Raw genomic sequence first — 72,089 nt, forward strand, 5'->3', positions numbered from 1 at the left:
GTCTTCTTAAAGGCCCGATGAGTTTGAATTTTTTTTACTGCCAAGTAATGATGGTGATGTAATGTTCCAAACTCATTGATTTTGAAAACTTATGTTATTTTTGAGAGTCCAGACTATGTATGTCAATGTTTAAGCTTTGATCTAATTTAGTTCCAGCATTGTTCTACTGTAAGTAATTATGGTTGTGTTTTGAATTTCATTTTACTGAGTTAATTTAACTTGCTCTAGGTGTGGCAAGGGCCCACCACCTCTGGAACCAAGTTTATAGTTAGTCTAGATCTAGGATTAGTTTACTTTGTTAATTTTACATAACATATTATGTGATTGTTTAGTTTTCGAATGGTTTAATTGATTTATACCTAAGTTTTTATTTCGATCCTGTAGATTAAATTGACAAACTAAACTTTCCTGATTAATCCATAGACACTGAGCAACAACTTAAATTGTTAACCTTCTCTTTTGAAGAGCCTCATCATACAAGTGCATTGTGAATCATTCTGATTTGAATTATTAATATAACTTTAAATAGTATTCCGAATGTTATACTCTATAACCCTTCAAATTCAACAATGTACATGGATACTTTAGCTTTATGCTTCTCAATCAATTATGGCGTATAAAGAATACAATATTGTTAAGTTGGAATTGCGTGAAGGGTTATGAAATAACTTTGAATTTTGTGAGAAGAATGGTTTGGTTTTTCGAGCTCTGTTCAATATTTCTCGACCTATAAGATTTGTGTAACAACTTTGTTTCTCAAATTTCGCCAGTAGTCTCGGACTTACGAATTCTGTGTGATCTTGTAGAAATTTTACTGCAATTTAAGCCTTCGAATTTGGTGTGTATGCAATCGTTTTGAATTTGTTTCATTCACAAATAGTAGTTAGGCTTATTAAAATTATTATTATAGATAGTAGTCGGATTTCCCTCTTGAAAAATAGTTAGGTTTCTTTCAATTTCGATTGTGAATAAGTAGTGCAACTGTAGCCTCAATTAGGAATAGAGGTTCTAGTTTGTTTAAATTGTCACTTAGATTTCCTTCCAGTTTGATTAGGGTAGTCGATTTGATAAATCTCTCAACAGTAGGGTTCAGTTTCCTTAAATGTCATTTGTCTAGATTTCTTTGAGTATCATTTTAGTTGCTTTGAGATAGGTAGTCTTTGCGTTTGAATGTTGAATATATTTCTTTGATTGAGTTAAATTAGAGAACTCTGGAGCTTAATTTCAATTTCACATTCACTAGCTTAATTTTGATTTCACATTCACTAGTTTAATTTAGATTTCAAGTTCATTAGCTTAGTTTAGATTTAATCTTCATGCTCTTTGATCTAGTGATTCATGTTTTGTCTTGATCAACATTAGAACAATCGAATGAGTGTTTCCCATTAAACGTAATTTGAATTCTGTAATTAGCATTTCATAAGTCAGAGTGATTTTACTGTTAAGAGAAATAGTGTTTGAAATGATTTGTTTGAGTTTTTCATTATAGAAGTAATTTGTAGCAAGCTTGTCTTAGTTTTAATATTCTTGTTTAAATGAGTGACTGAATAGAGTTAAAATGGATTCTATAGGATTTAATGAATGAGTTATTCAATATTTAATGAGTGAGTTTGCTTAGCATTGAGTCTTTTAAAACAAGTACTATTCTTTGAAGATTTGTTAGAGCACCACACTTGATTCATGGTTGAAGACTTTAAGTAGATAGAGGAGTTTGAGTAAGTATGTTTATGTACTTGAACATTGATTATAAGAGGAAATCACCTACTCTGTAATTAGATCTTGAATCTGAACCAATACACAATGTAACTTAGTGATTACGATCCCTTGTTGATAATTTAATATTAGGAGATTTAAAATAACGAATTAAAACTCTCAACATATTACCCTCACCATCAAACTTGAATTGAGACATGTCATGAAGAGGCTCATTGGGGATTGAAAGGTTACCAGGGGATAGGTTAGAAAAACACTTCGGGAGTATGCTTTGAAGATGATATATTTGAGATAAGAGATTCAAAACAGACTCAGCGGGCACAAATTGTCATATTCCCTCCTTCTAGCACCATTTATTTATGGTGTTGGAAATTTTTCAAAAAAGGGGACATCCCCAATGTGAAGTCACAATTAGACTCGCACCGTTTGGAATAGGAGCCCCATATAGAGTGTCATCCCAACTACCATATATTCTTATAGATTTTCCTTGGCTACAAATTTCAAAAAAAGAGATTAATTCACAAGTAGTTTCAGATCAATGACTGAGCTATCAAGGTACTTCTACTGAAAGGGAAGAGGAAATTGGGCCATTTAAAGACAAGTAATAATACTACTCTAGAAGAGGAACATGAGCACATACATAAGAATGAATCGTTTATCAATCAACGAAATAGTTCACAAGGAAGCAACGATTGTCAAAGAAAATACAACACAACTTCAACAAGATAAGTACCAAATCCATAGAAATAGTTCAATTTCCTCAGTATAGATGAAACAACATACATTGAAAACACGCAAATAATAGTATTATAATATTCAAGACATATGCATGAAAGAGTCTTGGCTCAATGAGATTATGGATTAAGTAAAAGTTCAAATATACATCAAGATAGTGAACACCACTGGCTGCAGCAATGGAGCATTAGAGAAGTGACTTGCTCCTCCAAAACAACTATCCTTCCTCTCTAATTCTCGGTAGGAGGAGCTAACGTCAAAATTCCTTTCACATGTACCATGAGGATGTATATATAACAAATGGGGTGCTCATTCACCTTCTGTATGACTCTTGGACTACCCTCGTGACTATTTGACTTCTCTATGACATTTTGAGTTACTACATCACTTTTCAGATTACATGAATGACTCTTGGAATTCCACTTTACATTACATTTCTCTAATATTGAATTTACATTATCCATAAAATGATGTGGCATATGATCACTCATGATGTGACATGACATGACACTGATGACATGGAATTCATGATGACATGGCCATGTCAAGCCACTCTTTGCTACTTCTTTCTTTTTGTCTTCTCAATATATCAAGCATGCTCTTCTTCTTCTTTCTCCTCCTCATGGATTGAAGATAAGGAGTCTTTAATGTGATATTGGTCTTCAACTACTATTTCAAAATGATGTCCAATTTTCTTCTCTTGATTAATCAACTTATATTTGCAGCTACAAAGGTATCTTATAGCATTGTTTCCTTGTCCATCTCCTACATCATCATCCTGTCATAGTATTATAGAGTACTTACGACTGCAATCCACACATGAAAATATGACATCAGTCTGATAACCCCTAGTCTAGGATGCTTCATGATGATTCATTGACTGAGCTGGAAGTAGGTGACAGTCTGAGAGATAGGCTCTAGGATTTAAAAGTTGCACAACTCAATAATCAAGGGTGTGGATTGCAAGGAAAATTTTAAGGATGGAAAATTTTCTTGGATTTTAAAAACATTAGTGAAACTCACTAATCCCTAATATGAAAACTATAAAATGTTTATCGATATATTTGTAAAATTGTTCAAATTTATAATGATTTTATATATAGTCTCTATATAATTTTGGTGATTTTTAAGGAAAAATAATTTTATAGTCTTAAATTTCGGCGAATCGTCTTTTAGAAAAATGGAAATTGGCGAATCCTTTTTGTTGAAAAACCATGGAAAATTAGCCCACTAGGCGAACATTAGCCCCTAAAATTTTCCATGGAGGATTGAGCCTTGAGACTATGCAATGCATAGTTCAAGTTGGGCTGAGCATGTCAGCTGCATAGTTGAGGGACTGAAGGAGGCAAGTTGAGGGCTTCACCATAGACTTTTGCCACTACGCAGTTATGGAAGGAGAAGAGGCCAAACCACTTTGGAGTTGTGTATTTTAGGAGCTCAAGGTTGAGGCTTGAGGACTGAGACTACACAATGCGGAGTGAAGGACTAGATCGAGAGGAAAACTACATAGGTATGGAGCTCAAGGGCTAGGCTTGAGCACTGAAATTACATAATGCGCATTTTTGGGCGAGAGAGACTATGCATTGTGGAGTGCCAACAGATAAGGTTGCTACTTGAGGACTAAGACTGTGCAGTTTACAGTTCACGATGACTCGATGAGGATGAGTGGCCCAATCAGGGAGTTTTCCTAGTTTTGACTAAGTGTGGGATTAGTGAGATGAAGTTGAATAAGAACAAGAGTTTACCATGATCACACACTTAGATTTCTTGATGACCCAACACAAGACACCTAGAACATATGAACATACTTTCCTCAATGTGAAAACATTGTGACAACTCACTCTAAGTGTAACACTAAAGATACACTTTGCGACGACAACGATGACACTTGTGAGACAATGCTTGAAATTTTGGAAATGCCTATGATACATGTTTACATGATGGTAAAATCCCACTATCACATATATTACCCTTTGAGACACACCAAAACCAGCTTTAATACAAAGTGTGACACTTAACATGCTAAAGCTGACACTTGCTATATGAAAATAAAAGCGTGAACAACACTTGTGATATGCCAAGAACGATGAAATTGACACATGTCAGCATGAAGATAATATGAAAAAAACACTAATTAAAGTGAAAGAAAGCAAAAGAGGCAGTAAAAAACAAGAAATCGACACTCATGAAAGTGAAGGTGTGAAAAAGTGACAGTTTGAAAAACTCACTGAAATAGAAGTACAAACACTATAAAAAGTGAGAGATTGTTAGTGATAGTGTGCACTAACTATCGACATGGGTTGAACATTGCACAAGCATTATCTTGATGGGCTATGCTAAGCCTATTCAATCTTGCGTGAAAAAATGCATTCATGAATTCATTATGAACTGAGCATGTGTGAGGATGTGACTGACACTTATAATCCAAGAAAGGAGCTCAAAGAATTAGTTCAACATTAATCAAACGAGAAGTTACTACAGAATGATCAATTTCAAGATCCCTAGTAGGTTCCAAAATTCAACTATAGGAAAGATTTTGTAGGGTGTTTTTCGCAGCGACAACATGACCTTAAAGGAAAAGGTGCTTGCCTAGGAAAATTTGTAGTAAAGTAATACATAATGACCTAGAAATTTTTCATTTTGCAAGGTTAGCGATGAAAAAATATCCCATATTCTTTTTTTATTATTATGTTTTTTGTGTTTGTAAATAGTTGGACATTGCAGTTAGATACAAGGAGGATTGGAGGGGTAACCCTTAAAAATAATGTCTCAAAACATTTTGTTGGATTTGTTCTTTAGAAAATGTTAAGGAATTTCTTATTATAGCTTCTTAGGAATCATGGCCTTCCATAAATGGTAATTTTGAGAAATAAATTGTTTCCCTTTATTGTGTCAAATAGTATTCAAATATCCTTAACAATTTATTTTAGATCAAATCTAGAAAACATTCAAGGGTTATCGAAGAATAAGTGATATATAAGACTATTTCTTGTATATATTTCAATGAATATACCTAAGGAGGTCTGTTCTTATGTGAAGGAGGAGGTTTATTCTTGTCATCAAATTCTAGCCTCTTAAAACATAAAGTAGTTTTAGGAAGTGGAATACATAATTTTGTGGAATTAGTGGCATTAAAAATCATTTTGATGTTGGTTGTTGAGAAATGATTAAGAAGGGTTTCAGTCATTAGAGGTCATCCTATTATTATCAATTGGGTGGTGGGTTCTTCTGCTTATGAAAACAATGTACTATGAGGATAATTGTAATAGGATATTGTTCTCAAATATGACATTTCAAATTCTTCTTCATAGAGATAAATTTTCAAACAAACTCTTAATATTAAGAAATATCCTCTTTACATCTTAAATTTTGCAAATTTCAGATAGAAAAGATGGTCATCATAATCATTACACTCAACTCTTTCTTCTAATTACTTACTTTTTAATTTTTTTCTTTCTATTGATTCATCTCTATTTATTAGTGTTAAGTTTATGTTTCTACATGGCTAAAAATGTATAAATGAATTATCATGGATTATGATATATTTTCTCTTATAAAATATTAATTTAAGAGTAAAAAACAAAATTTATGAATAAAGTATAATAACCTTTTGATAAGTATCAAGCCTCCATTTTGTATAAGTTCTCCACATCCTTTTGCCCATAATCATTTATGTCATTATCATTTTGCATATTTTCGAGCTATTATATAGACATTGTGAGGTATTATGCTACTATTTAATGAATTTACTCTACTTTTAATGATTTAAAAGAATTTATGTTGAAAGGTGAGTAATGATGTCTATGTGGAGGCCATTCCTGTGATAGGTGTATAGTTCATGTTAAAGCAATACAATTCTTGTTCCAACAACATAGTTCATGTTCATGCAATGCAGTTCCCGTTCCCACCTCCAATATTATCATATATCCAACCATTGTGTGGAAAATTAAGCAAATGGGTTTTATGAAGCAAAGGTTGAAGATGGTATGGTGTTACTCTAACTGTGCCCAGTTTCCTTTAACAAGCATGATATTCATTGTCAAACATTAGGTTAACCTTCTTCTATGAACAATAAATCTTCCTATGTACAAATAGAAACGATCCTTCCAGATGATTGTTCGTTGCCATATTATTATTTATTCCTGAATTAGTCCATAATTCCTTTACCTTATATGAAGATTTGGATCAGATTGTAATTCCAAAAATGAACATGAAAATCTATGAAATTTGATGCATTAGTGTTGTCATTGGTGGGGATTTTCTTACAAATATGTGGCATAACTTGTAATGGGATAAAGTAGACTAGAAGGAATAGGAAATAAATGGAGTTAATGGAGAAATCTTAGTTTTAGTGGGATGATCTGAAGAGGGGACAACTTAGATCAATATTTGCATTGTTATATGCTCACATAGCATATTTCGAAAGTTAATACAAGGTAGCACTCGATTTACATTTGTTATCCTTGTTTTTTCCAGAGTTGTGATTCACTCCGTTTAGGGACAACGAGTTTGGTGGTATGGGATCCCTGACCCAACCTTTGTCACCAATATCTTTAGATTTCTTCGCTTTCTTCTATAATGCATGTATAACTGTGTGATTGTTAACATATATCTAAGATTGAATTTATTTGATCTTCTATCTAGTTTTAGTTTGTAGTGGTGATTTTTATGTGCATCTAGTTGATATTGCATTTATATTAATATTTGTATTTCTTGAACTGCATTGATACGATTGGTCAACACAATTTTGTTTGGATGTTTGAGTGAGAATAACTTGATGAAGTTTTCTATTGTATATGAACTCAACACTATGTATTTCTTACTAAGGGTACCATTTTTATAATGTCAGAGTTAAGTATATAACAAAAGAACCAGTGGAGATATCATTGTATGCAATATATCCAATGAATATAATACCTAAGCATGGAAATGATACTAATGATGTATTATGCTTTTCATCACCAGGATTGATGAATTGATCTCAAATGTTGGATTGACTCTCTGAGATTATCTCTAGTTAATATGGCACATAAGCCATAAATGATGTCATAAGTAAAACCTTGACCATTGCATCCATAATTTATTTGACAAGTAATATCTATATTCATGATTAAAGATTGACACCTTTGCACTGCAATATCATTTGATAATTTCTCTAAATGACCAGGATAAAATTTGAATTCATATGGAGTGACTATGCATCCATGGATTTGATTGATTAATACATCTACGTGGTTACCTTTTTTAAATACATTGATGGTTTTTGTGATTGGTTTGAATGGACCTTGAATCAATGCTAGGTGGAGTTGATTTCGTTTCTTTGAAAAACCTTTGAGACATATAAGACTTTGATGCTCTGAATGTATATTGAGATTGAGCATAGAGTATGTTTATAAGTTATATTCTCAAGTGTTTGGATTGATTTGACATGTCTTGACTTCGAGCTATTGTGTTGATCTCATTAAAGAACTTAGATTAACTCTTTGAAACTACTTCAAGGTAAAATTGTATGTATGTCATGAATTATTATAATTTAACATTACATCTTTTTCTTTTTATGAAGTAATGCGTATACAATCTAGGCTTCTTTTAGTAATTGCACCTCTAAATTGAAACAATGTTCAAAGATTTTCTAGACTAGGGTAAGCTTTGAATATACATGAGAATGACTCTACCTTGTTAGCGTAAAGAATGCTTGGTTTTACTATAGAATAATTTGAACCTTGAGGATTGTGATTTCATTTCTCTTTGAAAACATAACAAGTAATCTTTGATAAGAAATGTAGGATAGTCTTGCCCTTTATATTTCTAGAGTGGATTGTTAGCCTGAAGATTTGAATGATACCTACATCCCCTTTTCCCCTAGATTACTAAGGTAAAATTTTCTATATTAGTTTCCCAACCTAGAAGAGGAGCTAGGAGTAGGATCTTTGTGTGGTCTCTTACTTTGAAACTGTTGTTTCCTGAGTGATATCTTTGAATTGTTTGTAAGAGCTTGATTGGCAGTAAAGAGGTTTCACAAATTTCTAAGGTCTTCTCTCGCATTTAATGTGATCCACCTCGAATCTTACACAACTCAAAATGACATATTAAATATTGGTACATTAATCCTTCATTTATAACACCCAACGATAAACCTTTTTAATAATATGATCATGTGTGATTTGACATGAAATAGATCTCCTTTCGAAATTGTTTTAAGAAGTATAATAATGTTGTCAAATGCCTACAAAACGCAAAACACAATTCATCCTATCATTTGGAAATTATAATTTAAAAGAAATTAGAAATTATAATATTCTCTTGGAAACTAGTTTATATTAGATAAATATCAATTTTTAGATTTTAAAATCGATCCATAGATTAATATTATGTGATTTTTCATCAAAATCAATTTTCCTTAATTTTAATTAAGGAAACATTATGGAGGGGTTTAATTTTAATCAATAAAACCTTACAAGAGATGTTGAGGATGGAAGCCATTTTGGGGTAATTACACCTCCCAAGGGATGTTCAAACCTAACCAAGCCTTACACAACCTTGGCGATAAACATCTCATTGTGAATATATATGTCTTCTTCCATCTAATAAAGCAACTAATCCAAACTTTGACTCAACTTAATAAAACGAAAAAAATAAAAATATATATAATATCACATATCATTTAATATCACTATAATCCCTCTTAAATTCAAATTACACATATTTAAATAAAATGAATTCAGATTTCACTTTTTGATATGAACACATTAATATCATAGGGATAAAACTAGTAAAAGTTAATAAAATCATTTCCGTCCATGTTAAATTCAAAGAAAACATATTCGAGTAAAATCTATTCAAATTGACCTTGGACATGAACAAACTATGAACGAGGAAATTATTTTTATATTATTGATATGATCCTTGCCATTAATTTTGACTCCATATAAGGAGAAATACGGCAGCTAAATATGTAATATTCTCTATGCAATCAATTAATTTGTATTTCCACATTTTGTTAATGTTTTTATTGCTAGAATTATTTCAATGGTCAAAATGCATTAATTTAATTCAATTTTCAAAATAGTAAAATCTATAATGATATGATTATAGAGAAAGGATGTTCTTTGATTTCAAAAAGTCACCTTAAATATTGAACATCCGTATGTGCTAATGATGGCTTATTCGACAATTAGGGAACTTTATGATAATTTATTTGACATGTTTAAACGCCTGCTTTTGGTAGATCTATGAAAATTACGTGTGAGAGAAAAGGGAAACTTGATTATTTGGTTGACTTTATTTTTCTTTTTAAAATTCCCTTTTATACAAATATATCATTTACAATAAAGATACGTGTACGTGTTATAATAATGAGAAAATAAAGATTATGTTAAAAATATGTATTATTAAAAATTGCAAAATATTGAAATTAGATAGTAAATGTTTATTTGTATTTAATAAATTATATGTTATGATTTCTATGCTAGATAGGTTTTGGAATTATAAATAAAATAATATGTAATTATTTTTGTAATTTTTATGATAACCAAGTTACCTCAAAATTAAATTTAATTGGTTATTGTGTAACTAATCAACTCGTAAGGTAGTTTCTCAACAATACACATATTAATCCCATATAACTATCTTGGTAATATTTAGGATATCCAAATTATCTTAACACTAAGTTAATTGTTTATTGTCAAACAAATCAACTTGTAAGGTAGTTTATCAACAATACACAGATTACATGGAGACATTGAAGTAACCATGTACACTCTCATTGTATAACTAATCAACTCGTAAGGTAGTTTCTCAACAATACACATATTAATCCGATATAAGTATCTTGGTAATATTTAGGATATCCAAGTTATCTTAACACTATGTTAATTGTTTATTGTCAAACAAATCAACTTGTAAGGTAGTTTATCAACAATACACAGATTACATGGAGACATTGAAGTAACCATGTACACTCTCATTGTATAACTAATCAACTTGTAAGGTAGTTTCTCAACAATACACATATTAATCCCATATAACTATCTTGGTAATATTTAGGATATCCAAGTTATCTTAACACTAAGTTAATTGGTTATTGCCAAACAATTCAACTTGTAAGGTAGTTTATCAACAATACACAGATTACATGGAGACATTGAAGTAACCATGTATACTCTCTTGCATGATGAATTGTGTTTTTTTTATATTTATTATTTAGATTGAATTTTTATCCATGTACAAAATTTTCACATTTTAATTTGCATGTTCAGATAAAATCACATAACTATCATCACTAATACCATAAAATTGTTGAATATTATTGATACACAGACAAGTTTAAATGTCCACATGGTAATAATCTTTATGAATATAACTAAATCCAATAAATTTTAAGACAAAAAAATTAAGACAAACCTTATTATAATTTTATTTATAATCCAAAATGTGAGGCATTATATACACCCATTTTTCCAGGAACATCATCTTGAAGTTACCATTAAAAAGGTGTACATTGTTGAACCATTTGATCCATTATATATGATGATTTGATCATGTAGGTTCCCTCACTTTAAACATATATTTTGTTTCATAGAAATTTGAGATTCATTCAAAATATTGATACATGAAAAGCATCATGAGTTTGACACAAGTGACATGGTAATAAAAGATGGTAAGTAACCAATAGATGCTTCCAACAAAGTTTCATTCCATTGGCTACATATTATCATAATACTAATAGATTAAATCAATAATGAGTTTGATGCTATAGAGAGTAGTGAAACATGGCAAGCAATTTGTTCAATTCTTTTTGGAATTTTAAATGGTCCTATAAATCAAGGTAACAACTTTATCTCACTCCCAAACTAAATTGTACCCTTACCTTTCAAAATGCAATTAGCATAGGCATACGTCTTTTGTCTATGTCAGACTTAACCAATATCTAATTTGAATTCTCTCTTCTTCAATTTCGTAAATAAATTCTAGTATTTTTGTCACATGATCCTACCCTAAACTATGTCAAGAGTGTCTTACATGCCATAATATATTTCATAAGGAGACATCATAAAAGGAAAATGATAGTTATTTTTTAATAAATTTCGCATGCAGGTAAATACTTATGCCAATGGGTTTTCTAATTAATGACACACATTCAAAACATTCCATGGATCACTTAGTTAATTCTCCCTATTTGTACATCTATTTTAGGATAATAAGTAGTGCTCAAGGTAAAAAAAGGTTTTAAGTGATGAATACAATATTACCCAAAACATGGACATAAGTTGAGAGTTTCTATCAAAGGCTCTTTTGGAAACATTTGAAAATGAATAATTAAACTTATAAATATTCACACTATATTAGTAACATCATAAGCTTCCACGAGGAGAATAAATTAGTAATTTTGGTTAGTTTATGGATTGTGACTAGAATGGCATTGTGCCTGAAAGACAATCTTATAATGAAATTAATGGAGATAATTTCCCATTTGTACTTCAAGATGTTATGTGTTGAAACTTTTATCAATTGTTTATGGTTAACATTCACTTCTTAACAATAGATGCATTTATCAATAAATTGGAGTCGATCATGATTTATTATAACGCAAAAAAAATGTCTTTATATCTACATAATCTTCTTCACTCCTAAATATGCATACTAATTAGTATATGGGCTTCTATAAAATACCTAATCCTCTCATCACTCATCCTAGAAATATGATACTAACATTTACCTTTCATAATTTAATTCTCAATTATAATACCAACTTGTGGTTAACCTAATTCCATTTAATTCACAATTATAATACCACCCCGTGGCTAACCCAATGCCATTATGATATTTTCAAGGTGCATTATTAACATTTCCTTATCTTAAATATCAAAAATCCTAATCCATTTGTGTCTCTTACAAAGTATGTGGAACAAAGATATCATAGTCCTTAATCTATCAGTTACTAAGGATTTCGATTTAACAACCAAATGAAAAGGGAGAGAAACCCCTCCTCCTATATGTTCTTATACTAATATATAACTATCTTAACATAGGTCCGAGCCAAGAATTAAATTTTTTGATTTGCAAATCTCTTTTAGAGTGCAAAATATATGAAAAATTGTTTACATCTCTAAATATTTATCCCTCGTAGCACTAGATATATTTGTTCTTAAGATATATATATATATATATATATATATATATATATATATATATATATATATATATATATATATATATATATATAGATAGATAGATAGATAGATAGATAGATAGATAGATAGATAGATATACTTTTTCATTGTTGAAATTTAATTTCAAATGTATAAATGGATTCAATGCTTTGAGAATCACCGAGGGCACTTGGTTTGTCTAGTCTTAAAATAGCAATTTTAACAAACCTTTGGAAGGTTTTCCAAAAAAAATATACTATAAAAAGAACAAAAATGTATTACTATATATTTCTAAATACATGTCAATATTATTTAACCTTCCACATTTAAAAGATTTATTTATGATTCAAAATTATTATTATTATAAATTTTATATTAATAATTGATTGGTTTACATGGAACATTTACCCTTAATGATAGCAGGTGAGTCATTTCCAAAACTGACATTCTTTTCTTTCTCTAAATAATTGTATGAAATAAGTTTATCTTTATCACCTGCCATTTGTTTTGAGCATCTGCTATCAATGTACCATTGATTTTCTTGTCCTTTTAGAAAAAAATGCTATGCCACAACTTTCAAACTGTAACTCCTTCCTTTTCCATACCATGGAATTTGTTGATAGTTGCTCATTTTGAGATGTTGGCTGTAATATGCTCCTGCATTTAGATTCTTCATGTCCAAACTCATTGCAAAATGAGCATTAAATTTCATCTACAAGAAGTGAGAAGATATTATAAGAGTTCTTCTTGACTCCTGTCTCATTCTTTTGTTTTCTTACTTCTCTAGTCACGATATTTTTGTATGCAAGACACTGAGCAACCTTCTGACCAAAATGATGACATGAGAAACATTGTCCGTTAAAGAAAAAAAATCGCAACTATAGAATCTTCTGGTGTTGTTTACCTTTTGACTGATGCTTTTGTTGTTGTTCATCCTTGGATTGGAGAGAACATGATTTATCTGTGGAATGCCTTTATGATTTTGTTTAGAACTGAAGCTTTGCTCACTTGGTTTTGTTGCATTACTGAAGCTTTGCTGAATGATTTTTGTTGCATTACTGAAGCTAAGCTGACTGGTTTTTGCAGTATTTAGATAACTTCCAGCGGTGCCTGAGGATGTTTTTAGTTGAGATGTTTGTCTAGTGTATCCAAGACCTATCTCCATAAGAGGAGAGTGTTGTACCTTGATAATTTCACCTAAGGTTTTAGATCCTTTAGAAAATCCAAGATTCAAAGTTTCTATGTTCTCATGTTCTTTTCTTAGACTTACTAGTTCACATTCTAATTTTTCATTATGTTTTTCTTTTTCTATGAGTCGGTGCTTCAAAGTATCTATGGATACTTTGTTTTCTTCCAAGAAAATTTTGAGCTAAGTAATTTCTTTAATGAACTCATTTTCTTCTAATGCATCCACAAATTTATCATTAGACTCATTAGTATTTTTCTCAAAATCCATGAGTAATTTAAAATCTTGATCAGATTCAGGGTCTTCATCATTTGACAAGCCATCACTATCTTCATGAGTATAATAATGTCTTCTAATGTCAAACTATCTCCTATTAACTTTTGCAGAATCCTTCCCTTTGTCATGGTTGTCTTTATGAGGACATTTAGCAGCATAATGACCAACTCTACCACAAGAAAAACATTTGAAGGGAATATCACCTCTGAACCTTCCGGTTCTTAATTGAAGTTCCTTTACAAAGTTCACCTGATCTTCTTCTGATATGTATCTTGATTCACTGTGTCTCTCCTTTTCTTTTCCTTTTGCATATGCTTTAAACGCAACTTCTATAACTTCTGAGGGACCTCCTTTCATCATTTCAAAACCAGTCAAGATCCCATGAAGTTGAACAATAGTATGAGTCTGTAGATCCTGCTTCTCTTCAACAAAAGACACTTTAGACTCAAATTTAGGGGTTAGAGATCTTAAGATTTTCTCTATTAAAGTAGTGCCCCTTATTTCTTCACCCATAATTTTCACTCGATTTACAATCTCATCCATACGTAGAAAGAAACTGGTAATACTTTCATCATTATGCATTTTGAGAGTTTCATATTGAATTCTGAGAGTTTGGAGTTGAGCAGTTTTTACCTTGATATCACCTTCATAGCTTTGAATGATTCTGTCCCATATTTTTTTTTACTATGTTTAGTTGCATAACTTTGACAAATTCTGATTCTGTTAGACTTCCCAATAAAACATTGACATCTTTGTCATTGGTTTCATAGGTCTTCTTTTCTGCTCCATCTGTGGGAACTACAACGAGATATTGGTAACCTCCTTGCACAATTGGCCAAACATCTGCTCCAAGATACTAAATATAGGATCTGGTTCTTGTATTCCAATATCTAAAAATTTCCATTGAAGAGTGGTGGTCTAGTAGACGTTGATCTGTCTTGGTTGCTCATCTTGGGAGATATTCCTTCAAGTGATCAACCTTCTTTTGAAGGACCTGATCTGATATCAATTGTTGGTAAAAATACTAAGAGGGGGGTGAATCATTATTTTAAAAACTCACAATAATAGTTTTATTTTCTGAAATGTATACATGACTTGATTAAACCCAACCAGTGTATATACGCGACTGTTGTAAAATAAACTAGTGTATGCTCAAGAAAATTGTAAAACAAATAATTCTTTATCTATTAAACTTTGAACCAGATTATAGGAGATTTATCAAATATTTGATAAGTAATAAATTGGTGCAGTAAGAACACAATAAGGTATCACACATAAGTAAACACACATGAACACCAAGACTTAAGGTGGAAACCCAATGAGGGAGAAAACCACCACTACTATCGTCTCAGTCTTCAAAACTTATTAATATCAAAAACTTCTTACATTCTTTTATTGGTGTAGACTCATACCAGTATGCATGCACCCACCTGCTAAAGGCTAAAACCTTCACTCATTCTCCATCCCCTACTGGAAGGGAGCTCCAAACCCCTGATCTAATCACTGGCTACTAGTGTTAGGAAGCTTTGACTTCCTCACTGAAGGATCCAACCCTCAGAAACATCCATGGACCAGGTTTCATCAAAATTTTAGACTGGATCCAATATCAACACTTATGCTCAATAATAATTGTAATATAATCATCAATTTCTGATAAACATAATCAACCAATCAATGAAACCCAAACAACTAATACATAATCAAAACTTAACCAATCAACTGGTATAGTCAAATCATTGTGACCAGTACACAAAACTGAACTCAGAATGATGCATCGACACATAGAATCAACTGTAACCCTGATAATTCATTTTCCAAAATGTATATGCTACTTTGCTTAAGGAAACCTGCGTGCATACACACTTTTTTAGAGAGAAACCTGCGTATATATATATTAATATATGAAAAACTGGAAACTTGACTACTGCAATTTCTAAAAAGATCATTGAGTCATACTCAGACCTCCTACAACACTCTGGACCAATCATAGAACCCTCTCTATTTTTCAATCACAATCAACAACTAATATTAACATTTTTCAATAAATTAATACCCAAATTCAACATCATCATTCAATCAGATCTGCTTCAGACATTATCACTCAACACAGATGAACTTGAGGGCATCATTGAGAGATGGTAGAGAAACATCAACATTGATAAGGTTGATCATTCATTTGTGAATAGAAACACCCTACTTTATATACGTGACTTTGTAGAAGTGTACCTGCGTGTATACATGCTTTTCCTTTAACCAACCAGCGTATAGATTTGCAAATTTTGACCTAAAATTGTGCAGCTCCTCAAAACTTCAGAAAGACCATGACCATAATAATCAGAGATAAAAACATGCATTAGTACTTAGATCTATTCAATCCATGACAAGATCATATAATGAAAAGTCATTTCAAATTCCATGATCCTGATCCATCATTGTATTCATCGGTGCATAATTATTTCAGGTTAATGTGACAATTATGGCCCTTATAATGAAAATATACTTCAGATTGAAGTATTCAACAAAAACCCTTTCACTTGCACATAAAGCACTTTGATCTTCACCGCTTTATATAGTTTAGCCCTTATCCAATGCCACAGGTCAAAACTGCATTAGTGCTGGTGGTAATCTTTGACGGGATCAATATTGGTTGTCGCACTCATTACTTTGGGCCAATACCATGGTAAGGACCCCTGATATTTAGTATTCCATAGTGAAAAAGCCATATGCTACCTTTATTCACTAGACTTATGTGCATACACAGCTTGGATTAATAGAACGTGCGTATAGTTCCTGAACTTCCAACTTTATCATTCATCTGAACTGAATCTTCTGAACTGTGATGCATTATGGCGCATCTATAATCATTATGGGATTAGGTTGTATTCATTTTGTCACCTCTAAACTGACCTGTGAATTCAGATACAAGTGAGTTTCCATCAAGGAAAACGCATGCATCATAATGCCAAGAAGTTGTGATAGAAAATACACAAAATGTCATAAGTGTGCTGAGAAGAAATTATTCTACATAGATTGTGAAAAGGAGGAAGAAAAGGAACAATAAACATCAAAAGAGGAGGATGTATAGTAGGAACCAACCCGAGAGAAAGAAGAAATGAATCTGACCATATGTTGTAATGCATTGGTAGGAATTACCACTCCTCAAACTCTTAATATAGAAGGATATATCAAGAAGAGAATGGTAATCTCGTTGATTGATTTAGGTAGTACCCATAATTTTACTCATTGTGAAGTAGCCAAGGAATTGAATTTATTCATATATCCAGCACCAGAGTGTTAAGTGATGGTTGCCAATGGAGGAACCATAAATTGCTCTAGATGTTGAAAATGGCAACAAGAAATGCTAAAAATAGAAAGGCTATAAATGGCATTGCTATAAATAGCATTTCAGGTACCAGTGTTGGATATAGCAACAAGGAATGATAAAATATAAATGCTAAAAATAACATTGCTATAAATGGCATTGCGAGATAGATTCCAATTTTAGTTAGTCTTCGAACTAAAATTGAAAAGTAAAATTCGAATTTGATCTTAGCAGTTATTTGTAAAATAATTAATTAATTTATCTTGAGTTAATTATTTGTAGAAAATCAAACATGAAGTCTATGTGAGGACATGCAATAGTTTCTCCATTGATTGAGGAAGTTGTCCCTTGATTAAAGGAGATCAGAATGGGTTGTACTTTGAGTTGTAATTAGTTAGCTTAGTTAATTGAGTTAAGTCTAGTTAGATTAGTTCCAATAGTTTGTGGAAATGATTGTGAGTTTAGCTAGTTAATGCATGCATGCATGTAACTCTTGTAGTTTAGATAACTGAATATTCTCTCATAAATAACTCATGCATGGCAATTCAGTCAGAGACCCAGTTGAGATCAGAGGAAGGCACAGTGTACTATCAGTTGCAGGAATATTGCATGGAGGATATACCTTGTATGCAGAAGGAATTCATTCCTTGGAGATTGCGCAGTTACTTTTGGGTTTAGTGAGTGTGTGATGAGGCCAATTCACACAGGTGGTAGCATTGGACCCCAAGGAAAACTACACAAGGGAATAGGAGGCTTGGAGGGCTGAGGGAAGGCATATCTTCTATCTATTCAATCTATGAGTTGTATTGTTGGATTATACTGAGAACAGGATAGCTTGTGAGCTGATTCTTTGTGTAATCTGCACATATTTTCACTTGTATGATAATACAGAGATCACGGATTTTAGCTGAGGCTTTCCCCATAGTATTCTTCTATGTTCATGTGTGATTGATTTCTCTTCATCTGTTATATGCGTTCTATTTGATATTCCTCATAAATGATTAAGCTTCTGCAAGTTTGTTGTAGAAGTAGATCTTTTATTTTTCTTTAGTATGTTTCATAATCTGTTCATCTACAGTGAGAATTTCTACATGGTATTAGAGCAAAGGTGATCAAAGCGAAGAACAATATAGAAATAAGGGAAAAGTTGGAAGTTTGAATTTCTTGATTATAGAAATCAAAGTTCTTATCACATCTCAAATTTCACCAATGACATTCAACGGTTTAAGACTCAAGTATGCCCTTGATGGCAGCTTGAATTATATAGCCTGGAAGGATCGCATGAAAGAGGTATTAGAGGAAAACGGTTTGAAGGTCTTCATTGATCAAGAAGTCCCCAAGCCAGCAATCGCTAATGCCCAAGAATTGGCAAAATGGAAGAAATGTGTGGCTAGCGCGAGAAGGATTCTTTTGGAGGGAGCTCAAGACCACATAGTCTCGAGTCTCCATGGGAAGGAGACACCATTTTCAATGTGGAAAACATTGAAAGATCTATATTAGAACACCAACGATCAGAGGAAGCTTGCACTGAAAGACAAGCTTTGGAAAATCAAGAGTGAAAAGGGTGACATGATCTCTACATAATTGAACAAGCTCACCACCTACAAGGATGAACTTGTAAGTGTAAGGATCACGACAACCAATGATGACATGGTGAGTCTTGCACTCCCCGGTCTTCGTAAGAGTTGGCATAGCTACCAAGACTCAGTAAATGGAAGAGAGAAACTGCCAGATTGGGAATGACTTTGGTCGGATCTGATCTAGGAGGAGATAAGAAGAAGCACCAGAGATTGTTCTTCATCCAAGGAGGATGAACAAAATTGTGCCTTACCAAGTAAGGAAAAGAAAGGGAAGGAGAAGGATTCTCATCCCAAATCGAGCTCTTCCCATGGTGGGAAGAAGTTTGACAAATTGAAAGTGTGATGCTTTCATTGTCATGAGGTGGGCCATTTTGCAACAAATTTTCCATTGAAGAAATCCAAGATGGGATCCAAGGAAGGATCTAAAGGTGAGGCATTGGCCTCACAATTTGAGTTGGATTTCACCCTAATCGCATGGATGGTTTCATCCATTGTGGGATGTGGTTGGTTTCTTGACAGTGGAGCTTCTGTTGGGTCCCTATAATACTAGTGATTACCCCATTACTATTGTAGTTATACCCCTTATTTATATTGTTGTGCCCCTATTACCCCCATGTTGTTATTTCTGTGCCCCATAGAATCCCTCTATTGTTATTTTTATGGCTTTATATTATTATTGTTAGGTCGGCTCAATTATATTGTGACTCCTTAGACTCCTATATATAGAAAGGAGGTTTTGTCATTTGTATCATCCAAGAATTCTTCATTTATGTAATGTAAAGGAGGTTGCCCCCTCGAAGAGGCTGAATTCTAAGGCGTTGATCTATCTTTTCTATCTTTTCTTGAGCTGGTTTCATAACATTTGGTATCAGAGTTTTGGATTCTAGGGTTTTTCTGCTCCAAACAGGTCATCGTGGCATTTTCTCTATAATTTTTTTTCTGTGACATTTCATAAGTCACAAAAAAAACCCAATTGAGAAGAAATCGTACTGAACCTTGGGTCTGAATTTCAGAGCTTTTCGCGCGATATTTGCGGAGATATGATCTGAGGTAGTTGGTCTTTTTGCAGACTCCTGAATTACATTCAAAACAAGTGACCTGGGGAAAATCGTCATAACTTTCTCTCTGGGGATCGGATTGAAATTTCGTAAGAAGTTACAGAAAGAGGACGGACGGTAGTTTCTTGTATGAATTTTTCAGATCCATAGGTCGAAACAGTGACTCGTGGCAAGTTGTAGAAGTTCGCTCTACGGAACTAGTCTATAATCAAGTCACTGTGGGAGATTTCGTATAACTCTTCCTTGAAGAATCCAAATTGGGTCAGACGTGTGGCATTGGAAAGAGGACACAGAAGGCTACTACAGGTCGTAATTTCATAATTAGAGGATTTGGAATTACATATATACATCATATTCAATATCAGGCTTCTACAAAGTGAAAAAAATTGTGTAGTTCTTTAATTTATTTTAATTTTTGTGTAAGCTGGGTTTGAAGGAATTCAAAGGGCATAGTAAAGAATTATTATCGGTAACTGATGCCCCGAGGAAAGAAAATGCAAACACCTAGTAAGGAACCTAAAATCTCTAGCATGACTCATGAAGAAGAGGAAGAAATGCTACATGATATATCAAAATTACAAGAACAAGTGCAACAAATGTCACGCTCACAAAAGCTAACAGAAGCTAAGATAAATGGCGTGGAATCTAAGATAAATGGCGTGGAATCTAAGATAAATGGTGTGGAATCTAAGATAAAGGGCATGGAAGCTAAGATGGATGATTCAAAGACAGATTTGAAGAGAGACATGGCAGATTTGAAGACAGATTTGAAGACAGACATGGTAGATTTGAAGACAGATTTGACAAATTTTCTACAAGAAATACTTACTAATGGTGAAAAGGTTGTAAAGGAAACTCATGATGTGAACAAAAGCAATGTTAATCATGATTCCATAGACTCTAATGTTGGATCAAAGACCCACCATATTCCAAAAATCAATATGAGGAAGTTTGATGGCAAGGATCCCGCCACATGGATATTACAGATGGAGCAGTTCTTTGATCTCAATAATGTGCAAAACACACAAAAGGTATGTATGGCAACTGTATATTTGGAGCCAAATCAGTTTGTATGGTATCAATGGCTTTGCTCTAGTAAAAAATTTATCACTTGGGCAATTTTTACGGAAGAATTGATAGCACATTATGAAGATACAAAAAGCAACACTTTTTTTAGCCAATTGATAAGTCTCAAACAAAAGGGTTCAGTAATGGAGCACATTGAGGAGTTCCAAAAATTGAACATAAGGGTAAAAGATATTCCAGAGGAGCATAGGATTGATGTGTCCATAGGGTCTTTAAAGGATAATATCCAACATGATGTTCGCCTTTGGGAACCTGATTCATTAGAGAAGGCATTCAGGTTAGCAAGAAAAATGGAAAGAAAAATTATGGCAACCAGGAAGCATACCACTCACAAATATAAAGACGGAAGTGTTGTTGCCCCTAGTCTTCCACAACATATAAGGTTGACACCACAACAATTGGAAGAAAAAAGAGCAAAAGGGCTTTGTTACAGTTGTGATAGCAAATACACTAAAGGTCATAAGTGTGTTGAGAAGAAATTATTCTACATAGATTATGAAGAGGAAGAAGAAAAGGAGCAAGAAAGGTCAAAAGAAGAAGATATACTCCAGGAACAAAGCCTATATGAAGAACAAATAAATCCGACCATATCTTGTAATGCATTGGCGGGAATTACCACTCCTCAAACCATCAAGATATAAGGACAAATCAAGAAGAAAAAGGTAATAGTGTTGATTGATTCAGGAAGCACCCACAATTTTATTCATTGTAGGGTAGCAAAAGAATTGAATTTCTTCCTATATCCAGCACCAGAGTGTCAAGTGATGATTGCAAATGGAGGAACAATAAATTGCTCTGGAAGGTGCCATAATATCAAGCTATCCATGGGAGAATATGTATTGACTAGCCCAATGCTTTCCATTCCAATGGGAGGTGCTGATGTTGTACTAGGAGTCCAATGGCTACAATCCTTGGGTACAATAGCTTTTAATTTTCAAGAACTTTTCATCAAATTTTCTATGGAAGGAAAGGAAGTTGAATTAAGGGGTATTGCAGGGAAACCAGGAAAGATAATCAGCTCTCATGGTATGACAAAGCTTCTAAAAAAGGAGCAAAGAGGTGTAATTGCACAATTATGCTCGCTAGATGTTTCCACATTGGAATCATCTATTTCTCCAGATCTCCAAAAAGTCATGGACAATCATTCCAAGGTATTTGAGACTCCCAAGGGTCTCCCACCTATGCATGATCATGATCATGCTATTCATCTGATTCCAGGAAGTGTTCCACCAAACATCAGGTCGTATAGATATCCCTATGTCCAAAAAAGTGAAATTGAACGTATGGTTGCAGAAATGTTAGAGGTTGGTATAATTCAACCAGGTCAAAGTTCTTTCTCTGCTCCAATAGTATTGGTGCACAAGAAGGATGGATCATGGCGCATGTGTCCGGATTATAGGGAGCTCAACAAGCTCACTATTAAAGACAAGTTCCCCATTCCTGTCATTGATGAATTACTGGATGAATTGCATGGATCAATTTAATTCACCAAGTTGGATCTTCATTCAGGATATCATCAAATCAGAATGAAGATTGAAGACATTCCAAAAACGACATTTAGAACTCATGAGGGTCATTATGAATTTTTGGTCATGCCTTTTGGCCTTACCAATGCACCTTCAACATTTCAAGGTTTGATGAATTCAGTTTTCAAACCATTCCTTAGAAAATTTGTGTTAGTATTTTTTGATGATATACTAATCTACAGCAAGTCTTGGAAGGATCATGTTGAACATGTTGACAAGGTGCTAAAACTATTGGAGGAGAAACAATTATATGCAAAAAGATCCAAATGTTTCTTTGGAGTCCAGGAGGTGGAATATTTGGGTCATATTGTATCTCATGAAGGAGTTAAGGTAGACCCTAGAAAAATTAAAGCCATTAAGGAATGGAAAATCCCCACATCCATAAAGCATCTGCGAGGATTTCTTGGGTTGATAGGGTATTATCGCAAATTTGTTAAGAATTATGGGAGAATAGCAGCACCTCTAACAACATTATTGAAGAAAGATGCATTTTCATGGACTCTGGAAGCAACAAAGGCCTTTGAACATCTTAAAGAGGCAATGTGCCAAGCACCGGTCTTAGCTACATCGGACTTCACAAAAACCTTTATTGTGGAATGTGATGCTTTAGGAAATGGAATTGGTGTTGTTCTAATGCAAGATGAAAGACCCATTTCTTTTGAAAGTCGTCCAATCAAGGGAAAGTTTTTAAGCAAAGCTATTTATGAGAAGGAAATGTTGGCAATACTCCATGCACTTAAGAAATGGCGACCCTACCTAATGGGAAGACACTTCAAGGTAAAAACGGATCATGATAGCCTTAAATACTTTTTAGAACAAAGATTATCCTCTGAAGAGCAACAAAAGTGGGTCACAAAGATGTTGGGTTATGACTTTGAAATCATCTACAAAAAAGGGAAGCAAAATGTGGTGGCAGATGCACTCTCAAGAAAGGATGAGGATGTGGAAGCATTGTTGTGCGCCATTTCTATTATCCAACCAGATTGGATAAACGAAGCAAGGGAGGAATGGAAGAATGATGAAGAAGTGTGGGCACTTATTCGAAAGCTACAACAAGATTCTAGTATGTCTGATACATTTAGCTGGCAAAATGATTTGTTATGGTACAAAGATCGCTTATACCTCTGTAAGAATTCCGAGCTAAAACAAAAGATTCTTATGGAATTGCACATATCTCCCTTAGGAGGGCACTCAGGAATTTTTAAAAACTTACCATAGGGTTAAGAAGGATTTTTTTGGGATGGCCTTAAATCAGATATTCAAAAGTTTGTGGCGGAATGTTTGGTTTGCCAACAAAATAAAGTTGAAACAGTTAAAACACCGGGTCTATTACAACCTTTATCCATTCCAAGCCAACGTTGGGAGGAGGTTTCAATGGATTTTATCACAGGTTTACCCAAGTCTGAGGGAAAGAGTGTAATCATGGTGGTAGTTGACAGACTTACCAAGTATGCACACTTTTGTGCATTATCACATCCATTTAAAGCTAGTACAGTTTCTACTGCATTTATGGAAACAATTCAAAAGCTACATGGAAACCCAAAGATTATTGTAAGTGACAGAGATCCCATTTTCACTGGAAATTTTTGGATAGAACTATTTTCTTGTCTTGGTACTCAGTTAGCTCATAGCTCATCTTATCATCCTCAATTTGATGGGCAAACTGAGATAGTAAACAAATGTTTGGAAGGATATCTTCGTTGCTTTGTTTCTGATAAACAGACACAATGGGTCAAATGGTTGCCTCTGGCTGAATGGTGGTATAACACTTCCTTCCATACAGCAACAAAAATGACCCCATTTATGGCACTTTATGGGTATCAACCACCATCCATCACATCATATTTAAGAGAAAATTATAAGGTTCAGGCAGTGGAACATCACATCGAACATCAACAACAAGTCCTCCAACTCTTAAAGGATAACCTCGTGTTGGCACAAAATAGAATGAACTAACAGGCAGATCAACATCGCAGTGAAAGAAGTTTTGATGTAGGTGATTGGGTATTCCTACAGCTACAACCATATAAGCAAATGTCCCTAAAGCAGGCTAAGAATGATAATAAATTATCACCAAAGTATTATGGTCCGTACAAGGTGTTGCAAAAGATTGGTACTATGGCATACAAATTGGAGCTTCCTGCAGCTTCTCGATTGCACCCAGTTTTCCATGTTTCATGTTTAAAGAAGGTTATAGGTGACAAGCTCCCAGTTCAAACAATATTGCCAGAACTTGACGAGGAAGGAAAAATTATATTGGAACCGGAAGCAGTCATAGAAACAAGAACTCGACAGCTATGAAATCGATCAATTTCAGAGTATCTTATCAAGTGGAAGAACTTATCCGCTGAAGATTCCACATGGGAGGATGAGAATTTTATGCAGAAGTATCCAGAACTACTCAAGCGTTGAGAACAACACTTTTTTGAAGGAGAGGGGCATGTTGGGTCCCTATAATACTAGTGATTACCCCATTACTATTGTAGTTATACCCCTTATTTATATTGTTGTGGCCCTATTACCCCCACGTTGTTATTTCTGTGCCCCATAGAATCCCTCTATTGTTATTTTTGTGGCTTTATATTAATTATTGTTAATTATTGTTACGTCAGTTGGATTATATTGTGACTCCTTAGAATCCTATATATAGAAAGGAGGTTTTGTCATTTGTATCATCCAAGAATTGTTCATTTATGTAATGTAAAGGAGGTTGCCCCCTCGAAGAGGCTGAATTCTAAGGCGTTGATCTATCTTTTCTATCTTTTCTTGAGCTGGTTTCATAACAGCTTCATTCCACATGACCGGAAATAAGAGTTTGTTCAGGACCTTGGAGGAGAAAGATCTCCAAATACTCATAGAGATGGGAAATGATGAAAAGTATAGTGTCTCGAGAATAGGCACAATCGTTTTTCAGCGGCAGCATGGAGATCGTTTTACCTTAACAGATGTGAAGTATGTGCCAGGAATGGACAAAAACTTGGTATCGATCACAATGCTAGAAGACAAAGGCTATGATATAGTCTTCAATAAGGGAAAGGTTTTCCTTAGACACATCACCATGAGAGAGGTGAAGAAGATCAGTTCATCAGTCAAGAACCTGTATGCTCTTGAGGTTCAAGATGCATCCAAAGCCTTGAAGAGCAAGGCAACTATTGGAGACTTGGTGGTTGAGAGGGACAGTACATTAGCTCTCAACCTGTAGTGCCAGAAGAAGTCTCAGACAATTGTGAAGGAGTCATAATTGGTGAAGTAGCTTCAGGATGTTGTGGAGCAGCCACAACTAGAGAAGCTGAGAGGAGATTAAGTGGAGGCATCCACTTATGCAGAGACCTCCAGTTGGGGGAAATTGTGACCCAAGTGGGCAGAGGAATCACATGCATCTATGCCTCCAAGTTGGAGGTGGGGAAATGTGGAGTGACGGTCCCAAGAAGGCTAGAATAGGGGCAGGATCATTGAGGTACCCAACCTCTTTGATTAGACCTTTCTACAGGGAGCCCTGATGAGGAGTAGCAGGATTGGCTGAGTGGGTAGAGACAGATGCAAATTGAGTGGAAAAGGAAGCTCCAACATCAGAGGGTATTTCTAGCCCAACAAGGAGGTCAGCGGGGAGATCAGTTACTTAATTCTTAGTAACTGAGTTGCAGTACAACATTGGGAAGCACAATGCAACATGATGAGAGGAGGTGTAGAGCGGACGCATCCTAGGAGATAGGACCAGCAGCAGCACAGATGCAGTAGTAGGAATCAGTGTCACTGATGCAGTCAAAGATCAAAGTGACAAAGGCTAGAGTAGTCGGATACTGAAGAGCATATAAGTGCAAATTTTTTAGTCGATAGAGGCAATAGCAGTCAAAGACTTTGATGACAGAGGCATCATTCTGATTCAGGTTGGATATTTTTTTGTTTCTAGAGTTGCTGGAACAACAACACTAGGGAGAAGTGTTGCATGCAGAATATTCCAAAGGTTTAGGATCAGGTTCAAGTTGAATGCCTTTCCTATTGAGAGGGAGTGTTGAAAATGGCAACAAGAAATGCTAAAAATAGAAATGCTATAAATAGCATTTCAGGTACCAGTGTTGGATATAGCAACAAGGAATGATAAAATAGAAATGCCAAAAATACCATTGCTATAAATAGCATTTTGGGATAGATTCCAATTTTAGTTAGTCCCTGAACTAAAATTGAGAAGTAAAATTCGAATTTGATCTTAGCAGTTGTTTGTAAAATAATTAATTAATTCATCTTGAGTTAATTATTTGTAGAAAATCAAACATGAAGTCTATGTGAAGAAATGCAATAATTTCTCCATTGATTGAGGAAGTTATCCCTTGATTAAAGGAGATCAGGAGGAGTTGCACTTTGAGTTGTAATTAGTTAGCTCAGTTAACTGAGTTAAGTCCAGTTATATTAGTTCCAAAAATTTGTGGAACTGATTGTGAGTTCTATTATCACTCCAGGAAACTCTCCTAGGTTGCAGCTCAAAGATGCCTCGTAACATATAATCTTCAATATTGTTCTCTCAACTATTGGAATGGATGAAGATTTGGATCAAGCTAGATAACCATTTCAACTCTGTTTTTACTCAAGACATGCATGAACACCCTTAGCCTTACAAGGCTTTAGACCACTAATGCTCAATAGTTTGTAGATTCAATGGATAGATGGAGAATACTGACTATACTGGCAGATGCATATATAAACGCATATGAATGGCTAGCTACAGGAAGTAAATGAAGCTCGCAAATCTAATTTATCAATGCAGAGATAAGATGATAGTTATTTGGCATTAGACACAAAAGAAAACATGAACAACCCGTTCAAGTGCAAGCTTAGAACAAAAGAGGAAATCAAAATTCAACATGTAACAGTAAAAGAAGCTTGTATTTGCTATAATGAAGGTGAGATGCTTATAAGGAATAGAGCTCACAGTCTCTAGAAGTTTAACCCTTCGTACATTTATCTTTCAGCCTCTTATAGGCCTCTTTTCAATGCTCCTGAGCGCTTAAAGGCTCGGAGTGTCTTAATCTTCCTTTTTGTCTTTTAAATAATTTGATGCCCTTACTAGGCAAGTGTGGGCTGAGAGGTTTCTTCTTCCAACAGAAGAGTAATCACATTCAGGTAGTTTCTTACACTGTCTGGGAGCTCTCTCGTGCCAGAGATGCTCCATGATCATTTTGTTTGTTTGGGTGTGCTGTGTTGTCTACTCCATGATTGGTTCCGTTTGTTTGGATGAGTTGCGATGTTGCCTTTCCCTTTCTGACCTTTTGTCCACCAGCCACTGTTATGTGATGGAATGGGTCTTCGGGCCTTTGTAATCCTTTTTAATGTGAACAATGACTGTTTTTTGTTTAAAACAGAAAACGCTACAACAATGAGAAATCCTGCCCATCTCTGTTAATTTCAGACTTAAAAAGTCCTTAAACATGGCTTATTCCTCTTGTTAGCCTCCTATTGCAACAGGGTATTATTTTTCATGATTGACATTTTTACATGCCAAATATGTCATACTTTGCAAGCTGCAGTGTTCCATATTTCCAGAACATACCAAAGAAAAAGCCATGAAATGTGCTAGTCCAAAGGCCACTGCTGTGTTCCAGTTTTGGAGAGTTTCAGAGGGAGGTCCAAACAGTCCAATCTTTGTCTCCCTAGGTTTCAATTTCCTATTTTAGAATATAGAGAATGATATCTGTCCAAACAGTTTAATCTTGGCAGATTTGTAGATAGGTAGAGAATCAAAGGGACCCAACTGTTTAATCTGGGCCCTGGCAGAAATAAGTGTAGATTTAGATAGGAAATCAGAAAAAAGAAAATAAAAATTGTAAATATGGGTCTGCAAGTCTAAGTGCACCCAAATCAAAAGAATAAAAAATGTTAGGAAGTAGGCTGGGTAGGTAGCTGTGGTTGCAGAATGGTGATTCATGATCAATTTTTTGTTTCAAAATGTTTATCATTTCAGATCACAGTGCAGGCAGTTTTGCATTCAGAAGAGCTCAGAGTTGGACATCACTAACTCCCCCTTCTTCTAATTCCCCAAAGTCATTTACTAACTCCCCAAAGAGGTCAAGATCTGTTTGAGCCTCTTAGTCTCATCATACTCCATATCATTTGCCCTGGTGAAAGATCTGCTTCACTCAAGGATTTCATTTCTCTACAGGTTCTTTTCCCAAAATTTATCCTAAGGTCCCTGACCTTAGCGCTTGCTGATCACCTTCATATTAACTACTAACAGTATTATGTAACTCCCTATCAGTAATTCCCTTCCCCTACTAAAACTATGTATATATAACTCCCCTATCTAAATATCCCCTCCCTGGCAATATAGCCATATTTTTCAAAGTCCGGGGAAAAAATAGTCCATCTGGGGCTGTTTTTAGCCCATCCGTGTCATAACAGGGTTTAGATGGCACCTGGTCATGCTAACAACCTATTCCCTAGCCCTAAAACCCTCAAAAAACCCCCTATTTCACCCCCTAACCAAAGTTTTGTACATAAAATCCTAAACCCGCGCGCATTTAACCCATATTTTACCCCTTACCCTAAGTCCCAACTGTAAATATTAATCGCGCCCGTTTTAAAACCCCAAACCCACTTTCCCTAAGTCATAACCCACCTGCGCGCATATTAAAAAAGGTATATTCTTCGCATATTCCCCGTCCTTTATCCCGCCATCACCTCGCACCGACCGCCAACCGTTGGATCGCCCGCCCCACAGATCAACGGTGGGCAGGCCGCCCCATCTCCGAACCGCCTGAGCTTTAGCATCCGGGAGATGGGCGGTATTCCCGCCGTACTCCCACCACGCATCAAGCACTGGGCTGTGGCGGAGCCCCCTCCCCCAAAACCGCTCTTCCCCAAAGGCGGTGCGCCACAAAACCACATACCGCCTCCTGCCCGGTGACATCACCGCTTACGTCAACCCCCCTGCCCAGTCACCATGTCGAGTCATCTGCCTGCGTGGCCTCCTGCCACGTCACTGCCACGTGTCCCTGCCACGTCACCATCCGTACAGGATGACGTCATGCTGACGTCATCCCACCACGTCATCATGCTGATGTTATGCTGACATCATCAGCACTTTTTTGGCACGAAGGGCAAAAATCACACTTCGGAGCCTCGGAATCAAATTCTGAGGCAGTTTTTGATCTCATCGCTAGATTTTTGGGCCTGAATGGGGAATCTTCAGGGAATCTTTTCATTCTGCGGCCCCCAGTAAGCCCGAAAGGTGCCGAAAGACCCATTTTTCTTCGCAAAGCTTGCCAGAAGGAGCAGATAACAGTTTTGAAGGAAGCAAAGGCCGAACAATGGCCATTAATTTGTGAATAAGACCCACGACACGTCAAAACAACATCAATTTATTGCCAAAGAGTATCAGAGGAAGAAGAAGAGCCAAAGAGTATTAGTCAAGATTTTTTAGGGGCTCGAAGCACCTGAACATTGATGAGGCCCCCCAGAAAGTGAAATCAGGAGGCGTAAGCCCATCCTTGCCCTCAAATCACAGTTAAAGCTTTAAATGCATACAGACAGTGGAGATGCAGAAGCCCATGCACATTTATTTTAGAAAACACTGCAGCAAGCCACCAAGGACAGCATCATTTATTCAGTTTTGATACGGCGGCCCTGAGCACAGCCCGAGATATTTTTTGCATTTATTTCTGGATAGAATTAGGTTAAGTAGCCATTTTTCTTTATGACCTAATTAGGTCAAGATGTAATAAAGAAACTCTGCAGAGAGTTTTTGCCCTATATATACCACCCTCTGTATAGTTTTAAGGGTTGGTCAATTGAGAATTTCACTAGAGACTCGCTGTGTATACCTAAGTTTTTTCCATAATCAAAGATTGCCGAAAGCTTGGAGAGCAAACTGTCTATTGTGAATGAATGTTTATGGAGATATGAAGATGGAATTCTTGTGCTGCAGCCTGAAGCAATAAGTGCATCTTACCTCTGTTTATTGTTTACCACTATCTGATTGAATTGGTTATGAATATGAATTCCTTCTGGCTCATGTTTACCCTGATTCACCTGTGTTTGCCAATTATCTAGGGATTCTTAACTGGCCCTAGGTAGCGCCCTGTTATCTTCCCCTGTTAAGCATAATTGAGAGATTCTTAATTGCCTCTCATTACATAGTATTTCTTTCCATCCCTTAAACCTGAAACATTGTTTCATGCTCAGCTATCTTGCTCCATTTTCCCTCACTGTTATTAAGGAAAAGCACCAGTAGTTTTTCTCCTCGACTCCACGCCCAATGGTTCGAAACCCTTAGACTATGCTCTGCCTCTCTACCTGAAAAATCAATTTTCCCACCAAAAACAAAACAAAACCCTCTGAACTCGAGACCTAGCCTAAAATCCTTTCAAACAAAGCTAAATCATAAGGAGAGAGCCCTCTCTGATTGCAGGTTGGCTAGAACCTACAGTCCAAAGTTGGTTTGTGGTTACCTCGGCCGTATCCTTTTCCGGAGCTTAAGGACAACCTGAGTGATAACACCTCTATCGAGTCCGCCCTCTGGGTCGCTATCGCATGCCACACATGGCCTGCTACAATCTTCCCTTTCTATTTTTGGAATGTGTTCAAAAAGACTAAAAAGCATGAAAAATAGGCTTTGGCAGACCTGAAATATTATATATTTCATTTCTGAACCCCTTTGGGTCCGAGTTTTATCGCATCGTTGCTGCCCCTTTGTATTTCATTAAATAATTAAAATACACAAAATACATATGGAAATTCCTTTCTTCGGACCTCAAATATTATGCAATATTATTCAGAACACCCTCGGGTCCAGTTCATTGGACCACAGTATGTGCATATTCCAGCTCCCATGTGTAGTAGATGCGATATAGCGACACAATCAATCACAATCACATGTCGCTCATGCCTTGGGCCCATGGTTAGCACTCCTTGTCATCCCTGATAACGATCCTGCAACATGATGTGGGTCGTCGATCTGCGCACTTGATCGATAGTCCACATTGCATCGTTGATCACCATCTCTCGACGCATTCGGTCTTCCCTTACTCTATCGGCATGCCTCCGTCGATTGTGACCAGCTGATCCGATCATCGGAGATAGCTGATCGGGGGTGTCTTCCACCCAACCTCATGTCCTCCTTTATGTTGGCCGATTGCGATCCGCCGATCAGATCTGGTCCCTTGATCGGCCAGATTGAACGGCTATTATGCGTTGCAATGTTTATACCTGTGATACATGGTTTTTCACTATTGTTACTGGCTTTTTGCCTCTCGATAGTGCATTTCTGCCATGCTAAGGGTTCTTCTCTTGCGCTATTTTTGATCTGTGGCATGATCCTTAAGTAAATGGATCAGACTTCAAGGGTGTTTTGGAGCATATTTGGATCCATTTTTGGGCCATTTGCCAGCAAGGCTAACACTGGCTCCTTCTGGGGATGAAAGCCTCCATGTTCAAGAACTATAGAACAATGCCTTTCCTGTAAAACAAAAATCAAATCCTCCTTCTAGTGTTCCATTGGGCATGGAGTCTATTTTGCAATAAAAAAAACTAGAAAAACATATTTACTATATGAAGGCTTTAAAGCCTTAAATTAAATAAAGTTTCAAGAACCGCCCATTGACTGGGCCATCAAAAACATCTCCTCCTTCTAGACTGTGCAGAAATAAGGGTAGTGTTCATCTGATCTTGAGCAATGACAAGGGGTCTTGTCCATAAGGCATCAAATTTACCATTGTTGTCCTTCTTTTCCTTTAGTACATCCCTTTCGAGAAACCAGGCACCAACATGGAAATTGTCCACTTTTGCCTTCCTGTCAAATGTTTCTTTGCTCTTATTATGATGGAATTTGGACTTCTCAACCAGTTGCTCTCTGATCTACTATATTTCTACCAGGTTACTCATTCTCCTTGCCATGTCATTTTCTTCAATGGCTTCATTTTCTTGATCAATGTGCATTTCAACAAATTCATCAAAGACTTGTAGAAGCCTATTAATTTCATCGTTAGCTTCAAATACTTTCTAGTATTTGACATTGTCAGGCAGAGATGGTCTATAATTCACCTCATCTCTGTATTTTTTCAGCCTTGGATGTTTTTCTTGGAAGGTTTTTTTCACCTGCTGAATGAAAAGGTTTGCATCTCCAAACACTTTGAGGCCTTTGATGCCCATTTCATTAGTAGGGTTTAAGCCCAACATCAAGGCTTTATACTCTGTTGTTTTATTTGTGACCTGAAAAGTTAATATGGAATGTAAATGAATGCATTCCTGTGTGGGGGACACAAGGACTACACCTACCCCTGCAGCTTTCTTAGAGCAAGCCCTATCAAAGAACATATACAAAATTTGTGGGCTTTCTTCCTCTGTGATCTGGCAAACTGCTTTTTTAAGTTGTGTGGAGGCCAACTGAGATTCTTCGATCTGAAGAAAAAATGCTCCAAAATTAGTGTCGACAGCATAGATGGGATGATTAGTGGGATTCTTTTCATCATTGATAATATAAGCCAACTGGGCCTCTCTATACAATCTCCTTTTCTCACCTCTAAAAACTTGGACAATAGCATAGGACAAATCATTTTGCAATGATCTAACCTCTGGAAAGCAACAGGTCAAACTTAGGGGGTACATCTACTACCACAATATCCATCATCATGCTCTTCATGCATAACTGAGACAAAGTGATGGCTCGGTCCTTGATTAATCCCACGCATTTCACTTTTTTAGAGTCAAAAGAAAACAGATCATGAAAAGGCTTGGTAATGTCAAGACCCAGCTTATCCATGACAGCCTTCAGCATTAGATTATCGCTGGCTTGAGTGTCCAGAAGGCAGTTATGAAGGATTGTATCATGAATAGTCAGAGAGACATAGAATGATGGGGAGTTGTCCTCACAATTTTCAATCATTGGGCTTAGAATAACAGCTGGTTTGACATCTTGCAGATTTACGTAGTCGGTGGAGTCTTGGATGGCTTTAGGCCGAAGGTCCTCGAGGATAGATTTCTTGAAGGACTCATTCTTCACTAATTCAATCATAGGTATAGGTATTCTTAGCTTCTGGATTTTTGATTCAAAACTGAAAGGAGAAGGAGACTTGTGAGGGCGTCTTACCTCGTGGGCTGGAGCTTTGAGGATGATAGGATCAACTGTTGGTAGCTTCTGCTTATTAGTTTGTTGTACTGTAGGGACAGCAGCTCTTTGAACATGAGCTTCCCTGGCATCATTCATCTTCAACCTCAAATTATATCTGTGCTGATCTTCAGTTTGTAGAACAGCTTCACCGTCCCACTCTTGGTTGATCTGGTCATTGAATAATGACTTTTCATAGACAGCTAAGGTCAAAAAGGGGGGACTACCTTTTTCTTCCATACAATGGATCTTATCATCTTCATCAAACTGCTTCTCTTTGATGACTACATTCTGGAAAGGGGTCTTCACCCTTTGGTCTTCATAGGCATCTTTGGTTCTTTGCAGAATCTACAACTGCTCATCTACTCTTGTATATGGATTTGGATTTCTAGGAGCAAAGGTATTAGGAACTCTTCCTTTCCCAAGGTGCTACTCAACTTTTAATTTGGATATTTCAGAGGCTAATGACTCTATCATCTTGGTCATTTTATCTATCTTTGGATCTGAAGATGATGAAGACTCACCCCTCTATCTCCTTCTATCAACATTAGCTTTGAGATTTTTTGCAGCAATGATGTTTGATTCTACTTCCAAGGCTGCATCCTGAATATTAGCCAAAGTAGCACATCGCCTCTCCCTCAACGGTAGACAGAAGTCAGAATCAAAAGCACTGGCATAGGTGAGTTTAGCAGAGGTAGTAGTAGTGGGGTTTACTTCAGTTGGTATCTTGTTGTACATATGGTTAAACCTCTTATTAAAATCAGACAAAAACTCACCATTTTCCGTCTTTAGGTTCCCAAACTCAGTGTGGTAGTAGAGGAGATCCTTCTTATCCCCCCAATGCTTTAGGAATGCATCATCTAAAGCCTCAATATCTGCTATAGATCTTGGGGTCAGTTCTCTGAACCATTTTCTAGCCTCTCCGTCTAGGCTTTGGACAAAGACTCTCATCCAGACATCATCTTCACTAATGTCCAGGTTATCAACATAGCTATAGAATGATTCAAGATGTTCTTCAGCTGTAACACCTTCAGTCCCAATGAACTTAGGCCTATATTTATGATATTCTCCAGTAGGCATGGCATTCAAAGGAGTGGACAGTATTAGAGGTCCATACCTAGCAACTATGATTCTTTCCATTTGTTGGGTGCTTGTGGACCTACCATAACTGTGGTGGCTATAAGAGTACTGGCAGTCTAAATGATAGAGGGTTGAGGAGTCACTGACAAGACTAAAGGAGTATGATGGATAGGAGGTGAGGTTTCCTTTGGGCTTACAACAAAAGGAGAACCAAAAGAATAAGGAGCTTTTTGTATCTTTGAGAGTTTTTCTCCACTGCTAGTATTAGATGCTATACTCTCAACATGTATTTGTTCTATTGCAGGATTTTCTTGAAGAGATATAGATGATTGTTTAGGTTTACCTGAACCTAATGCTCCTTTCTGCAATACCTTTATTTCTTTGATGACTTTTTCAGGATTAGATACTGGGACATCTTGTGGCTTCTAAGGATTTCTCCGATAATGCCTCACAAACTGAGCCAGAAATATGAAGTGGAGTTTCCAAGAGGTTCATCCTTCATTAGATTCACCAGATAGATGATTACAACCAAAAAAGTGCCCAGACTCTTTCTATCATCAAAGCTAGGTTTGTGTTGTCTCCTAGGGAAGCTGAGCTTCAGTTTCCTATCCTCGGAAATGATGTTATCGCTCCAGGAAACTCTCCTAGGTTGCAGCTTAGAGATGCCTGGTAACATATAATCTTCAATATTGTTCTCTGAACTATTGGAATGGATGGAGGTTTGGATCAAGCTAGATAACCATTTCAACTCTGTTTTTACTCAAGACATGCATGAACACCCTCAGCTTTACAAGGCTTTAGACCACTAATGCTCAATAGTTTGTAGATTCAATGGATAGATTGAGAATACCGACTATACCAGTAGATGCATATATAAACACATATGAATGGCCAGCTACAGGAAATAAATGAAGCTTTCAAATCTAATTTATCAACGCAGAGATAAGATGACAGTTATATGGCATTAGACACAAGAAAACACGAACAACCCGTTCAGGTGTAAGCTTAGAACAGAAGAGAAAATGAAAATTGAACATGTAATAGCAAAAGAAGCTTGTATTTTCTAGAATGAAGATGAGATGCTTGGAGGAACATACCTCACAGTCTCCAGAAGTTGAACCCTTCATACATTTAGCTTTCAGCCTTTTATAGGCCTTTTTTCAATGCTCTTGAGCTTTCAAAGGCTTGGAGTGTCTTAATCTTCCTTTTTGTCTTTTCAACAGTTTGATGCCCTGACTAGGCAAGCATGGGATCGGAGGTTTCTTCCTCCAACAGAAGAGTAATCGCATTCGGGTAGTTTGCTACGCTATCTGGGAGCTCTCTCATGCCAAAGATCCTCCATGATCGTTCTGTTTATTTGGGTGAGCTGCGTTGTTTGCTCCATGATCGCTTCTTCTTGTTTGGATGAGCTGCGCTATTGCCTTTCCCTCTCTAGCCTTCTGTCTGCCGACTGTTGTTATGTGATGGAATGGGTCTTCAGGCCTCTGTAATCCTTTTTAATGTGAACAATGATTGTTTTCTATTTAAAACAAAAAATGCTACAACAATGAGAAATCCTTCCCATCTATGTTAATTTCAGACTTAAAAAGTCCTTAAACATGGCTTATTCCTCTATTGGGTCCACCCTCTGGGTCGCTATCACATGTCGCACATGGCCTGCTACAATCTTCCCTTTGTATTTTTGGAATGTGTTAAAAAACACTAAAAACCATGAAAAATCGGCTTCAGGGGACGTGAAATATTATATATTTCATTTCTAAACCCCTTCGGGTCTGGGCATTATCACATCGTCGTTGCTGCTTTGTATTTCATTAAATAATGAAAATACACAAAATACATATGAAAATTCCTTTCGGTGGATCTCAAATATTATGCAATATTATTCAGAACACCATTGGGTCTAGTTCATCAGACCGCAGTATGTGTATATGCTAGCTCCCATGGGTAGCTGATGCGATATAGCAATGTGATCAATTGCAATCGCATGTCGCTCATGCCTTGGGCCCATTGTTAGTGCTCCTTGTAATCCCCGATAGCGATCCTACAACGCGATGTGGGCCATCGAGCTGTGCACTTGATCGATGGTCCACATTGCATCGCTAATCACCATCGCTCAGCGCGCTCGGTCTTACGTTACTCCATCAGCTTGCCTCCATCAATTGCGACCCACTGATTTGATCATTAGAGATCTATATTAGAACAACAACAATCAGAGGAAGCTGGTGCTGAAAGACAAGCTTTGGAAAATCAAGTGTGAAAATGGCGACATGATCTCTACATATTTAAACAAGCTCCCCACCTGTAGGGATGACCTTGTAAGTGCAGGGATCACTACAGCCGATGATGCCATGGTGAGTCCTGCTCTCCTTCATCTTCCTAAGAGCTGGCATAGCTACCAAGACTCGTTAAATGGAAGAAAGAAACTACCATATTGGGAATGACTTTGGTCGGATCTGATGTAGGAGGAGATAAGAAGAAGCACCAGAGATGGTTCTTCATCCAAGGAGGATGAAGAAAATTGTGCCTTAGTGAGTAATGCAAAGAAAGGGAAGGGGAAGGATTCTCATCCCAAATTTAGTTCTTCCCATGGTGGGATGAAGTTTGACAAATCGAAAGTGCGATGCTTTCATTGTAATGAGGTGGGCCATTTTGCAACAAATCGTCCACTGAAAAATTCCAAGATCGGATCCAAGGAAGGATCTGAAGGTGAGACATTATCCTCATAGTTCAAGTTGGATTTCACCCTGATCGCATACATGGTTCCATCCATGGTGGGATGTGGTTGGTTTCTTGATAGTGGAGCTTCATTCCACATGACCGGTGATAAGAGTTTATTCAGTACCTTGGAGGAGAAAGATCTCTATATACTCATAAAGAAGGGTAATGATGAAAAGTATAGTGTCTCAGGAGTAGGTATAGTTGTTTTTCAGAGGGAGCATGGAGCTCACATTACCTTGAAAGATGTGAAGTATGTGCTAGGACTAGGGAAAAACTTGGTATCGATCGCAGTGCTGGAAAACAAAGGCTATGATGTAGTCTTCAGTAAAGGAGAGGTTTTCCTTAGACATGTCACCACGAGACAGGTGAAGTAGATCAATTCATGAGTCAAGAACCTGTATGCTCTTGAGGTTCAAGATGCATGCAAAGACTTGAAGAGCAAGGCAACTGTTGGAGACTTGGTGGTTTAGAGGGAGAGTACATTACCTTTCAACATGTAGTGCCAAAAGAAGTCTCAGACAATTGTGAAGGAGCCACAATTGGTGAAGCAACTTCAGGAGGTGTTGGAGAAGCCACAACTAGAGAAGTTGATAGGAGATCGAGTGGCAACATCCACTCATGAAGAGACCTCCAGTAGGGGGAATTTCAAGCCAAGTGGGCAGAGGGATCACATGCATCCATACCTCTAGGTTGGAGGTGGGGCGATGTGGAGTGATAGTCCCAAGAAGGCTAGAATATGGGAAGGATCATTGAGGTACACAACCTCTTTGATTAGACCTTGCTACGAGAGCCCCGATGAGGAGTAACAGGACTAGATGAGTGGGTAGAGATAGATGCTGATGGAGTGGCAGAGGAAGCTTCAGCATCAGAGGGTGTTTTTAGCCCAACAGGGAGGTCAGTTGGGAGATCAGTTACTTACTTCTTAGTAATTGAGTTGTAGTGCAACATTGGGCAGCATGATGCAACATAATGAGAGGAGGTGCAATGTGGATGCATGCTGGGAGATAGGACCAGCAACAACACAGATGCAGTAGCAAGAATCAGTGTGATTGATGCAATCAAAGATCAAAGTGATAGAAGCTAGAGCAGTCAGACACTAAAGAGGACATAGGTGTAGAGTTTTTAGTCGGCAGAGGTGATAACAGTCAGAGACTTTGATGACAGAGGCATCATTCTGATTCAAGTTGGATATTTTTTTGTTTCTATAGTTGCTGGAACAACAACACTAGGGACAAGTGTTGCATGCAGAACATTCCAAAGGTTCAAGATTGGGTTTGAGTTGAATGCCTTTCGTGTTGAGATGGAGTGTTGAAAATGGCAACAAGAAATGCTAAAAATAGAAATTCTATAAATAGAATTGCTATAAATAGCATTTCAGGTACCAATGTTGGATATAGCAACAAGGAATGGTATAATAGAAATGGTAAAAATAGAATTGCTATAGATAGAATTTTGGGATAGATTCCAATTTTAGTTAGTCCCTGAACTAAAATTGAGAAGTAAAATTTGAATTTGATCTTAGTAGCTCTTTGTAAAATAATTAATTAATTCATCTTGAGTTAATTAGTTGTAGAAAATCAAACATGAAGTCTATGTGAAAACATGGAACAATTTCTCCATTGATTGAGTGAGTTATCCCTTGATTAAAGGAGATCAGGATGGGTTTTACTTTGAGTTGTAATTAGTTAGCTCAATTAACTAAGTTAAGTCCAGTTATATTAGTTCCAATAGTTTGTGGAACTGATTATGAGTTCTGTTAGTTAATGCATGCATGCATGTAACTGTTGCACTTCATATAATTGAATATTCTCTCATAAATAACTCATGCATGTGAGTTCAGTCAGAGACCCAATTGAGATAAGAGGAAGGGACAATTTACTATTAGTTGCAGGAATATTCCATGCAGGATATCTCTTGCATGCAGAAGGAATTCATTCCTTGGAGATTGCACAGTTACTTTTGGGTTTGGTGAGTGTGTGATGAGGCCAATTCACACAGGTGGTAGCATTGGACCACAAGGACAACTGCGTAAGGAAATATGAGGCTTGGAGGGTTGAGGGAAGGCATACCTTGTGTCTATTTAGTCTGTGAGTTGTATTGTTGGATTGTATTGAGAACAAGATAGCTTGTGATTTGATGCAGGAGCATTCATCCCAAGGAAAATCATTGTAAATAATAGACATAGGGGGTCATGCATTTTAGGGAATAGTTTTCCTAAGTCCCAACTTAATGCAACATTTAGGCTTTTAAGTGTGATTTAATTAGATGCTCTCAAAACAAGTAAATGAGAACATGAGTAGTTCCATGATCGTAGGAGAAAGGGAGAGATTTTAGGCATGAAAGGGAGAATAGGTGTGGACCATTGAGAAAAATAGGGGGCATTTTGGTTTTAAAACAAAGAAAAGCTAGAGTGGATAAAGTCCACCACATATATATGCATGCATGTAGAGCTTTAGGGCTTTTGTTAGAGGGGTGATTGGATCCTCCAATGATCCAATCTGATGCATTCTTATAAATAAGTGAACCTGCGTGTTCAATAGGAAGAGGCCACAAACATTGAGAATTAGGCTTGTGTATGTGCATGAGCGAGACTGAGGAGTCTTGAATGTAATCTCTATATTTTACATTAATATATGCAAAGTTTTCCTGACTATGTCAGAATGTATGGAATGCATGTTTTAAGTGTTGATTAATTATAGTTTGAACTCGTAGGCTTTGTAATGAATTGCAGGCTGAGTTCTGAAGTACAGAGATGTGTAATATGATTTAGAAGAATTAAAGGGATCATTGAGTCTAATTGGAGCAGCAGAGTGAAGCTCTGGAGAGACAGCAAGCTGAAAGCTCGAAGACCGAAGCTCAGAATTAGAGTGGTGTAGCAAAGCAGTGAAGGAAAAAAACCTTCAGAACAACCAAAGCACCGAAGGACAAAAGAAATAGTGTAAATTTTCTAAGTAAAAGGATTTGCAGAGAAGCAAAGTATTGACGCTTAGTAGCCGTTTTATTAGTTAGATCAATGGCTGAGATCATGTCGCATCGGTGGAGAAAATTTTCAAATTATTGGAATGAGTCTTGGAGGCTTGCTAAGAGCGAACAACGATTAATCATGGACTGTTGGAATATGGCCAGATCAACGGTCACCATTAAATCACATATCGGTGATCAGAAGTGCCAAGGGTCAGCAGTTGGGCATATCACGATATCACTGATAGCGATATATCAGCGATTGGAGGTTCGGAGATTGGGAATCAGGGAAGTCGCAGGGGAAGTGTTGTGGAGTGATACGTTGTGGACCCAAAGACAATCATAGTCGTTGATCTATAGTTTTTGAAATCCAGAGTATGCAATTTGGAGGGAAATTTCCTTTGTATTCCCATATATTATAATTCTCGATAGTTATATGGCACAGGGCTTTTAACGCCAAGGATATGTTAATCGACTCGACAGTGGATATTGGAGTCAGAGAAGGGATGGGGCATATGTGTTAAGATCGTCGAAGTCCTGATAGCTTATAGCAATTGCAATAGAGGTTTCAACCTCAAAATATGTGCTGAAATATAGAGAAAGCGGAAAATGTGTTTGGGAGTATTTCCCTTTGTAATGGGATATAAAGTGGAAAGTGTCGATAGTGTTTTGGGTTAATATATGCGTAACCAAAGCATATAGTAAGGTTATATATATATGAGAACTGTGGTTATGAAGGGTTCATAATATAAACCCGAAAGAGGTTTCAGGTGAGGTGATTGAAGTTCCGATTCAAAGGAACTTATAAGAGGGCCACTTGACCATTTATGGTCTATAGATTTGACTCCTTCATTGAGTTAAATATCTTGGGACACTTGTGGATGCATTATTGTTGTTAATGCATGTTGTGGGTATGTGCGGGTGGTAGCCCTACACCATTAGTGGTGTCAGAGGAGATTTGTAATCTGTAAAAGGAGAACTTTTCAAGTTCTTGGAAGGCTATAGCATTCTAGCAGAGGCTTGGAGTAAACAGGAACAAAGGATTCCTTGAAGGAGAAAGCATGATGGCTTAATGAAAGTTCTAAAAGAAAGAGAACTGGGAAACCAACTAGAGGTCAATCCATTCAAAGTACAGGAGAATGGGTGAAGAAAGATCATGCTGAGATCTTGAAGGTATGTTCTATTTTAAATTAAAAATATGTCTTTTTATACTAATACACAGGTGACAGCAAGAGAAGCTGTGAGAAGAATAGGTGAGTTCTTAAAGACAGAGTAAGGAAAATACTCTAAAGGAGAAGTGGCAATGAACCTGAAGAATCTAACAAGAGATTGGATGAGAGGACAACTGAATGTGTTCTCAAGTGAAAGTGAGAGATTGCAAAAGCCTAGAAGGAGCAAAGGTGTTGCTCAAGAAGAGGTTCCAGATAGAGGACCCATGCTTACCAAAATACTGAGTGAGGAGAGCTTACTGAGGTAAGATTGCAGCTAGGAGGACTAGCTATTGCAGAGGCTTGTTGCAAAAGAGCTCATAAAGAAATAAGAGAATAAGATGACTACTGATAGTCATAGCAGAGGTTTAGAGAGAAGCCACAGTAGAAGATATGAGAAGAAGGATGGCAAGGCAAATGGTAAGAAGATGAGTCAAGAGTAAATTAACAAAGAGGTTTCTGAATTAAAAGAACAACTCAATGCATTAAGGAGAATGCTTGAGAAAAGCCAGAGACTAGGTTGGGTCTTGAGGAAGAAGCCAGTAGAATGGCATGAGATGCATAGAAGGATGCAGCAAAAGAAAGTGAAGTGGTTGAAGGAAAAACTCAAGGAAGTTGAGTTAGAAATGGAAGAATCCATTTGTGAACTAAAACAAGGATAATTTCTGGGAGATAGTGAAGATGAAGACTGATGCAGGAGCATCTAACCCTCTCCTGAGTCAAAGAAGAATCCAAAGAGGAATGAGGAGGACGCGGCCACAAAAACCATATTTTCGTAAATTAATAGAGTTTGTTGAGTGATTTCGGGAGATATTTTTGTGGATCATAACAGATTCACGCTTTTGTAAATCCTTTATAAGCATGTTTGTATGCGTGAGATGGGAGAGCGTGAGTGAGAATACATTGTAAATAGTGTTGATTTAGTGACTAAGGCTGCAATGCCTAAGATATATTGTGTTTTGTATATAATCGAAACTATATTCTATGTCGATTTCTGCATGTCAAGTTATGGGGTTTTGTAGTTTAAATCTATGAGTTAATTTCTATGTTGTAAGCCTGTTGAACGACCATCGATCAGTCATAGGATCGATGGAGATCCAAAATAACGTTTAACTGTTCTGTATGAGTGTTCTGTTGAAAGCGCTGTTGCAAACGTCTGTAGGAATGTTATTATTGGTATTTGACTTTTGAATAAAGCCTGAGTTTTATGTAATTGCCATAGAGGAAGGACTAAGCGTCAAATGAAGAGGCCATGTCTTAAAAGCCTGTCCGATCTTGAATATCATCGCATGGGCTAGAGAAATTGTTGAATAGCGTTGGTGTCAATGCAGAAGAAGAGCGTTGAATGGATTGCAGCTATGGTGCAATGTTGTCAGTTCGACGACGGAGAAGTCAGTTTTGATGTGAATCGGTCCAAGAGTTGAATCGGCGTTGTGTAATCGGATCGGAATAAAAGTAAATGGATCGCATCAGATCGGCATTCTGGCTGGTCTTCGATTCCGATTAGATCAGATCAGAGGAGAACGTATTGAATCGGGATTGGGTCGGATCGGAACAGTGAATCCGTTGAATTGCGATCATTGCGACTGTGTGAGATGCGATTTCTGATTATCGCATGGAAAAATTTGTCAAGTGGCTTGTTTCTATATTGTGGACCGCCAAGGTTTATAGGGCAGTTGTATTATTTTTAAACCCATATATTGATGTGTATGGCGCGGGTTTTCAAACCTTAATGCCTATATTAATGATTGCAATGGTGATTTAGAATCCCATTAAGGGAATGGCCGATTTTATAGAGATCCACGTTGAACAGACAAAAGGTTTAAAAGTTTTAAAAGCGCTTCCGTTTAGGCTCAGTGGGCCATAACCCACAGGCCCAGGTTCCAATTGTTACATGAAAAGGAATTTTGGCAATACCCCAAGATTTCTTTTCATCAAAGTGGTATCAGAGCGGGGAAAGGATTTTCTGCGAGAAGGGAGAAGGGTGCAAATAGAAGGAGAAGAGGTACAGTTGTGTTAAAGCTGGAGCGTGTTTATGATCTTACCGTCGTGTAGATGGTGGCAGTGGAAGTGAGAAGATTTGCAGCAACCTAGAGCAAGGTGTGCTCAATTGGTTCCAGAGAAGAGAACCAGAAGGATACCAAAAGACCGAGTGCAGAGGGCTTGGTGAGGTATCGTGTAACAGAGGAGACTGTTACTGCAGAGGTTGGTTGCAGCTCACAGAAGATCATGAAGGCAATGCCACTGAAAGAATACAGTGGGTAAAATTACTAAGGACCAGGAGAAGTATACGACCAGGGGGTCATAATTTTTTTTTTTTACCTCGGGAATCTGATGCAGGAGCATCTAACCCCCTCTTGAGTCAAAGAAGAATCCAAAGAGGAACGAGGAGGACGCAGCCACAAAAACCATATTTTCATAAATTAATAGAGTTTGTTGAGTGATTTCGGGAGATATTTTTGTGGATCATAATAGATTCACGCTTTTGTAAATCCTTTATAAGCATGTTTGTATGCGTGAGATGGGAGAGCGCGAGTGAGAATACAATGTAAATAGTGTTGATTTAGTGACTAAGGCTGCAATGCCTAAGATATATTGTGTTTTGTATATAATCGAAACTATATTCTATGTCGATTTCTGCATGTCGAGTTATGGGTTTTTGTAGTTTAAATCTATGAGTTAATTTCTATGTTGTAAGCCTGTTGATCGACCATCGATCAGTCATAGGATCGATGGAGATCCAAAATAACGTTTAACTGTTCTGTATGAGTGTTCTGTTGAAAGCGCTATTGCAAACATCTGTAGGAATGTTATTATTGGTATTTGACTTTTGAAGCCTGAGTTTTATGTAATTGCCATAGAGGAAGGACTAAGCGTCAAATGAAGAGGCCGTGTCTTAAAAGCCTGTCCGATCTTGAATATCATCGCATGGGCTAGAGAAATTGTTGAATAGCGTTGGTGTCAATGCAGAAGAAGAGCGTTGAATGGATTGCAACTATGGTGCAATGTTGTCAGTTCAACGACGGAGAAGTCAGTTTTGACGTGAATCGGTCCAAGAGTTGAATCGACGTTGTGTAATCGGATCGGAATAAAAGTAAATGGATCGCATCAGATCAGCGTTCTGGCTGGTCTTCAATTCCGATTAGATCAGATCAGAGGAGAACGTATTGAATCGGGATTGGGTCGGATCAGAACAGTGAATCCGTTGAATTGCGATCATTGCGACTGTGTGAGATGCGATTTCTACTTATCGCATGGAAAAATTTGTCAAGTGACTTGTTTCTATATTGTGGACTGCCAAGGTTTATAGGGCAGTTGTATTATTTTTAAACCCATATATTGATGTGTATGGCGCGGGTTTTCAAACCTTAATGCCTATATTAATGATTGCAATGGTGATTTAGAATCCCATTAAGGGAATGGCCGATTTTATAGAGATCCACGTCGAACAGAAAAAAGGTTTAAAAGTTTTAAAAGCGCTTCCGTTTAGGCTCAGTGGGCCATAACCCACAGGCCCAGGTTCCAATTTTTACATGAAAAGGAATTTTGGCAATACCCCAAGATTTCTTTTCATCAAAGACTTGAAGACTGAAACCTCAAGTAAGGCTGAAGGGTCACATGGTTTTAAATCTGACAATTTGTGTAAGTTTGTAGGTGAAGGAAAATTGGATGATATTATCATGAAGAAGGAAAAAGACTAGCAGAATCAAAACTCTGTTCTGGAAGAAGATGAGGTAGAGAGATCTCATATACAACTAGTGGAAGATGTCAAGCAACTAAGTGAAGGGCTTGAGGAGATTGAAGAAGAGACCATCGAAGAATTTATGAATCATATGAATGATTTAGAACAGCAAGGAGATATAATGGTTGAACCATCAAGTGAGACCATAGGGTATCATATTTTTAAAACTGATAGTTTGTTTATGAGGGCATATATTGCAGGAGAAAAATAGCCATTTGAAGATATCTTCAGAGGAGATAAACAGCAAAGGACTGAAGGAAAACTTGAAGAAGAGACTACGTTAGCTGAAAACATAGCAAAAGATCATCAATTCACTATGATGATAGGCACAGTAGAAGTAGCCATGGAAGTTGTTGAGACAGTGAGTGAAGAAGAAGAACATCTACTGAAAGATGTTAAGAAAGAGGAAGTCTACACAAAAGACTTAGCAAAGGAAGAAGAAACACTAACAAAGGAGTGTTTTGAAAGGGATGAGCAATCCTTCGAAACTGTCAGAAGTATGGAGAAGTATCTTTCAGAAGATAAAAACTCAGAGATAAAGGAGGATTAGGAATGTCTCTTAAATGAGAGAAACAATGACTTATTTCAATAAAAAGTACTTAGGATTGGAAGTGAAGATGAAATACATGCAAAATGTCACGAATAAATTGCATTTTTGGAATCTTGGCTAGAGAATTCAGAGTATGACAGTATGATTTCAAAAGAAGTTAAATACAGTGGACAAAAGCAGGAAGACATCATTAGAACGGATGGTGTGGAAGAAAGACTAATGGACAGTCTCATGAATTCTGCTGAGAATTCAAATCAGCATACTGATATGTGACAGAGGAAGAGGAAATAGAGTAGCAAACTGAAATGTTGCCAAAGAATGAAGAGGCACCAAGGCCTCATGTTTTTAATTTTAACTAGTGTTTTGTGAATGCAGGTTTTGTTGCAATTTCTAGAGGAGATTTGGCATAGGTGAGCAACCAAGTAAAGATGAAAGAAGAAGACTTCATGGAATAATTCAATCCATGGAACAAAGATGTTAATTTGCTGGAAAAGGTGCTGACTAGTCATGATACAATCATGAAAGAGGGTAAGGATGATAGGGAGACAACAAGTAAAACAGAAGTCAATAAAGCAAGAGCAAGTAAACCAAAGAATGAAGCAAGTAAGGGAAAAGTCAACATAGAAGACAACAACAACAACCTAAAAAAAAGAGAAGGAGATAGAAATAACAAGCAGAAGATGGATCAGCGCAAATATATGCTAGACGTAGAAATTGAAGAAATATGGTAGTAGATGATGAAGAAATTCAAGTGGAGGAAAATGGTAACATCAGTAAGCAAGATCAATCAGAAGTTGAAACTGATTGACAAGAAGAAGAAAATGGAGCAAAAGATAGTAGAAGTGTAGTGGCAGCAAAGGAATAAAGCATCTAGACAGTTATAGAACAAAGTGTGGGATCCAGGAAGACAATAACCAGAAGACACATGATCAGGAGATCATGAATATTTTCTACTTGGGAGTCTGATGTAGGAGCATTTAGCCCAAGGAAAATCATTGCAAATAATAGACATAGGGGGTCATGCATTTTAGGGAATAGTTTTCCTAAGTTCCAAGTTAATGCAATATTTAGGCTTTTAAGTGTGATTTAATTAGATGCTCTCAAAACAAATAAATGAGAACATGAGTAGTTCCATGATCCTAGGAGCAAGGGAGAGATCTTAGGCATAAAAGGGGGAATAGATGTGGACCATTGAGAAAAACAGGGGGCTTTTCTGTTTTAAAATAGAGAAAATCTAGAGTGGATAAAGTTTTCCACATATATATGCATGCATGTAGAGCTTTAGGGCTTCTATTAGAGGGGTAATCAGATCCTCCAATGATCCAATCCAATGCATTCTTATAAATATGTGAACCTGTGTGTTCAATAGGAGGAGGCCACAAACATTGAGAACCATACCTGTGTATGTGTGTGAGCGAGACCGAGGAGTCTCGAATGTAATCTTTGTCTTTTACATTAATACATGTAGAGTTTTCTTGACTATGTCAAAATGTATGGAATGCGTGTTTTAAGTGTTGATTAATTATAGTTTGAACTCGTAGGCTCTGTAATGAATTGCAGGCTAAGTCTGAAGTATGCAGAGGCATAATATGATTCAGAAGAATTGAAGATATCATTCAATCCAATTGGAGCAGCAGAGCGAAGCTTTGGAGAGACAGCAAGCTGAGAGCTCAAAGACCTAAGCTCAGAATCAGAGTGGCACAGGAAAGCAGTGAAGGAACAAAACCTTCAGAAGAACCAAATCACCGAAGAATGGAAGAAAAGATGTAAATTTTCTAAGTAAAAGGAATTGCAGAGAAGTGAAGTATTGATGCTTAGCAGCCGTTGGATTAGTTAGATCAATGGCTGAGATCGTGTCGCATCAGCGAAGAACCTTTTCAAATTATCGGAATTAGTCTTGGAGGTTTTCTAAGAGCGAACAATGATTAATCATGGACCATTGGATCATGGCCAGATATACGGTCACAATTAAATCGCATATCGGCAATCGGAAGCGCTAAGGGTCAGCAGTTGAGAATATCATGATATCACCAATAGTGATATATTGGCGATCAGAGGTTCAAAGATCGGGAATTAGGGAAGTCGTAGGGGAAACATTATGGAGAGATAATTTGTGGACCCAATGACAATCATAGTTGCATATCTATAGTTTTTGAAATCTGGAGTATGCGATTCGGAGGGAAGTTTACTTTGTATTCTCACATATTATAATTCCCGGTACTTATATGGCACAGGGCTTTTAAATCCAAGCATATGTTTATTTACCCGATAGTGGAGATCGAAGTCAAAGAAGGGATGCGGCATATGTGTTAAGACAATGGAAGTCCCAATAGCTGATAGTGATTATGATAGAGGTTTCAACCTTGAAATATGTGTTGAACCGTAAAGAAAGAAGAAAATGTGTTTGGGAGTATTTCCCTTCATAATTGGATATAAAGTGGAAAAGCATCGATAGTGTTTTGGGTTAATATATGTGTAACGAAATCATATAGTAAGGTTACATATATATATGAATTGTGGTTCTGAAGGGTTCATAATATAAACTCGATACAGGTTTCAGGCAGGGTAATTGAAGTTTAGATTCAAAGGAATTTATAAGAGGGCCACTCGACCATTTATGGTCTCTAGATTTGACTCCTTCGTTGAGCTAAATATCCTGGGAAAATTTTGGATGCATTATTGTTGTTAATGCATGCTGTGGGTATGTAAGGATGGTAGCCCTGTACCATGAGTGTAATGTGAACATATTTCCAGTTGTATGATAATACAAAGACTGTGGTTTTTAGCTGAGACTTTCCCCAAAGTATTCTTCTGTGTTTATGTGTGATTGACTTCTCTTCATCTATTATAAGTGTTCTATTTGATATTTCTCATAATCGATTAGGCTTTCGCAAGTTTGTTGTAGAAGTAGATCTTGTATTTTTCTTTAGTATATTGCATAATCCGTTGATCTACAGTGAGAATTTCTACGCTAGAAAGTTCCATAATATCAAGATAACCATGGGAGAATTTGTATTGAATAATCTAGTGCTTTCCATTATAGTGGGTGGTGTTGATGTTGTACTAGGAGTACAATGGTTACAATCTTTGGGGATGATAGCTTTCAATTTTGAATAACTTTTCTTGGATTTTTTTTGGGAAGGAAAGTATGTTGAATTAATGTGTATCGCAGGGAAACCAGGAAATATAATCATCTCTAATACAATTACAAAGCTTCTGAAGAAATAAAAATAGGGCATAATTTCACAATTATGCTCACTAGAGGTTCAAACATCGAGATCATTTATTTCTCTAGTTCTCCAAAATTACATGGACAATCATTCCAAAGAGTTTGAGAGCCCCAAACAACTCCCACCTATTCCTGATCACGATCATGCTATTCATTTTATTACAGGAAGTGTTCCTCCAAATAGCAGGCCTTACAGATATCCTTATGCCCAAAAGAGTGAAATTGAACGTATGGTTGTAGAAATGTTAGAGGCTTGTATATTTCAACCTAGTCAAAGTTCGTTCTCTAATCTGTTAGCATTGGCGCACAAGAAGGATGGATCATGGTGTATGTGTCTGGATTATATGGAGTTCAACAAGCTCATTATTAAAGATAAATTTCCCATTCATGTCATTAAAGAATTGTTGCTTGAATTACATGGAGAAATTTACTTCGACAAGTTGGATCTTCATTCAGGATATCATCAAATTAGAATGAAGATTCAACACATTCTGAAAATAACATTTAGAACTCATGAGGTTCATTATGAATTTTTGGTCATGCCTTTTGGCCTTAGTAGTGCATCTTCCACATTTTAATGTTTAATGAATTACATTTTTAAACCCTTATAAAATTTTTGTTTGTATTTTTTAATGATATACTAATCTAGAAAAAGTCTTGGATGGATCATGTTCAACATGTTAACATGGTGCTCAAACTACTAGAGAAGAAACAATTATATGCAAAAAATTGAAAAAGTTTCTTTGGAGTGCAGGAGGTGGAATATTTGGCTCACATTAAATCTCGTGATGGTGGTAAGGTAGACCCTAAAAAATAGAGCCATTAAGGGAAAATCCCCACAACCATAAATCATCTTCCAGGATTTCTCAGGTTGATAGGGTGTTATTTCAAGTTTGTTAAGAATTATAGGAGAATCGCAAAGCCTCTAGCATCATTACTGAAGAAATATGCATTTTCTCGGACTCTAGAAGAAACAAAGTCCTTTTAACATCTTAAAGAGGCAATGTGGCAAGCACCAGTCTTAGCTACGCCAAACTTGACAAAAAAAAATATTGTGGAATGTGATGCCTCAAGAAATGAAATTGGTGTTGTTTTAATGCAATAAGGAAGACCCATTACTCTTAAAAGTCATGCAATAAAAGGAATGTATTTACCAAAACCTATTTATGAGAAGAAAATGTTCACAATATTACATGCACTAAATCAATGGCGACCTTACCTAATGGGAAGACACTTTAACGTAAAAATAGATCATCATAGTCTTAAATACTTTTTGGAATAGAGATTATCTTTAGAAGAGCAACAACAATGGGTGACAAGGATGTTGGGTTATGACTTTGACATCATCTACAAAAAAGGAAAGAAAAATTTTGTTGTAAATGCACTCTCAATAAAGGATAAGGATGTGGAAGCATTTCTTTGTTCCATTGCTATTATCCAACATGAGTGGATAACCGAAGCAAGCGATGCATGGAAGAATGATGAAGAGATGTGGTCACTCATTCAAAATTGCAATAAGATCCCAATAGATTTGATACATTTAGCTGAAGAAATGCTTCATTATAGTACAAAGATCACTTATACACTGGTAAGAATTCCCAACTCAAACAAAAGATTCTTCTGGAATTGCATACCTCTGCCATAGGAGGACACTCAATAGTTTTAAAAACTTACCATAGGGTTAAGAAGGTTTTTTTTTTGGATGGCCTTAAATATGATATTCAAAAGTTCGTGGCAGAATTTTTTGTTTTCTAACAAAATGAAGTTGAGACAATTAAGACCCTAAGTTTGTTACAGCCTTTGGCCATTCCAAGTCAGTGTTGAGAGGAGGTTCAATGGATTTTATTATAGGCTTACCCAAGCCTAAAGGGAATAGTGTCATCATTGTGGTAGTTGATAGAACTACCAAGTATGCACACTTTTGTGAATTATCTCATCCTTTTAAATCCAGTACATTTTCTACTACATTTATGGAAACAATTCGATAGCTTCGTGGAAATCCAAAGATTATAGTAAGTGACAGAGATCCCATTTTCATTGGAAATTTTTTGATGGAATTATTTTATTTTCTTGGTACTCAATTAGCTAATAGTTTAACTTATCATCCTCAATATGATGGGAAAACTGAGATAGTAAAAAAATGTTTGGAAGGATATCTTTGTTGCTTATTTCTGATAAAAAACATAATGGGTCAAGTTGTTACCTCTAGCTAAATGGTGGTAGAACACTTCCTTCCATACTACAGTAGAAATGACCCAATTTATGGCACTACATAGATATCATTCACCATCCGTCACATCATATTTAAGAGAAAAATCTAAGGTTCAAGCACTGGAATTTCACATCGAGCATCAACGACAAGTTCTCCAACTCTCAAAGGATAACCACACTATGGTGTAGAATCAAATGAAACAACAGGTAGATCATCATCATAGTGAAAGAAGTTTTGATGTAGGTTACTGGGTATTTTTACAGCTACAACCATACAAAGAATGTGTTTGAAGAAAGCTAAGAAGGATAATAAGTTATTACCCAAGTACTATGGTCCTTACAAGGTGTTGCAAAATATTGGTACTATGGAATACAAATTAGAGCCACCTGAATCTTCTCGAGTACACCCAGTATTCCATGTTTCATGCTTAAAGAAGGTTACTAGTGACAAGCTTCCAATTCAAATGGTGTCGCCAGAACTTAACGAAGAAGGAAAAATCATATTTGAGCCTCAAGAAATTATGGAGACATGAACCTGATAACTACGGAATCGATTAATTTCAATGTATCTCATTAAGTGGATTAACTTACTCGTTGAAGATTCCACATGGGAGGATTAGAATTTTATACAGAAGCATCAAAAACTACTAAAGTGTTATGCTCTTGACCTGCGACAAGATTCCAGAATACCAAATATATGAAGAAACACAACCCAGAACACATAACAAAATGAGAAATAACAACATATAGTTTATTATTTAGAGATGAAAGAAATGTTGACTTGCCTCTTCGAGGGGGAAACCTCCAATAGAGCAAGGCTCGATTACAAAATAAGACATGACACTCATTAATGGGGAGTCACTATCCTTTATATAGGATTCATACATGCAATACCATGGGTTAGTACCATGGTTCTCTAATACCATCTATCTAATACCATGGCCCGTTTGCAACTAACTGTGGTTCGTTTCTTTAAATGTGCGTCAGCCACTTACAATTATTAATATGGGCTTTATTGACTCTTCAACTAACTATAACTATGACTCAACCCTATTACATAAATAAGGGGGTTAGGGTTGACCCTAACATGCCCTCCCCCATAAAAACAACCTTTTCCTCAAGGCTGAAGCTGCGGAAACTACTGAAGAGTAGTGGCTGGTTCCTAGGTCGCATCTTTTGGAGACATGTCTTTTCACTTGACGAGGACTCCTTGATCATGCGGCCGCGCATATGTCATTCTCGTGTGTCAAGGACCTGTTTAGGTTGGATCTAGATTAAACCTTCTTCATCCAATTCAGGTAGACTGGCTTGAATTCTGCAATTGTTCCTCACCACTTTCTTGAGGCATGATACATGGAAGATGGGATGGATTTTTGCAGTAGGTGGTAAGGCTAGCTTGTAGGCTACTTCTCCAATGCATTGAAGTATTGAATAAGGTTCGTAGAATTTTGGAGATAATTTTTAATTGCCCTTGTCCTTGAGTGATGTTTTCTTGTATGGTTGCAACCTCAAGAATAATAATCCCCGTCTTGAAATGTACACTCTGAATGATGTTGGTCTGCCTGTTGCTTCATTTGATTTTGAGCTCGATGGAGATTATCTTTGAGATGGGCTATTATGGTTGCATGATTCTGTAAGAGTTGATCCACTGCTTGCACCTTGGAGAATCTAGGGATATAAGAAGTAGGTGAAGGGGGGAGTTGACCATAAACTGCTTCATATGGAGTCATTTTGGTAGTGGTATGATATTTAGTATTATACCACCATTCAGCTAGAAGTAACCACTTTACCCATTGATGTTTCTTTTCAGAGTCAAGCACCTGAGGTAGGTCTCCAGACATTTGTTGACTTCTCCAGTTTGACCATTAGTTTGGGAATGCTAGGAAGTACTTAGTTGTTGTTGGGTGCCTTCTAGCTTGAAAAGTTCTTACCAAAAGTTATTGGTGAAGATTGGGTCCCGATCAGACACAATGCAAGTGGGCATGACATGTAGTTTGAAGATCTGGTCCATGAAATATTGAGCAGCTAAAGAGGTGGTAAATGGGTGGGGTAGGGTGCAAAAATGAGAATACTTATAATGTCTGTCCACAACCACCATGATGACTGACTTGTTGCCTGACTTGAGAAGACCAGTAATGAAATCCATATAAACATCCATCTAGATTGAGGCAGGGATGGGCAATGGTTGTAGATTACTTGGGGACTTGCCTATTTCTCCTTTGTGGTGTTAACAAACATCACATTCAGCTACAAAAGTAGGAATGTAAGTTTTCATGCCTGTCTAAAAGAAGGAACAACGACTACGAGCATAAGTCTTTTGAAAGCCTACATGGCATGTAGTGGGAGATGAGTGCAACTCTGCCAAAATGCAAGTTTTGATGATGGATGTTGGTGATATCACTACTCTATCCTTGTAGCGAAGAATCTCATCCTTCCAAGAGTAGACCCCTTTGGAATTATGATCTGCTTGCAAGTTATTAATCAGTTGGGAGAATGAAGGATGTGAAAACAACTCCTTGCGAGCTTCTTCAATCCAATCTAGAATTGGAGAGAGATTGCTAGTAGGGTGTTGTCCTCCTCAAATTGGCGTGATAAAGCATTCGCTATGACATTTTCGCGTCATTTCGTGTAAATTATCTCATAATCATATCCCAACATTTTGGCTAGCCATTTATTTTGCTATGGCAAGGATAGTCGTTGCTCCCAAAAATATTTGAGGCTTTGATGGTCTGTACGGATTTGGAAATGTCGCCCCAATAAGTATGGTCGCCAAGTATCCACTACATGTAAGATGGTCATCATATCCTTCTCATAGGTAGATTGTACCAGATGTTTCCCAGTTAGTCGTTGGCTGGTGAAATCTAAGGGTCGACCTTCCTGGATTAAGAAAACCCCAATACCCGTACCTGAAGCATCACATTCAATCACAAAAGATTTGGTGAAGTCGGGTAGTACCAATACAGGAGTGGAACAGATGGCTTGTTTGAGAGTCATAAATGCCTGTTGTGCTTCATCAATCCAAAGGAATGAATTTTTCTTGAGAAGTTGTGTGAGGGGTCTAGCAATGCGACCATAATTGTTGAAAATTTGCAATAGTAGTGTAGGTTTTAACCCCGTACAGAAACTAGCTGCATATGAATTCTAAAACACAGAAAAATAAACAATGCGAGAGCATAACACATAAAACACATATACACAGAGATTTTCCCACTGGATCCCAAAATCGGGACTACCAGCGTGATTTTTCATTATGTTCCTTTCAATGTTGCAATACATATTTATACATGCCAAAGCATCCAATACCATGGACTAAAAACCATCACATCCAATACCATGGACCAAAAACCATCGCGTCCAATACCATGGACCGAAAACCATTGCATCCACAAACATGTGCAAAAATCATGCACAAAACCATAGGTGGGTCTGCCCAACCTAACATAGGGTCCAAAAACCAAAATTTTTTGGGGCACTGCCCTGGACCCCATAAAGTGGGGTTATGGGTGCCCTTCAAACCCCCTACTAACTATGTAGAAAGAATATAACACAACCCAACATTCTCCCACTTGTTGTTTTCTTTCCATAGGGGGCCACAAGAGAGCTTAGTCATTTTACCAGCCCTGAAATTCCCTTTGTCTCTCTACACCAGGAGAACTTCTCAGAGCTCACAGATTTTGTTAATGCATCTGCAGTATTCTTCAAAGTATCCACCTTTACCAGCAACACCTTTTTGTCTTCTATCATATCCCTCACAAAGTGATATTGAACATCAATGTGTTTTGTCTTTGAATGATGTGCAGGGTTCTTTGCCAAGAAAATTTCACTTTGGCTGTCACAGTCTATCCTTACAGCTTCCTGTACTAACCCCATACTTGAACGCAATCTCTGCAACCAAACTACTTCCTTGCTTGCATGAGTGGTGGCCATGTATTCTACCTATGTACTTGATAGTGCCACTACAGATTGTTTCTTACTCATCCAACTGACTGCACCTCCAAATAGGTTAAACACATACCCACTTGTAGATCTTCTCTGATCCAGATCTCCAGCCTAGTCTACATCAACAAAGCCACGAATATCCAAAACTATGTCCAATCTTAGTCTTCATTGGTAGCATATACCATAACCATTAGTGCCACGCAAATACTTGAAAACCCGCTTCAGTATTATCCAATACTCTTTTCCTGGTTTTGACATAAGCCTGCTCAGTACTCCCACTGCATATGCAATGTTTGGTCTAGTACAGACCATTACATACATCAGGCTACCGACTGCACTTGCCTATAGAACATGGGACATGTCCTCTTCCTCTTCTTATGTCTTGGGACATTGTTCAGCAGATAACCTCACACATATAGGAATAGGAACCTTCACCGGTTTACTATCCTACATATTAAACCTTTGCAGTATTGTCTAGACATACTTTCTTTGGTTTAACCAGAGCTTCCTCTTTGCCTGATCTATTTTAATTTCCATGCCCAAAATATAGTTTGCATCACCAAGGTCTTTCATGTCTAATTTGGAGGACAATTGGGTCTTCAAATCCTGGATAATTTCTTTGTCATTTCCAACCAGCAACATATCATCCACATACAAGACCAGATAAATAACACATCACCAATTAATTTAAAATACACACAGTGATCTGCTTTGCTTCTGGTGAAGCCAAGTCCCCGTATAAATGTATCAAATTTCTAATACCACATCCTTGGTGACTGTTTTAACCCATACAGAGACTTATTTAACTTGCATACCAGTTCTTTCTTACCCTTTACTGCAAAGCCTTCAGGTTGCTTCATGTAGATTTCCTCTTCCAAATCCCCATGGAGAAATGATGTCTTCACATCCATCTATTCTACCTCAATATCAAAAGTAATAGCAACAGATAAAAGTAATCTAATAGAAGTTACCTTGGCCACAGGAGAAAAAATATCACCAAAATCAATTCTCAGCACCTGGGAATAACCTTTTGCTACCAATCGAGCTTTATATTTCTCCACTTTTCTTTCTGCATTTGTCTTCTTTTTGAACATCCATTTGCTGCCAATGGGTTTCCTTCCAGTCGGCAACTCCACCAAATCCCAAGCCTCATTTTTGTGCAAATATGCCATTTCATCAACCACGGCCTCTTTCTAGAGTTTTCCATCCTCCGAATCTACTGGTTTCTTCACAGTTCTGGGATCATCGTCAGTAATAGATAAAGAAAAATTTGAATAGAAAGTAGATGGACTATACCTTTTAGGCTGTGTTCTTTCTCAAACTGATCTTATCACAGCTGGAGTTTGTGGCTCTTCATCTTCTAATTCCTCCTCTGTTGTAGAGTCTGATTCTTCCTCCTTTAGCTCAAACTCTATCTTCTTAGATTCATTTTGTTGGACTTCATGTTTAATAACATCTTTCACCTCTCTGAACACCACTTCTCGGCTATACACAAGCTTCTGTGTGACTGGGTTCCAAACCTTATAACCCTTTAAACCATCCTTATACCCAATAAATATGCACTTTTAGATTTACTATCCAACTTGGTTCATTTCTCCTTTGGAACATGTACCTATGCATCACATCCAAATACCCTCAGATGTGAAAGAGAGGGTTTTTTACCAGTCCATACCTCTTGTGGAGTCTTATCCTCCAACACTGATGAAGGTGACCTGTTGACTAGGTAACATGCAGTATCCACCGCCTCTGCCCAAAATTCCTGTCCTAACCTGGCACCACTGAGCATGCTTCTTGCCCTTTCCATCAACGTCTTATTCATTCTTTCTGCATCTCCATTTTGCTGAGGTGTATATGGAGTAGTCTTCTACTGTGTTATACCACACTTTCTACAGAATCTTCAAATTCCTTACTGCAAAACTCTCCACCATTATCTGTCCTCAACACCTTTATCTTCTTCTCTATCTGGTTTTCCACCAAAGCCTTAAATTCTTTAAACCTGTCAAAGACTTTAGATTTCTTCTTAAGGAAATATATTCATGTATTCCTTGAGAAGTCATCTATAAATGATACATAGTACACAGACTTACCCAGTGATGGAACCTTCACAGGTCCAAACACGTCATTGTGCACAAGTCCTAATATTTGTTTCGCCCTCTTACTACTAGAGGGGAAACTCACTCGATTCTGCTTCCCATATACACAATTTTCACAAAAATCAAAATCCAGAGAGATATTACTCATACCTTCTACCATACCTTTACCATGAGATATCTGAAGGCCCTTTTCTCCAATATGTCCAAGCCTTTCATGCCACAGCATGGTCTTCTCTCCAGAGACCACTAGATTTTCTGCTCCACTTTCAGGAACCACATAACTATTTCACCCATCAGTAACAGTGCTACCTTGTAGCTTTTACAAAGTTCCAATCCTAACTCCCCACATCAATACTAGTACTCCCCTAACCATCTTGCAGGTATCCTTCTTGAACACTTTTTTTACACCTGCATCATCCAGCTTGCTTACAGAAATTAGATTTCTGGCCAATGCAGGAATATGTATAACACCCGGAAGTGTTCTAACCCTTCCACCTTGCAACTTCAACTTTATTTTTCCATGACTAATGATTCTAGCCTTTCTGTCATCCCCCAAGAAGACATCACCAACATTATATTTCTCATACTCGTAGAACCACTCTCTATGAGGAGTGAAGTGAAAGGATGCACCTGAGTCAATCAACCATGCCTCATGATCTATATGTGTACTTGAAGAAGCCAAGTACACATCCCCACCTTCATCTGAGGTGGTTTTCACCTCTGCAGAAGGAGCCTCATCAGATCCCTTTCCTTTGTGAAGAGCTTTACATTTACAGTCCCTTTTATAGTGTCCTTCCTTTCCACATTTCCAGCACACCACCTTTACATGTTTTCCTGGAGATTTAGATCTCCCACTTGATGACTTATTTTTGTTTATGTTCTGGGTCCGCCGTCGTACAGACAAGGAATCACTATTTTGGCTCTCCATATTTTTCCGTCTCATCTCCTTCGTCAGCAAGGATGAGACTATTTCATCAAAATGCAAGGCAGTTGCATTGCTACCTGTTGCAATAACTAGACTATCCCACGAATCTGGTAGAGAACACAAAACAATGATGCACTTATTTTCATATGAAATTTTAATATCAACAGATGCTAACTGACTTACTACAGTATTAAATGCATTCAAATGCTCTGTCACCAAGTCTCCATCTTTCATCCTCAGGTTATACAGCTTTTTCCAGAGGAACAGTTTATTCACCAGAGACTTAGATTGGTACAAAGTCCCTAACTTGTCACACAAAGGCTTCACTGTAGCTTCCCCTAATACATTCATCAATACTGAATCTGAGACACAAAATCGTATTGTGCTCTTTTTCATCCGATCCAACTTCTTCCATTCTTCATCAGACACTCTTGTTGGTTTAGTACCTGGATCTACCATGATCCACTGATCTTTATCCACCAACAGATCCTCCATCTTGAGTTTCCACAACTCAAAACTCTAACCATTAAATTTCTCGATCTCTATCTTTCCACTACTCACTATCTTCTTTCACCACCAGAATCGATCTCACAGATCTCCCACTGAACAGGGTCTACACAGGCCCGAGCAAAACCCCTCAACAATAAAGGCGTCCCCTTGAAGCCAAAACTGCTCTGATACCAAATGTAGGTTTTAATCCCGTACAAAAATTACCTGCATATGAATTCTAAAACACAGAAAAATAAACAATGCGAGAGCATAACACATAAAACACATATACACAGAGATTTTCCCACTGGATCCCAAAACTGGGACTACCAGCTTGATTTTTCATTATGTTCCTTTCAATGTTACAATACATATTTATACATGCCAAAGTATCCAATACCATGGACCGAAAACCATCGCGTCCGATACCATGGACCGAAACCATCGCGTCCAAAACATGTGGGAAAATCATGCACAAAACCATAGGTGGGTCCACCAAACCTAACATAGGGTCCAAAACCAAAATTTTCCAAAGCGCTGCCCCGGACCCCATAAAGTGGGGTTACGGGTGCCCTTAAAACCCCCCGTTAACTATGTAGAAAGAATATAACACAACCTAACAAGTAGCCGGTGAGACCCAAGAATCCTCTCAAACTCTTCAAGTTCTTTGGCTGGGGCCAATCTTGCATTGCCTCGATCTTTTTTGGGATCCACCCTGACACCTTCATGCCCCATAATGTGGCCCAAATACTTGACTTCTTCCATGCCAAAACAACACTTGGAGAATTTCACAAATAATTTATGCTTCTGCAGTAGTTGCAAGAGCAGGTCTACATGTTGAAGATGTTTTTCCTAGGTGAGGCTATAGATGAGAATGTCATCAAAGAAAACGAGGACAAATTTTCTGAGATATGGTTTGAGCAGGTGATTCATGAGGCTTTGAAAATGGATGGGGCATTACAGAGACCGAATGGCATGACCAGGAATTCACAATGGCCTTCATGAGTTTGAAAAGAAGTCTTGGGAATTTCTACTTGTTTCATGTGTATTTGGTGATAGCCTGAGCGAAGATGTAGCTTGGTAAAGAATTGAGCCCCATTTAGCTCATCGAAAAAATCAACAACAACTAGGATAGGCAATTTATCTTTGACCGTGAGCTTGTTGAGGGACCTAAGTCTGGACACACATGTCGTTCCCCATATTTCTTGAGTAACATGAAAACAAGTGATGAATAAGGACTGATTCTTGGACGAATGACACTAGCTTCTAGGAGTTCCTTGATGAGTTTTTCAATTTCATTATTTTGGGTGAAAGGGTATCTATATGGGCGGACATTCGGTGGTGGTGGCCCTAGGACCAAAGTGATGCTATGATCATGTTCCCCTCCAGAGGGTGGAAGCTCGTTAGGTTTTTCAAAGACCTACGGGTGGTTGTTTAAGACCTGTTGCATCTCATGTTGAATATGGAGTGTAGTGGGCTCTATGGCTTGGATGGCATTAAATTGTTCAATAACTCTGTGATGGCCCTTTTTTAACAAATTTTCCTTTCAATGTGAGCTGATGATAGGAGTACCTGCCTAGAGTCTGTAGAGGGTATGCATGTGGTCATTCTTCTTAAATCTCATATATGACTCCTATAAATCCATTGTGATTGGGCCTAGTGTGTGGAGCCATTCAGCACCCAAGACAATGTCATAACCACCCATGTGGATGGCAAACATGTGGGTCTTTAGGTGGTAATCTCCCATCTAGAGTTTGATATTTTCACAGTGGCCTTCACATTTCATTGTCCCCCAATCCACAATGTGGACCTAGAAATTAGAGATTTCTCTGAAAAACCAATGAACACCTTCGGTGACTCGTTGATGAATAAAGTTATGCATGTTTCCACTATCAATTAATACTACTACAGGGTGATGTTTAATAAAACCTCTGATTTTGAGAGTTTGGGGAGAAGAAATGTCTGCCAAAGCATGGAGAGAGATCACTGGTTCTTCTGGGGTAGCTCGGAGCTCATTATCTTGTTGGTTGTCCTCATCTTCTTCCTTTGATGCCTCAAAGGGTGGGGCTTCCTCAGATGAACTGTGATTAGTAGCAGCAATTTGAAAGAATTTGGGTTCCTTGCATTTATTCCCAAAAAATTATTTGTCATCATAGTAGTGACACAATCGTTGCTTTCTTCTTTCATCCATTTTTGTGGGGGACAACTTTTGAACCTTAAGTGTTTCGGTAGTCCCTTGAGCCTGGGTGGGGTGTCCCTTTTCTATGAAATGTGGACGAGGTGACTGGGCCACTAAATCACGTTCAACTTCGATAGCCTTTGTGCAAGCTTCCATCCATGTGGATGGGTGGTGCATCCAGGCGTGGGCTTGGATGGCTTCTTTGAGACCACTTATAAAACATTCCAAGTAGAATTCATCTCCCAGAACTGTTGTGCAGAAGGCTAATGTCTCAAAGGCTGTAATATAGTCATTTACTGTGCCTGTCTATCTAAGCTTAGTAAGACGACCCAGAAAATTAGATTCGCAGTCAAAGTGGTCACAAATGGATTTTGTAAACACTTGCCAAGTAATTTTCCTTGGCTAGCATTTCTAATGCAACTCCCACCATTGCCATCTTTCTTGGTCCAAGTAAAGGCCTCCCACAAATAGTTTAGTGTCATCATCTACGATGTTATTTAGAGTGAAATATTGGTCCATTTGTGCTACCCATATTGCTGGATTAGAGCCATCAAATTTGTAATGCCAAGGTCTTCATTAAAACCATATGGCTTTGATTGTAATGCCAACTTACCATTTGTGATTGTGTATGTTAATTTCTTTATCTAGTCCATTAAAGAAGCCAATTTGTTTTCAATGTTGTTGATCTTCTCATTGGCCAAGGTTTGAGCTGTAGTTTCTACCATACACAGATTTGGGTCACTTGCTGTCACTTTGAAAAAATTTGTGACCACCCAAAAATTGAAGCTGACAAGTGAATGGCACCCCCCCACTTAGCTCATCGTCCTCATTCTTATGGGCTAAGTCCCTTATAAGTGTCCTGAGAGGGCCTCAGAGGAGTTTTACTCCCCTCTTATCAATACTGTAGTGGCCAATTTCCAAAAGATTTAATCATGCCCAATGTCCGACGAGAATCACCCCAGAGTATAGGAGTTGTTATCACCTAGATTTAACCTCAAGCTAAAGGAATGCAATGCCAGGGTAACCACAAACCATGCTTAGCCAAGTAGCTAGCCCTACTAGGCCAGGAGAGGGCTCTCTCTGTAAGGATCTCAGCCAAGATAAATAGATCAAGAAAATGATATTAGGCTAGGTATAGTAGCATAAGGTTTGATTTGATTTGAAAGGGTGTTGTTCGATCAAGAAGAGCCAAACAGTCAGGGAAACAAAATTAGGTCAAAATTCCAGGGTTTTCGATGGGGCAAGGTAGGTACAATGCTCAGCACTCTAGGGTTTGATGGGCAAGGCAATTCAAGATAGGTGAGGAGCTATAAAGAGCATGTAAGAAACATGGATTCTTCCTAAACTGAAGAAAACATAGACAATGAATATTTTCCCAAAATAGAGCATAAATATTATGGGTTCTGCATATCGAAGTGAAAAATCCACTTAAAGAGTATGAAATGATGAAATGGAGTCAAAAATACATTTTAACACATCAAAACATAAGAAAAGCTAAACTAAACATCATTCCACATGGATCGCAAAGAAATAACTGCAACTTTTCATTAATCTCCTCCTAAAGCTGATACAAAATGATGTTTTCTCAAAGCATAAGCATCCAGCCGAGTCCAACCCTTTACAAAAAGAAATAAGAAGAAGATATAGACATTGATTCAACCTCCTCCCATCCTCATCGATTGAATCCATGGGAAGAGGAACTAATCCATCAAAAACTGAACAAGAAATTGGAATCTAGGCAACCTAACAACTTGCCTCTAAAAGGGAGGAAACTGATTCATTTGTCGTCAAGATAACTTTTGATCTAATGAATATACATTATAATTACTATTATCCATCCTATTTACATGCCTAGTTACCATTCACATCAGTTAAAACATCATCCATGCGAGAAAACTCTAAATTACAGTCATGGCATAGTGAAGTGAAAATTCAGGATAAAATTGCCCTATGTGCAGCACCCAAGCTCTATGCACAACCATTTTTGCAGGTCCATTTTGGAGGCCTTTTCAGTGTCCAAATTGGGCCTAAAATACCTTGTTGGAAAGATATTCAAGTAGAATTTCCAGAACGTCTTGAATTTTTTCATTTGTAGTCAATTTGACAAATCAAAAACTGATTCTCCCAAGGCTGCTTCTATGGCTAAAAAAGAAGGCAGAAAGGTCATTTTTTGGGTGTTTTCTGACCTTTTGGTTGACAAGTTCTGCTCCAAAAGCTTAGCAAATGCACAGGGTTCATGTAGTCATCATTTTGAATCCAAAAATTTTGACCATTTCATCATTGGATGACCCTAGGAAAAGCACAGTGCCAATGGTGTTGCGTATAGAGCTAAAATGTTTGTGTCAAAATTTGGTAAATTCTGCAAAAGGAAAAAATTCTTCGAAATTTACTCAAAATTTGTGGAGAACACCACCATAGAGTGTCTTGGCTAGCCAAGAAAGCTTCAGAAATAAAACTAAGCCTATCACCATCCTTTTTGCCTTTGAGTGCTTATTTTAGCCTTGTCTTCATTTGCTTGACCCTTATGTTGCAAATCTTGTTCCAGGTCCTGTAATGGCGAGCCATGTGCCTGATGATTTGATTGTCCCCATTGGCCTTTTGTAGTAGCTTCTCTAAATGCAAATTGACCTTGTCAATCCAAGTTTCTCTATCCTCCTCAATCTCATTCTCAAGTATTTGTTTTGTAGTCAAGGTGGCTGGGGTTTCTTCTCTTTGCATTACTGACTTGCCTTTGTCACCTTGCCTCTTTGCTTTGAGAAGTTCTAGCTCCATGAGGACTTGTTTGTCACGTAGCTACATGTTCTCTTGCTCAAAGTATGAAATGACATACTTTGCTCTCGCCATGTTTTCCATCAGTGCTTGGATTTGTGCATCTTTTTCCCTTATGGTTATATTTTCGTTTGTTGCCTCATCTTAAGCCTCCAAGTAAACTATCTCAATGGCATGATGGATGTGTGGCTGTTCTGGTTCATCATCTTCCATCAAATCAAATTCCATTTCATCTTCATCATTGAGGCTTTCCTCCAACATCTTTTCCTTCCCTTTATGCACCGGCTGCACCTGTTGTACCTGTTGTGTTGATGAAGAAGGCGAAGCCCCTTCCACATTTTGTGGAGAAAACATTTGCCTATGAGTTGATGAATAAGGCAAGGCCCCTTCCACATGAAGTGGAATAAACACTTTCCTATCCACTGCAAACAACTTTCTAGCCCCTCTTTCAGATGTTTTGTAGGCTTTTGGCTTCTCAACAACTCTAGTCTCTTTAGCCTTCTCACTTTTCTTTACTTTGGCACTCCTGGAAGGCCTTTCTACTTCTTGGGGCACCAGTGGATGAATTTGAGGGCCATTGAATATGTTATTGGCAACAAATGTATCCCAAGAGATGTTGAGGGTTTGAGATGATGTAGCACAATCATCTTAATCAAGGAGTAGTGATAAATACTACTCATTTGCTGGGGGTATGGCTTTTTCTGTACAATGTAAGACATCTTCTCAATGTTCCTGAATAAGAAATACGAGATGTTCAAAATTTTCGCTCTTGTGAAGTGCATAAGAAGCCTAATATGATAGGTGTACAATCTAGAAAATCTTCCCTCACATGTAAAATACTTCATAATGATCCTCATCATAAGGGCATACTTTCCTTCAAGGAACCTGAAAGGAAAGGTCCTCTTCTTCTCATTCCTATACCTAGATTTGATGTATGGCTCATAGTAGTGCTCATCCAAATATTGTGCCTTATACCATTTTACTCCCACATTTGGAATCCTTGTAGCATCAGTAATGATGGAGGATGAACCTGTAAATATCACCCCGGCAAGAGTTACCTTGTTATCATGGAGATTGGCTACAAAAAGTCTGGTCAACTCAGAATAATATCGAACTCTTTCTACCTGCTCACAAAACTCATAACACCATAGATGCCTGAAACAAGAGATAGTGATATGGGAAGCCTGTAACTCTCTGATGATTCTGCCTCACTTATGTGGCTTTCTATGATGCTGACGTTCATCTCCCAAGCTTTCACTACCACTATTTTCCTCCTCCTCATCATCTCTATCCTCTTTGTCCATGTTTGTCGAATTTTGAAGCTTTTGAAACCCTAGAGAAGGTAATCAAGATGTGAGTTATGGTGAATAGGGATATGGGAAAGGGAGAGGAGCTTATGCGATGTAGGATGAGATATATATGATATGAGACTGAGAAGGAGGGTATTTTTGGTAGGGAATTTTTAATAAATAGGGTTTTAAGGATTTTTTTTGGGATTAGGGTATAAGGGATTTGAGGGAATTAGGGAACAAGGGATAGGTGGATGGATTTGTAGGCAACCTAGGGTTTCAAATTTTAAATAACAAACAAACTTCAAAATCATAAGCTGAATGCCGGGAGGATAGTTCAAGGAGTGCACTTACTTGTTTAGAAGTTCTAGGTGGCAAAAGAGAAATCTAGATGATTGATAGGGTGGTTTTGATGCTTGCTGGCCCTATGCGTAGTGCCTTGTATAGGTGCACAGTGCTCTGGCTCTATGCACAGTGCCATCCAAAATTGCACTGGCAAACAGGCCTTATGCACAACATTTTGTCTGTATGCACAGCACTTCCTCCTCTATGCATTGCCCCTCCTGCTCTATGCACAATGATCAATTATAGCCCTTTAAAAGTCAATTCTCCCAAGACTGGTCAAAATGTGTAGATTGAGGGTGGAAAAATGAAGTTTTTTGTTGTAGGAATCTTTTGGAGGTCTTATTCAACTCCCAATTGAGTTCATGATATCTCATTGGGAAGATAGTTTCATCTAGTTATCATTTGACTCATCAAGAAAGCCAACTGGAGACTCCAGATAGAAGAAAAAGTGTTTTTTCCAAAGTCACACCAGAAGTACAGCAACTCTCTTGTAGCAACTGTATTTTTGACATTTCTATAAAACCATGACACATGTCCAAAAAGTGGAGGTTTTTCATTCTTGGCCTATTATGGACAAAATCCTCTCTCACTGTTGCCAAATTCATCCCTCTTTGGTCTAAAACATAGTTCGAAGAAAAATTGGCCCTATGTGTGGAAAATGATTTGTCCCTTGGAATGACTTATTGAAAAATGATGGAGACATGATGTGTATGAGTTGGAATGGCCTTATACTTTCTTAAATGACCTCCCTTATGTCTCATATACTTAGATGTCTCTGATTCCATAGCCAACCCTAACTCAATGGGTGAGGAGATTATGGTTTAGTGCTTGTGGAGAACGATGATTTGGACACCCTTGGGAAAAGACAACTCCCTTTGGCATGCACTTAACCCTTTGAAACTTTACCCTTTCACTTGACTATTTCCTTTGAGAAATTGATGTTTTGATGGTCTAGCATCTTTGGAACACTGAGTTAACAGCTTGGGATGGTGAAATTATTACTTTTGAAAGACCTAAAATTACATAATGAAATAATAATTTCTCTTTACAAATCATCTTCACATGGTGAAGGGATGTTATTTGAACACCCTTTACTTGTTGGTCTTATGCAATGGAATGGAACCTTGCCAACCCTAATGACCTAATGAAACCTTGAAAAACCCTAAAAGACTTAATGGGACCTTTAAGAACTGAATTTCAAGATGACATAATGACCTCATGACTGATACAATGGCATGATAAAAATAACTTTATGGATGATGTATAGTCAACAAGATATGAAACTATGCCAGCAAGTAATCAGATTTAGGGAAGAGTGATGTTTTGGGACTAGGACTACCGTTAGTGACTAATTGTTTTTGCATGACCTAGTGGAATGATAAAAAATTTCTGAATGCGACCCTTAAAACGATATGAAAAGAGGAGTTTTGATCACTGATGGCAGGTTGTAAATACTGACTCTAACATTGGCCTTATTGGGGATGAAAACTCCTTGGAGGTTTCAAGAACACGATAGACCAAGTGCCTAGCCATGTGGGCCAATACGGTCAAAAACTTAAATTGAAATGCATGACTAAACATTGACAACTTCAAATGACACAAACTAACTTGAAACTGACTTGAAATTGATTGAGAAAATGACTCAAGACTTACTTAATTGAAACAAGTACTTACAAAACTTATTAATGGCAGCAGACCATCGAGATTTGAGGGCTTCAAATACTGATGACAACCACTTGCCTACTAAAGAAATATGTATAATCATGTGAAGTGAACCTTCCAATGTAACCAATCCAACGGATGGCTACTCACTGAAATTCTTCTCTCAATTTCCCCAAGCAGGCAGAACGATGTGCATGTGGGCAACTCACAATAAAAACTGAAACCAAGGCTTATGCTAACAAACTAGACAACATTCATCTTCTCTAATCCTTGCAAAAGAATGCCGAAGGGACCTTGAAAATCTTGAAGCACTAGCTTGTCTTGAGATCCAACAGCAAAAATACAAGTACTCCCTTCATTCTGATATGAAAGAACAGTTGGTTTCTAATTGATAGGAAGGCATAGAGAAGTATAAGATTTTGCTATCTGAATGTTCGCTTTAAATTGCTCGAGCATGAGAAATTCTGACTCAATTTCTAGCATATTGTCTCTCTCAGGCTCATACTCCTCAATTTCATAGTCTAAGGCATTCTTAAAGAGAAACATTTCTTCAAGATTACCAAACATGACAGCACTATCATCTTCATGGAAGAAAACAATATATGTTCGTTGATCTATAAATCTAATTCCAAGATTGTCCTCATTTTTAAAAGTGGAAGAAGCTTCACTAACACCTTCTTGACGATGTGAACACTGCAAACCTGCATTAGCTTGGGCTGTAACATGACCTTTCAGGAGTTGATCTATCTCATCTTCAGACATATGAGATAATACTTTTTGTTTTATTTTTCTAAAACAACAATTGTCTTCTTTCCATCCTAAAGTTTGACAAGGATGTTGAATATCTTCATTAATTTCAAGCAAAGGAGTATATAAATTTTTATCAAACTGCTGATTCATTTCATGTGATTCCTGTTGAATATCAAGATGCAAAATTCCTTCATCTTCAACAAAAGAGGAAGTTATTGTATGCTAACTATGATCTTGTGTATCGAAGTGACTGGATTTTTTAGATTATTGTTGAAGGAAAAAATCAGAGAAGGCTTCAATGATTTCTTCATCATCACGATATGGATCTAGATCTGAAATAGCCAACTTGACTTTATCACAATCTAAAATTGAAACTTGATTTTCCTGCATACTATCTTCTGTTATGAGTAGATCTGAAATAAGACCTTGTCTTCCATCATTTTCAATTGTACTAAGATCTTGAACCTGCTGCAAATTTTCCTGACCATCTTGATAAGCATCCTCTAAGCTCTCTTTATGCTGATGAAATGGATTTTCATACAGGGTTTCCATGATCTCATCATCCATGAAGTCATCATCTTCATAAACTTCCTCAAGATTTTTAATAAAACTATAAACATGTTTACAATAGTTCTAAACTAATATTAAGTTGGACAAGATTCTTTATAGCTTTCAAAGAACATGGTATGAAAATCATTTAAAAAATAAATACAAGCAGGTGGCAAACTTTCATACCCAGATCGGGCTTCACCTTCTAGAGTGGCCATAAATATCTTCATCAAGAAGTCTTCAAGAAAATCAACCTTCAACTTGCGAGTATGCATGTGAAATCTAACTAGATGTAAACCAACATCATTCCTATCATCATCTTTAAACATAGGCAAATTCCTTTGCCAATCTACCTTAGGAACTTTATTAAGGAAACTTGGAATGTAATCTCGGCTCATGGGAGCATACCTTCCAGTAAATGAATCCATTTTTATAACAATGAATTCACCAAGAAATTTTTTAAGCTACTGGTTCTTGAAGAGTGGAGTTGCCATAAAAATTGTGAACCTTGGGATTTTTCGACACTGGAGTCACCCGGTGAATGATTTCAGCCTTCGCATGCATCTGATAATTGTTCACCATCAACAATAAGATCTGAACTTTGATTATCTTTCCCGGGGAATACGAAACCTTTCTCTTCTTCCCCAATATAGTCGCCACTACGTTATCACCTAGATTTAACCTCAGGCTGAATGAAGGCAATGCCAAGGTAACCACAAACCATGCTTAGTGAAGTAACTAGGCCTACTAGGCCAGGAGAGGGCCCTCTTCATAAGGATCTCAGAAAAGATGACTAGATCAAGAAAATTAAATTAGGCTAGGTATAGTAGCAGAAGTTTCGATTTGATTTTGAAGGGTTTTGCTAGATCAGGAGGAGCCAAACAGTTAGGGCAAGGAAATTAGGTCAAAATTGCAGGGTTTTCAATGGGGCAAGCTAGGTACAAGGCTCAACACTTTATGGTTTTATGGGTTAGGTGATTCAAGGTAGGTGAGGAGCTAGAAAGAGCGTGTAAGCAACATGGATTCTTCCTAAACTGAAGAAAGCATAAACAATGAATATTTTTCCAAAATAGAGCATAAGTATTATGGGTTCTGCCTATCAACTCGAAAACATCCACTTAAAGGGTATGAAATGATGAAATGGAGTCAAAAATGAATTTTAGCACATGGACACATAAGAAAAATTGAACTGAACATCATACCACATGCATCCCAAAGAAATAGCTGCAACTTTCATTAATCTCCTACTAAAACTGATACAAAATGATGTCTACTCAAAGCATAAGCATCCAGTTGAGACCAACTCTTTACAATGAGAAAGAAGAAGATGATATAGACATTGATTCAGCCTCCTCCCATCCTCAGGGGTCTAATCCTTAGGATGAGGAACTCATCCATCAAAAACTGAACCAAAAACTGGAATCTAGGCAACCTAAGAACTTGCCTCTAAAAGGGAGGAAACTGATTCATTTGTCCTCAAGATAAATTTTGATCTAATGAATCCACATTCTAGTAGCTATTATACATCCTATTTTCATGCCTATTTACAATTAAAATTAGTAAAAACATCATCCATGAGAGAAAGCTCAAAATTACAGTAATGGCACAGTGAAGAGAAAATTCAGGATAAAATTGCCCTATGTGCAGCGCCCAAGCTCTATGCGCAACGCTTTTTGTAGGGCCATTTTTGAGGCCTTCTTGGTGTCCCAATTGGGACTAAAATAGCTTGTTGGAAAGATCTTCAAGTCTAACTTCCAGAAAATCTTGAATATTTTCATTTGGATCTCATTTGAACACTCAAAAACTGATTCTTCAATGGCTGATTTTGTGGCTCAAAAAGAAGGCAAAAAGGTCATTGTTTGGGTGTTTTTTGACCTTTTGGTTTACCAGTTCAGCTCCAAAATCTTAGAAAATGCACAGGGTGCATGTAATCATCATTTTAAATCCAAAAATTATAACCATTTCCTCATTATATTCCCCTAGGTAAAGAGAAGTCCTAGTGGTGCTACGCTTAGAGCCAAAATTTTTGTGTCAAAAATTCATAAATTCTCCAAAAGGAAAAAATGCTTCAAAATTTACTCAAAATTTGTGGAGAACACTACCATCAAGTGTCTTGGTTAGCCAAGGAAGCTTCAGCAAGAAAACTAAGCCCATCGCCCTCCTTTTTTCCTTTAAGTGCTTGTTTTAGTATTGCCTTCGTTTGCTTGATCCTTATGTTGCAAATCTTGTTCCGGGTCTTGTAATGGCGAGCCATGTGCCTGATGATTTGATTGTCGCTATTGGCCTTTTATAGCAGCTTCTCTAAATTCAAATTGACTGTATCAAGCCAAGTTTCTCTATCCTCCTCAATCTCCTTCTCAAGTCTTTGTTTTGTATTCAAGGTGGCTAGGGTTTCTTCTTCTTGCATTACTGACTTGGCTTTGTCACCTTGCCTCATTCCTTTGAGAAGTTCCAACTCCATGAGGAATTTTTTGTCACTTAGCTGCTTGTTCTCTTGCTCAAGTTATGAAATGACATACTTAGCTCTTGCCAAATTGTCCATCAGTGCTTGGATCTGTGCATCTTATTCTGTTTTTGTTATATTTTCATTTGTTGCCTCATCTTGAGCCTCCAAGTCAACTATCTCAGTGCCATGATGGATGTGTGGTTGTTCTGGTTCATCATCTTCCATCAAATCAAATTCCCTTTCCTCTCCATCATTGAGGCTTTCCTCTAGCATCTTTTGCTTCCCTTTATGCACCTGCTTCATTTGTTGTACCTATTGTGTTGATGAAGAAGGCGAAGCCCCCTCCACATTTTGTGGAACAAGCATTTTCCTATGAGTTGATGAAGAAGGCAAGGCCACTTCCACATCAAGTGGGGTAAAAACTTGCCTATCCACTACAAACAACTTTCTAGCCCCTCTCTGATATGTTTTGTAGGCTTTTGACTTCTCAATAGCTCTAGTCTCTCTAGCCTTCTCACATTTCTTTACTTTAGCACTATTGGAAGGCATCTCCACTTCTTGGGGCACCGGTGGAGGAATATGAGGGCCATTGAATATGTCATTGGCAACAAATGTATCCTAGGATATGTTGAGGGGGTTGAGATGATGTAGCACAATCATCTTAATCAAGGAGTAGTGATAAATACTACTCATTTTCTAGGGGTATGGATTTTTTTGTACAATGTAAGCCATCTTCTCGATGTTCCTGAATAAGAAATATGGGACGTTCAACATTTTCACTCTTGTGATGTATGTAAGAAGCCTAATATGATAGGTGTACAATCTAGAAAATGTGCCCTCACATGTAAAATACTTCATAATGATCCTCATCATACATGCATACTTGTCTTCAAGGAACCTGAAAGGAAAGGTCCTCTTCTTTTCATTCCTATACCTAGATTTGATGTATGGCTCATAGTAGTGCTCATCCATATCTTATGCCTTATACCATTTTCCCCCCACATTTGGAATCCTTGTAGCATCAACAATGATGGAGGATGAAACTGTAAACATCAACCTAGCAAGAGTTACCTTCTTATCATATAGATTGGCTACAGAAAGCCTGGTCAGCCCAAGATGATGTTGAACTCTTTCTACCTGCTCACAAAAATCATAACACCCTAGATGCCTGAAACAAGAGATAGTCATACGGGAAGCCTATAACTCTCTAATGTTTGATGGTTCCTT

Source organism: Pinus tabuliformis, chromosome 6 (assembly GCF_031772625.1).
Source record: "Pinus tabuliformis cultivar Carrire ecotype Pingquan chromosome 6, CPIR1, whole genome shotgun sequence".
Lineage (NCBI taxonomy): Eukaryota > Viridiplantae > Streptophyta > Pinopsida > Pinales > Pinaceae > Pinus > Pinus tabuliformis.